The sequence below is a fragment of the Helianthus annuus genome, chromosome 6 (genome assembly GCF_002127325.2).
Source record: "Helianthus annuus cultivar XRQ/B chromosome 6, HanXRQr2.0-SUNRISE, whole genome shotgun sequence".
NCBI classification, from domain to species: Eukaryota; Viridiplantae; Streptophyta; class Magnoliopsida; order Asterales; family Asteraceae; genus Helianthus; species Helianthus annuus.
In genome coordinates, this window is record NC_035438.2 from 66,920,132 (window position 1) to 66,992,220 (window position 72,089).

Consider the following 72,089-nt stretch of genomic DNA (forward strand, 5'->3'; position numbering starts at 1 on the left):
ATCATCAGTATGATGATCATAATATTAACATCCCTAGTGATGAAATGCCTACAGGCTATACTTTATTCTATTGGAGATAAGACAAAGTTAGTGGTGGTCTTTATGATCCCCTGTTCAAAGTGGTGGATTATACCCAACCCTAACAGTCTATATGATCAGTGCAATCATGACTAATATCATCTGATGCGATGATCATATTAATTTATAGGATATTTGAAGTACAGTCTTAGGTCTTCCTATCTTCATAGTGAGATTTCAAGAAGTACTTTCTGACTCGATGGTTATGATTATATGTATCTTGACGGTGATTTAGATAACGAAACTAGAGTAATACAATAAACACATGGTGGATACGCCGCTGGTACTTCCTATATATAAGTATGTTTATTGTATTACCCTTTGTGGCGTTATCCTGAATCACCGATAGGATCTATATTACCTACGGATTATATACTATATTGTCCATTAGAGACATTGTCAAATGTGACCGCTATGGTACATCGTCGAAGGTGATGGGCAATGCCCAGGCCTTAAAGTCTATAAGATCGATAAGATCATGACTGATATACTCAATGACAATAATTATATATATATACATATATGTATATATGTAAGCATCCATTAATGATGTCCTAGGATTTGCCTATGTGCCAAAATAAATCGCCTTTCAAGAGATGGCAATGGTAGTCTATGACTCCCTGTCCAACGGTGAAGAACTAGGTTCAAATCTTAAAACCCCTAATCTAATAAGATTGCGGCTTATAAATTAATGTCCTCCGTGACAGGTGTTTGTTGCCATATCTTATAACATCCTTTGCGACAAGGCCTTCGTGCCATATGATTATTTATGTCCTTCCTGACGGACTAATGTTTCATATTTTAGAAAGCCATTATGGCAAGCCTTCGAGCTACCTAAAATCATCTATATGCCAAAGACAGTTGGGACATTTTGATCCCCTGTCAAAAGGGTAATGGACTCGGTCCAAACCCTAAAGGCCATTGATGGTCCTTTTGTGACCTAGGCTGAATGTAATTGATGTACATTCAAATAACATTCATTAGGAATGTTCATACCCTATTAGCTTATATGGTTTAATAATACCATGGTCAATGTATGTTAGGTCGTCAGGGTGATGACTCGCTATAGAAATACAATTAAGCAATTGATTAATTTTGGCGTTTAGTGCCAAGCTTCAAGTATGGCAAACTTGAATGAGACAAATAATAGTTGCGATACTGAAGATGCAACAAATGTGAACCTCAAGGTTAATATGAATGACGCAGCTGTGAGAAAGGCTATGAGAAAAGTCATGAAAACATTCGAAGAGCAGAATGCTACTTGCCCTAAATCATATTCCCTCTGATCATGAAAAAGAGCTTTGTTCATACTTCGAATGCGAAAAATGAACCAAATAAGATGATATATATAGTGAGGAGCCCCGTTCCTCTAAAGGATGTACTTAAAAGTACTTCGTCTCTTGCAAATCAAGAGACTTCATTGGCGAAAAAGGGGCCATTGATTGCATGAAATTGTTGGATGAAATAGAAACCATTATGGACATCAGCGGCTGTGCTGAGAGGGACATTGTGAGATATGTATCACAGTCATTCAAGGGCAGTGCCCCTAATTGGTGGAAGACTTTAATAAAATTACAGGAAGAATACTCTTACACAAATTGGGATGATCCAGGTTCATGGACTAATCAGAAAAACCGGTTGTCTGCAACACGAAACGGAAAAGGCGGAATAAGAATTTTCTGACTCTCACCATGACGGATCCAGACTGTAAACATAACGTTATAGACTTTAGCTTATTGTCTGGGATAGTGCCCTATTCGGTTAACCCAAAATCTAAGCTTAATGCATTAATTATGGATGGTTTAGCATCGGTAATAAGAGGGCACATTAAGGTTTCAAAGCCTGCTTCTTATAATCCATTATGGATCTATCTCAGCTACTCACGTTATATAGATTAAGAAATGAACCAGTCGAAGCTGAGACTGCCCTAAAACTCTCAAAGGTTTTATAGCTAAGTATAGAAGGATTAAGAATGGAGGCGCCTAAACCCTCCTGGTGAATGTTAGAGGTAGTTCGTATCAATAATGACACCGGGTAAATCCCTTATTGTGATTTTATTGCTAAGAGTTACGTTTGGATTCAGGTGCTACTGAGTCTCTCATAAGACCACAAGCTTGGCAAACTTTTAAAATCTTCCTATAAGAACCCCAGATATTAAGTGTAAGGTAAAACTTACAGGCGAAATCATAGGAACCATTTCTTCTCTTCCTGTCAAGGATCTTCATTTGTAAAATTCTAGAGTACTCTTTCTCCAGATGGAGTACGTTGATATATGTGTTTTTATTTTATTATCTCATTGATTTCTATCAACTGCAAATACCAGACTGTATGATAAAAGCGTCATATGAGGATTGGTGTATCTTAATGTTTTCCGTAGATTGCTTCCATGCCTGATTAGTATGGAGGTTTAATGCATGGAACCACTGAGATATCCCAATGGTCATATGGTACTAGCGTCGACAAATGGTGTTCAAAGAAGATATCCAATGTAGGATTGTCCAAGTAAGTGTCTCTGATTATGGAATCCATGGACTCATAAAGAAAATGTGTCATTTATCTGACACAAGCAATGATAGTAGAACCGGGGGCTTGAGATTTGGGAAATCTCTGTAATCTCCTTGCGTCTTAACTATCTTCTCCAAAGAAGTACCCCGTTTACCTCTAAAGGCAAGTAGAGTTAAGATTTACATCCCGCATAGGGCTGCATTATTGTGAAAACTCCATGACAATTAGTACCATCATTATTGGAAGAATCGAAACTCTAATTAGATGAATTTTAAGATAAAGGTTCTTAAAGCCTGATTCAAATTCTGAGAGTTTCGGTATTATTAATTAAGAAAGATGGTTCATTTTACTTATGCATTGATTACCGCAACCTTATTTAGGCAACAATTAAGAATCGCCATCAGCTGCCCAGGATCGTCGACTTGTCCGACTAACTGTAAGGATTAGCTATTCCTTAAGATTGGTTTAAGTAGTGGTTGGAATAATCATCTCACCTTAAATGAGCTTTTCTATAACTAATAGTTGTTATGTAAGTATCAAAACTGCTCCTTTGGAGACCTTGTATAGATGGAATGTCAAGAATCCATTTAATGGACATAATTTTGGTAAATCCAATTATCCGGGTCTGAAGGATTACCTTGGAAACGACGGATGAGATCATATAAACTTATGATCGTCTGGAAACTGCCAGTAATCGACGTGAAGTCAATAATTGATGAAAGTCGCAAACCTCTTAAGTTCTTGTTAAGGAATAAGATTCAACAGAAGGTATCACCTTGGAAGGGTGTGCTGAAAATTTAATACAACGGGCTAGTTAAGCTCTGATATATAGAATCATTCGAGGAAATCGAATATATCAAGATTGGTAACCTATAAGCTAAAACTTACCTGAGGAGCTTGATGGAAATCAATGTATCCCACACTAGTGATTTAAGGATATGTTTCGCCGATAAGACAAGAAGCATTATCACAGAATGATATGCAGACCAATGAAAATTTATGGGTTGATGGGAAACATGTATAGATTAAGGATCAACAGGTTAAGAAGCTCCGAAAAGGAGTATGTACCTATCGTATAGGTCGACTGAGATGCCCTTAGAGGCCCAAATATGCTATGGAGGTTAAGTCCATGATACGTCAGAAAGTACTTCCATTACTTTAGCAAATCTCGAGGTCGAGATTTCTTTTAAGGGGGGGAGGATGTAACACCTCGTAAAATCACGTCCAATGATGTATTGACACGTGTAATAAACCCTAATAAAGTCAAACGTTGAATTTGAGGGACTAATTTTGCGAAAAATCAAAACCTTTGATTATAGAAGGACTGGAAATGTTAACATGCTTATTATAAGCCTCTGAATGACAATACATTGTAATCATATTCACAAATGGGCCACTTGTTGATCGAGAATGGCCGTTTGCATAATTGATTGAAAGTTTGCGCGTCGAAGGGTTAAAAGCGTCAACATGTTAATTCTTACCTCTGAGTGACCTTTTAACAAATCGAGAGCTTCATGATAATTGATTATACTCTCGGGAATGCCAATTATTGGCCGTTTAGGGCTTTTATGCCTTTAAGTGACGTTACGCGCAACTTCGCAAGTTTAAGGGGTTAAAAGCGTCAATATGTTTAATTATACCTCTGAATGACCTTTTTATGAACCCGAAGCATCGTGATGTTTAATAATACTCTCAAGAATGCCTAAAATGGATTAGATAAGGCTTCGATACTATTAAACGATGATTTGCGCAAGTTTGCGCATTAGAGGGACCAAAAGCGTCAACTTTTGAATCTACGCCTTTTGGTGACCATTCAAGCGAACGAGAGCATAGTAATAATTAAACACATTCTTGGGAATACCCATTATGGGCCATGGAAGGCTTGGATATCATTAAATGACATTTCGCGCTACTTTGTGCGATTAAAGGACTATTTGCGTCAAACTGCAAAAGTATATCGATCGGATGGTAGCAATCATTCCGGAACTTGACTATAAGTTAAAATACCATAAATATCCTTTACATAGCTTATAAATAGGCTTTGAGGGGTCCGGTGTGCAAAAATAAACTTTTATGTCAAACAGGGACCAAAAGCGTCAAAAAGTGCATAAGTTTGCATTTTCGTGCATATCTTACATTCTGACTATATCTGGACATCCAAAAATTTATTTAATCACTAAAATATTTTATTTTAGTGTTTGGCATGATAAAATTCCATTCGTCACGTAATTTGGATCGTTTTTCGCGTCCGTTCGTGTTTCATCGTAATTAGCCGAACGACGCAACCGTGCTGCCAAACGAACCGACATCCAGCATATTTCCAAGCATGTTTCATATCCCTTATGTTTAGGAATCATTGTAGAGCCTTGAAAATGGCTTAACGGGCTTTAAATGTGTCAGAAATAGCATTTATCATATGCAGGGGCTGAAATTGTAATCCAGCAAACTGTTTCTGATCTTAACAACTTTCAAAAGTTGTTTTAAACCTGCAACCATCTGATTCAGAAGTCAGAGGGACTGAATATGTTTTTTTATAAGATATATGGGTTTAAGGAGCTGATTACAAAGAACAGGGACTGAATCTGCAATTCTGTCCAAATTTTTATAAGATATATGGGTTTAATTGCTGGTTTTCGATAGTATTGGTTTCCCACTCTCATCCAAACCATCAAATTGAAACCTTGGGCTGCACATAGAATGTAAACAGCTTTATTAACACCAGTTATGATCTATTGAACTCTTGAAACACTTGGCATCATCCTATTCCATCTAAATTACTATAAATAGGCTAAGATGTTTCACTTGCACTTGCACCAATTCATTCAAAGCTGCTGTATCTCCAAGCCAAGGAGGATCCTGAGCTTTTAGGAACCTCCATTCAGTCCTTTGGGCCCTTTGTAAGTGCCTCTTATGGCTAGTTTGTTTTATTTGGCGATTAAAGCTGAAAAGTCAAGCGTTTACGATAAACGCTTTGACTTTTAAGCGATCAAGCCATTATTCGCAACGAACATGGCTACGTGATCGTAATTATGTAGGTATTAAACCCTCAAAAGGGCACCTCCTAATTATCACGTTTGCTTAGTTAATTGTCGGGTCAAAGTAATTAAAATAAAAGTCAAACGAGTCGGTTTATAATTAAAATTCATAACTAACGATGTAAAAGCAATAAAATCAGTTTTATCACTTTAATAACTTGGTAAATATTAATTGAACATGTCTAGGCATGTTCAACCCGACAATTCTGAGTTTAGGCTCGGTTCGGAACCGAAAGTCGCAAAAGTAGACTTTTGCTTTGACTTTCAGTTATGACCCGATTTAGCTTAGTTTAGACATGCCTTTAAGTTCCATTAGAACCAGGTTATAAGTTAGTATAACCCTCTGAGATTATACAACTTGGTTCCTAATTTATCCAATTCATTTGCATGTTTCCGTTATATGCCTAAATGTTGACCATTATGCCCTTTTGACCTTAAAACGATATTTTTGAAAATGTGAGAGGACAAAAGCCTTTGTTACTGAATTATAAACTTGTCCTAAAAATTTGACATCAGTTTGAGGTCTAGATTAAGAGTTATGCTCAATAGCGTAAATTGAAAGCTTTTTATTAATTAAACGGCATATTTGGCATAAAGCCTATTTAAACCCAAATTTCGATACCAAACTTTTTGCTACTGATTTATATGATAATAAAATATTTTGAACTTTATAAACTGATCAAAAACTCAGATTTCTTATTATAACCCGAAAATCGCTTAAAACCGATTTTTACGCGTTTTAAACGCATAGTATGTGTTAAAACTATTTTTATCATATAAGACTTAATACCTACTAATGTTTTAAGTAAATTTTTATACTTTAATAGTAAGAAAAAGTTTTGAACCCAGATTTCCAAATTTGACCTTTAAAGCTTATATGAAATTACCAAATTGCCCATACGGTGCATAGTTTGGTTATAAATGATAAATTTCCCATATATGCAATACCATACTGATGTAACTTATTAAACTAAATATTTTTACTGATCTTTTCAGACCTGAACCTCATATTTATATTTAATCTCTTTATAACCTCTAAAATGACTAAAAATACCCCTATGGGGCTTAATTTGAGTTTAAATTCGTTTTGTGCATAATGGAAGGTATCCTACTGATATCACAACATATTTAAGGCATATTAACTTAGGAAACCTGTTCATGACTCATTGTTTACCCGTTATGGATTTTTCGTGTTCGGTGCGGTTTGTGTAACTAGTTTGCGTAAATTAACCGGAACGGGTTAAACCTTATCATTTTTATCTCAAATTTCAGAATGTGTTTAGTTTACCCATATTATACAAGTCTTCAAACTTGTCGGTTCTAAATCACATTCTATTCCGGTCTTCGCTTAATCATGCGTTTTGAACCGTATACCTTTCTTTAAAACTAACCGGTCTAAGTTTAAACTTAAGTAAGACCAGTTAGGAATCTAATAGGTTAATTAAAACCTTCGTTCCAGATTTAGGAGACCAGTAAAAGATACTTGCACTTGCTGATTTGTACGGCTGGGATAAATTTGTATAATTTGCTCAAGTAAATACTTTTAACTTATTTTCCGTTATACGGGCTTGGGATACGGTATTATAATAATACCGCTTGGTCGGGTATGTAGTTGTTTATATCGGATTGTGATTAATATATTTACATAACCCGTTTTAATCTGCTTTATTTGGTATATGGCCTTTGGGGGGGTTAATGACCATGTCCCGGATATCCTTGGCATCATTCATTGAAATGACCACGACTTAGGCACGAGGTGTAGGCATACATCTGACAGTTGCATATGTAAAAACTGGTAACCCACAATAAGGATTTTTCCTTGTGGGGATTATACCTGTGGTGTGTCAGTTAATCTTGTCAGGCTCTTCTAACCGGCCCCGATGGACGACAAATATGTAAAACTGTATACAAGATTATTTTTAAATAATTGTCCCAAGTTATAAAAGATATTTTGTGCCTTGTGCATTCAAATCAATTTTCTTAAACATTTTCAAAATGAGTCGGTTAATTGTATTTACCAGTGAAAACTGACGTATTTTCCCAAAAAGGTTAAGTGCAGGTACTAATCGTAATGGGTTGGCTACTCCTAGCATCAATAAAGAGTCTTGCAAACTTAGATGTTTAAGAATCTGTTGAACAATGTTGCTTTTATCTTTGATCCGCCCGTGGATCCCTTTTACAACCGTTTGTAAGAATTGATATTACTTTTCATCGGTTTGTAATGAAATTATCTTTAGCTTCCGCTGTGCATTAAACTGTGATAATTTGACTATGACGATATCAACTACGTCACGATACTCCCCACCGGACCCACCGGTAATACATGGAAATATCAGGGTGTGACAGGTACTGTACCAATCCCTTCCCTAACCGTTAGTATAGGGTTTAGTGACGTAATCTTGAGTAGTACTACTGGGTTTGACAAACCCCACCCGCGTTAGTCGTGCTAACTCGACTTGAGTTCGAACGGGTGTAATATTGACCTAACGTCTCACCAAACGTCTCACCATTGTTTATGATAGACGTGGTGGAAGGCAACAAACACAAACAATTAGCTTCGGTTTCGAAACGCTTTAGTAACATATAAATAGGCTAGCTACCTAATGATATAATTGTATTTACTTTATATGGCAAACATTTATTTTCTATTGAAACTTGTAAACTCACCAACCTAGTGTTGACACATTTTAGCATCTTTGCTCAGGTAGTTAAGGTACGCAAAAGGATATAACATGCATGGAGTAGCACACTTAATAAACATTTAAACCTTTTTCTTTATGTTATTTGCATGGGTTTTGAGCGCCTTGTTTTGCGCATTAAATACTTTTGAACTTACTTTTATTTACGCTTCCGCATTACTTTTAAACGTTGAACAATTTTTCTCATTTGATAAGCTAAAATGGTATTTTAAAAGATCATATAGTGATCATTCAATGTAACTAACGACAATGATCTTGGTTTGTCATGCGCCTGGTTGTAAAACCCCACATGTGGAATTTGAGGGTGTGACACCTTGGTACCCTACATCATTACCTTCACATTGAGGTCATTCATACGTCTAAAGGTATTTTTATCTCATAATGTCAACATATTCAAAACCTTCTCACGAGGTTCAAAATGGATGGGGAGAAACATGTAACCACCCCTTTAAGTGTCACTGAAAAGTTATCACTTGTGGATGGGCCACCAACTATGGATGTTACACCATGTTGCCAACCTGTGGGCTCATCACTTAGCCTTTACACGTTCGGGCGTCTCTTTTGCCATTAATAAACTCTAACTCAATTTATGAATTGCCCGACACAAGTGCACTAGGCAAATCTAAAACTGGTTCTTCTTTACTTTAAAGGAACCATTCATCATGGGTTGTTTCTTAATTGTGATGCCCCTTTTACAATCATGTTTTTTTTCGATTTGGGGGTACCTTTAATGGGGGATGATCCACCACAACTTACACTATCTACCTTATATCCAATATCCTCTCATGAAAGTCGGCTCGCTTAAACTCCATGTCACCGCAGAATACAAGGCTTTAGTCAATGCACTCATTGAACTCTTGGGTTCAAATCTCTTACTTGAACTCGACATTTCGATACATGACCCGCCAACGCTCTTTTGTGATAATGTTGGTGCTACATGTGTTTGTACAAATCTGATTTGTCATTTGCGATTGAAGCATGTGGCGTTAGATTACCATTTTGTTAGAGAAAAAGTGATAGATAGTTCTCTTCTAGTACTTCATTTAAACTCAGCCAATCAACTGGTAGATGTTCTCACAAAGTCGTTACATCAAGGCCCGTTGCAACTTCTTCACTCCAAGATTGGAGTCTCTGACATATCATATATCTTGTGGGGGTGTATTAAGGAAAAGTTACGGTCAACGGTCAAGTCCATGGTCAATGGTCAAGTCAATAGTTAACAAGTCAAGTCCACTCAAATACTACCATTTAATTATAAACCCTTGTAAATCATTTGTAAGCATCTCTTTTCTCAATCAAGTTCTTTATACCATTATACCATCAACAACTTAAACTTCCAAAAGTATAAATTCACTGTCCCAACCCAACCTTTCATTAAAAAACCAATTTCTTCCTCTTCCACACACACAACCTAACCTAACCCAACCCACCCCAATTCAACTTTTCACTCCTATTCACAAACCAACCCACATTAATAATTTATTAAATAATTATAATTTTTATAAAAAAGAACACAATTCAATAATAGAAAAGACAAAAATAAATATTATAATATCAAACAACCGGTTGCAACCTATGGTTGTTCTGCCAAACTGGTTGAGGCATTAATGTAACGCCCTGCGTTTTCATAATTTCCCTATTTAGAAACCATTGCTTAGATTTCTATTTTTGGAAACCTTGTATTCTTGTAATCGCTCTTTTCGTTGTAATCATTATCAAACCGAGACTTGGGTCATTAATGAAACTTGTATTTTGTTACATTTATGTTGTACGCACTCTAATTATGCTCGTATGTTCGATTGGTGAATCAAATTGTGCTTGAACGTTATTCTTGGAAACTATGTGCTAAACTTATAATTAAACTAAACTTATGCATTGAACGTGTTTTGAACGAGAACGATACTTAATTTCGACATTCATGCACTCAATTATACTTGGTTTATGATAATCATACTTGTCTTGCCCTTAAACAATGCTTATATGACAAGAACATCCCCTAAAACTCTTAAAAACCCTAAACTATGAACTACAGGGGCCAAATTGTCATTTTCCAAACTTAATCCAGAAAATTGGACCCCGTCGCGTAGCGCGACGGGTATGGGGCTTGATGCTCGCGCTACGCGAGCCCCTGTTTTCGGCAGATTGTGTTTCTTGAGCTGATTATGCACGAAATCCCATTAACCAACCTCACCCAATCACCTTTAATCCACCTCTAATCACCTCCAATCACCTCTAATCTCTTCCATTATAAATACTCACCTTCTCCAACCCATTTTACACTTTCACAACTCCTAAATCTTCACTAAATTGCTCTCTAATCAGCTGAGAATCTGAGTTTTGGACAGATTCGTGAAGCTTCACAAAAGTGAGTGTAACTTGTTCATTTCTCAACCAAATCACTTGGTTCTTCTTCCTAATGCTTTGTTATGTCCTTGGGTTCGAATCCTTGGTTTTTCTTTGGAAGAATCATGCTTGGATTTGCCCTAAAATGGACTAAAACTTTCTGTTTGTTTTATATTATTCAAATGACATGTTATTTCTTATCCAACTTGTGTCTAACACATCTCAAACCAATGTCCTAATGCTTACAACCCCTCTTATGGTTGGTTAAGCTTAAAAACATGGTTGAGACATCTAAATCAGAGGTTAAAACCTCATAAACCTTCTGTTTTAATTAGGGTTTTACCCACAAGTAATGTTCAAGTGTGAAACTTGTTGAATGTGTGATGGTTGGATTAGCTTGGGCTATCCTTCATAAGAATCCACTCATTACTTGATGTTTTACTATAGATTAGTTGTTGTTAATACTCTGATACTTGTATGTTCATGACCCTCCTTGTTGTTTATAACAACAAGTGTAGTGGTGAACAATAGAGGTGCCTAAATGGAAGCTTGTTCTTCCTACCTCATGTATGTATTCTATGACACAAAGAGGTACCTAAATGGAGACATTAATCTCCTACCTCATGCTTGAATCTTAAGACTTGTAAAACTATATAATATCTAAGTTATTCTATATGTATACACCTAAGTAACTAAGACTTGATGATGACTTAATAGTTATTTGTTAAGTGGACGTTACATCATCTATGACCATGCCCTTGTTACGACTCTAATGGATCTTAGAATCCATGAAATCATACCAACTCTTTTGAGTTTCAATAGTGTCAAGAACAAGAGTTATGTGTACAAGATGATTATTTTCACCTATGTTACTTTCTTTATATTTTAAAAACTCCGAATCTATAATCTTCCGTATACGCCAAACTCACACACCTACGTTTCCTTGTGTAGAAGGACAAGGTGCTCCAAACTAACTCATCTACAAACTTGCTCTCGGAACTTCAAGTCACCACTTGTAAACCATGAGTATACTCGAACCCATTTCTACTTTTAACACTTTGGGTGCAACATGTATTCTATATTAAACGCACACGACACTTGAAACTTATTTGAAACTTACTCTATCCATTTAAACATGAAACATGAAACTTGTGAATCTTGAGACTTTTTGTGCAATGTGAACGTTTAATTCTTGTGTGTAGTTCCGCCTTAACAATAGTAGCGCTATAGGAGTAATGCACCTCCCCGTTAGTCTTTGGGGTATTGTTAGGAGGAGACATAACAACCTCCCGTTAAACTTTGGGTTAGGTACTTTAAACGCATTGGGAAACTTGGGCTATCACTTGGACTACGTAAACTAGCACGTTGAAACTATTTTGTTATGTTCATGTTGGATATGAGTTTTTATTCTATTATGCTATGTAAACAAACTTGTATACTCGCTCTTTGCTTTTGCATTGAAACTCTATTTTAATACATGTTGCAGGTTGATTATTGAAGTATGGATGATTCATGAAACAAGTTTAGGGTGGACTAGATACACACCTAGATTAATCTATCATTTTGTTTGTTATGTTATGTTATGAAACAAAGTTGTTATTTCCTTTTGAATTATGTATGACATTTAGTTTTGAAATGAAATTTGAATTTAAATTAATTATTGTCACATAGTGTTATGACGTTTTGAGCAATCTACACACTTCGTCTCATCCCAATGTTTCCGCCATCGGTTGGGGTGTGACAGATTGGTATCAGAGCCATAACTATAGGGAATTAGGAAAATTGCCATGCTTTTGCCCTAATCTATAGTTCTAGGAATTTTGCCTCTTATTTGTTGTTTAAAACTTTTGTACTCTACCATGCATGCTTCCTAGCTATACTTTTGATTAAATTTATGTGCCTTCCCTAAGGCTAACACGAATACACTTATGCTATTTTTATACTCTTGTAACACCAACGAGAAGAATTTACCAAAATAGGCGTGAAACCCACAATTTGGTAAACGACTCTCATTCTACCTTTGATCTATTTTTTTGCACGAAATTTCACCATTAAGCTAGGAGTGACATCCACAACTTAATGGTAATTTCCATTTCAACTCTAGTGGACCCTCGTCAAAGTGTCAAAATTTATTTTGGCCGACGAGTACCAACCACATTTAGGGTACGAAATCGTCAAGTTAGGGGTGAAACCCGCATCTTGTCGATTAAGTCCCATTCCTTGATTTTTATTCTCGCCAAAGTCCCGAATGTTCCAATCATTTAGAGATGTGTAGTAACCGGAAGGGTAAGATACCGTTAATCGCTTCTCGACGAGAGTATCTTACTTATAGGCCAAAGCACAATATCTCTAAATCGAAAGGACTTTCGACCCACTTTGGAATTGTCGACGTTTCTCTACCCGAAACAATCCTATGTTTTATTGAGCCTCTCTTTTATGTATCTCGATTTATATGTGACCTTTATACTTGAACGTTCATTCATTCCAAATGTCGTTTTAATCATTTCGCACGTGATCGCAATCACAAACGATAATAATCCCTCGTGAACAAACTAAATTTACAATGCTTTCGTTTATTCATGTTATGCTATGTGGAATTCATGACTATGCTATATGAAACGTTTAAACTTTTATGCTATGCAAATCAACTTGAATCTTTATGCTATGTGACCCTTTATGCTATGCAAATCAACTTGAATCTTTATGCTATGTGACCCTTTATGCTATGTGATCAATTTCATCTTCTTAAACAAACGTTATGACCAAGTCTCACCTACTCCCTCTTTTCAAATTCGAATTATTATTTTTTTTTTTTGAAATCTCACTTTTACGCATATATCGTACGAATACTTTATCATACATTTATACATTGTTCACATACATGATTTCACATAATTTCATTTATACCTATCGTAACAATAAATGGAGACATATCACCAAGATGGGAGTGATTTCCTTACCTTAACGACTAACTCCGTTTCTTTTCTCATCTTACAACGACCTCGCCAACGAATTAGGGGTGATTCTCTTACCTAGGTGATCGTTACCAATATTTTCCTTAATAGACTATATTACGTAAACATGATCACGTTTATATCTAAATCGTTTATCATTAGCCAAATCCCTATTTATTCCAACATGCATTGTTTATATAAACGAATTTCTTATTCTACAATCTATTTTATATAGCTCGTACACACAAAAATTGTTAACCTTTACCCTAAACGCTTATACCTCGATTTTCAAAATGTACGAAATGCTACTTATCAACCTAGTTGGTTTAATAAATCCATTGCCCACGGAATTTTGTATTCAACGTAACAAAAAAAAAGGACTCATCTTATGCGCTAAAACTAGAGATTTTCTATTTTCAATTAGGAATCAAACCAATTTTTTTTTCACGCACACCTTTAAAATACTACCAATGTTATACAATCATTTACTAAAATTTCTTTCAAAATCAGTAAAATGCTTTTATTAAAGACGCTTTTTCAACAATCACTAAGATCGTATACCAAAATCCTTTTTCTTACGAATCAACGTTATCACAAAAATCTCTAAACTTCGAATTTCTCCGTTAATGCAAGATCATTTAAAACGATGCAAACTTATTTACTTCTAGAACCTTTTCAACCATTATTCAATACGTCGGTTTAATTTAAAATGTGTGGGCAAGGAAACTTCGTAAGAACCAACCCTCTTCAACGAATGAATTTTTTTTCTTTTTAAAAAACAAGAGTAGCATTTCTTTTCTTTCACAAAGTATAACACACATAACTAATAGATATTTTATACTCTCTTTACATCTATGAACTAGATTCTATATTTCATGTCAACTCAATCTATTTTGATTTTAATTAAACTTCACGCTTTGCTCAAACAACTATACATGCATACTATCTTACGTGTTCTAGTTTATATCTCACAACAATTCGCATATACCCCTCATTTGTTTTTCTACTCAAAACTTTTACTTATTACACTCATATCCATATTCGTATTTATACATCTTACGCTTACACATTTATGTTTATTTTCATAATCATATACATATTCATACACTTTATATTATACTCATGTTCACAAATTATACATTTACGCTATACTTATGTCCAAGTTTATATTCATAATAACACAATTATATTTACACTCACTATTATGTTTACGCTAATATTCATATTCGTGTTTATACTCATATATCCTACTTGTACTTGTACCTATACAACTATGCTTAAACTTATATTCACATCCATATATTTTCCTCATACCAATACAATTATGTTTATACTTAAATTCATAGTTATACTCGCATTTATACAATTTACGTTAGACTCTTACTTATATATATACTCTCATTTATACGATTTACGTTTATGCTCACGCTCATTCGTTTATGCTCAAATTTGTACTCACTTATATACTCATTTTTCATACACGCCATGCTTATACTTTTACTCATGGCATGCGTTTTGTGTTTATGCTCTCGTGCGTATTCGTATTTAAACTTATACTATGCTCATGCTATTTGGAACAGAAGCGTGCTTATATGCTATATCTCTATACACACAATCTTATTTTCAGAATTTATTTATACCTTAATTCATACGCAACTAGTACAAGTTATGCGGATCATGTGACGATCAATGTAATCGTGGGTGCACACGGGATTATAATGATAGTCGTATGAAAACCATAGAGTGTACTATTGTGTATGATAAGACACGGAACGTAACATGACACCGAATACGAAACGGACGTCACATGGTCAAAAGATGGTGGATACGCCGCTGGTACTTCCTATATATAAGTGTTTTCACCATGTTACCAAACTCTCGTAAAACGTGCCATGAGAAATTCAGTGTTTTGAAGACCTTTTTGGACCTTATTACCAAAACTTTTTCAAACCTTCCGTCTTCCCAAATTTCGGGACGAAATTTCCTAAAGGAGGGGAGACTGTAACGCCCTGCGTTTTCATAATTTCCCTATTTAGAAACCATTGCTTGGATTTCTATTTTTGGAAACCTTGTATTCTTGTAATCGCTCTTTTCGTTGTAATCATTATCAAACCGAGACTTGGGTCATTAATGAAACTTGTATTTTGTTACATTTATGTTGTACGCACTCTAATTATGCTCGTATGTTCGATTGGTGAATCAAATTGTGCTTGAACGTTATTCTTGGAAACTATGTGCTAAACTTATAATTAAACTAAACTTATGCATTGAACGTGTTTTGAACGAGAACGATACTTAATTTCGACATTCATGCACTCAATTATACTTGGTTTATGATAATCATACTTGTCTTGCCCTTAAACAATGCTTATATGACAAGAACATCCCCTAAAACTCTTAAAAACCCTAAACTATGAACTACAGGGGCCAAATTGTCATTTTCCAAACTTAATCCAGAAAATTGGACCCCGTCGCGTAGCGCGACGGGTATGGGGCTTGATGCTCGCGCTACGCGAGCCCCTGTTTTCGGCAGATTGTGTTTCTTGAGCTGATTATGCATGAAATCCCATTAACCAACCTCACCCAATCACCTTTAATCCACCTCTAATCACTTCCAATCACCTCTAATCTCTTCCATTATAAATACTCACCTTCTCCAACCCATTTTACACTTTCACAACTCCTAAATCTTCACTAAATTGCTCTCTAATCAGCTGAGAATCTGAGTTTTGGACAGATTCATGAAGCTTCACAAAAGTGAGTGTAACTTGTTCATTTCTCAACCAAATCACTTGGTTCTTCTTCCTAATGCTTTGTTATGTCCTTGGGTTCGAATCCTTGGTTTTTCTTTGGAAGAATCATGCTTGGATTTGCCCTAAAATGGACTAAAACTTTCTGTTTGTTTTATATTATTCAAATGACATGTTATTTCTTATCCAACTTGTGTCTAACACATCTCAAACCAATGTCCTAATGCTTACAACCCCTCTTATGGTTGGTTAAGCTTAAAAACATGGTTGAGACATCTAAATCAGAGGTTAAAACCTCATAAACCTTCTGTTTTAATTAGGGTTTTACCCACAAGTAATGTTCAAGTGTGAAACTTGTTGAATGTGTGATGGTTGGATTAGCTTGGGCTATCCTTCATAAGAATCCACTCATTACTTGATGTTTTACTATAGATTAGTTGTTGTTAATACTCTGATACTTGTATGTTCATGACCCTCCTTGTTGTTTATAACAACAAGTGTAGTGGTGAACAATAGAGGTGCCTAAATGGAAGCTTGTTCTTCCTACCTCATGTATGTATTCTATGACACAAAGAGGTACCTAAATGGAGACATTAATCTCCTACCTCATGCTTGAATCTTAAGACTTGTAAAACTATATAATATCTAAGTTATTCTATACGTATACACCTAAGTAACTAAGACTTGATGATGACTTAATAGTTATTTGTTAAGTGGACGTTACATCATCTATGACCATGCCCTTGTTACGACTCTAATGGATCTTAGAATCCATGAAATCATACCAACTCTTTTGAGTTTCAATAGTGTCAAGAACAAGAGTTATGTGTACAAGATGATTATTTTCACCTATGTTACTTTCTTTATATTTTAAAAACTCCGAATCTATAATCTTCCGTATACGCCAAACTCACACACCTACGTTTCCTTGTGTAGAAGGACAAGGTGCTCCAAACTAACTCATCTACAAACTTGCTCTCGGAACTTCAAGTCACCACTTGTAAACCGTGAGTATACTCGAACCCATTTCTACTTTTAACACTTTGGGTGCAACATGTATTCTATATTAAACGCACACGACACTTGAAACTTATTTGAAACTTACTCTATCCATTTAAACATGAAACATGAAACTTGTGAATCTTGAGACTTTTTGTGCAATGTGAACGTTTAATTCTTGTGTGTAGTTCCGCCTTAACAATAGTAGCGCTATAGGAGTAATGCACCTCCCCGTTAGTCTTTGGGGTATTGTTAGGAGGAGACATAACAACCTCCCGTTAAACTTTGGGTTAGGTACTTTAAACGCATTGGGAAACTTGGGCTATCACTTGGACTACGTAAACTAGCACGTTGAAACTATTTTGTTATGTTCATGTTGGATATGAGTTTTTATTCTATTATGCTTTGTAAACAAACTTGTATACTCGCTCTTTGCTTTTGCATTGAAACTCTATTTTAATACATGTTGCAGGTTGATTATTGAAGTATGGATGATTCATGAAACAAGTTTAGGGTGGACTAGATACACACCTAGATTAATCTATCATTTTGTTTGTTATGTTATGTTATGAAACAAAGTTGTTATTTCCTTTTGAATTATGTATGACATTTAGTTTTGAAATGAAATTTGAATTTAAATTAAAATTAATTATTGTCACATAGTGTTATGACATTTTGAGCAATCTACACACTTCGTCTCATCCCGATGTTTCCGCCATCGGTTGGGGTGTGACAATTAAATTAAATTTAATATTTTAAAATTAGAGATGAGTTTTTGTCTTTTTGTGATATGTGGCAAACAGATGAGAAAAATTATTCACCATAGTAGTGGATAGTCTAATGTAATAGTTGAAGTGAACTATTGCCTAAAATTGATATAAAAATACAAGGGTCAAATCACTTTCAAGTCAAATAACATGTGGGTAATAAAAGAATTGGGTGAGAAAACACATGCACAACATCATGTGTAACTTTCTCATTTTCAGTCTTTTTTTTAAGGGTGACTTTCTATGTACAGGACCTAGTGGTCACCCGGTTCTTGTCAAAGACAATTCCCCGTCAGCCCCGCCTCCAGACGCGATGTTCTATCAGGCCCCGGCCACCGCGCAAAATGACCTTCGCCCGGAAACCATACTGCCCTCACACGAGAACCTCGCTGGGGTAACAACTGGGTAAAAACCGGGTTGCCCTCCGGATCGAACCATGCCTCGGTAGGAAATGATCCATCATTGGGACGTCCCGCACCTTTTGCTACACCCGGGAGTCGAACCGGCGTCTCCAAGGAGAACACCAGCCCAACTGACTAACTGGGCTAGGGTGGGGTGGGGTGGGGGGGGGGGGGGTTAAAAGAAGGGCTTGCCAAGCAAGATCATGGTAATTTCATCATCATTTTTAGTGGTTTGGATCAGGGAAAGAAACTCTTCTTTGATACTAACCAATTTATATTGTGAATAGAAGTGTTGAGGAAACATCATATTAAAGTTTTCTCGTGACAGATTCATCACATCAATTTTACCATTTTCAACTAGGACAACACCCACATGTTGCAACGGTCAAAATTTTAAAACAATTTCTTACCATAATAAAATATTTCAGTTAACTCGAACATTCATAGTTTGTAAAAGTAATGAAACTTTTCAAAATAATGGTAACCAGCATATAAGAATGAACAAAAGACATGATTCACAACTATACACACTATAACAAAATAAGAGAAGTTGTTATAACCTTTCACCAAACAACATGATATTGTTATCTACTTTACATCTCGAGAAGGTCCTTCACGTAAAATATACATAAAAATCAAAATAAAATTATATAACTAAATAGAGAATAAACTACATCTTTACCAAAATTCATAATAAAACAACGTAGAACCACCTTAAAGTTGCGGAGGAAGTACCTTTAACCGTACAATACCCCAAAAAGTCTTTATCTATAATCTCAATAAAACTAGCGTAAACTTGATGTTAAACAGACGAAAATCCCACTTTCAATGTAGAATTACAGTGTAGGACTAGGGGTGTTGAATGTGTTTATTATTTGGGTTTTGGATAATTTGGGTTGAGTTATCCGGGTTTTTTGTGTTAGATATTGTATCCGATGACTGATCCATATCACAATCGTATTCATCGGCTTCGGGTTATTCAGTTATCGTGTTTCTGGTCGGGGTATTTCGTGTTTGGACATATTTATTAACTTAAAACTTTTTTGGTTACATACTACACTTTTGGTCCGAAAGATTTCAACCCTCATGTTGTTTGGAAAGCTAATATAATTCAAGATAAGAAGATAACCCTCATACTATTTGGAAAGTTAATGTGTATGTACGAATTCTTGATAAATGCCAAAAGCAATCGATGTAGTTTGGGTTAATCAAGCTATTTGATGTTTAAAAGTCTAACCGATGCCTGGCCCTGATAACAGTCGTTCAATATATTTTCAAGTATTTAGGTGACGTGTTTGCTCAGGTCAAGTTAATTAGGTAAATGAGAAATTAGGTAGAGCCATGTTAATCGGGTACGAGTAAAATCATCATGCCTAGTCTAGCATCGTAAGCTTACGACGCTTATTATGCACAAATTTAAATATTCATAAAAATCCATAATCATTTTTACACAACTAATTTATTCAATTGGTGTCATTTCCATTAGGTTGAGGGTTCACGTATCACAATGGATTAGATTTTTCTTCAAATAAAATTTTTATGATTTTACTAAATATTTAAGTTTTTACCTCAACATTAAGAAAACATAGGTTTTTTGGCCGACATGTGATGGGCGGAAAGTTCAAGACGGACTTTTCCCGAAAGGGATTGGCAAACCAGAGAGGGGGGGTTAAGCTCCTTGGTGGAGCTGTTAGCCGTGACCCTAGCTTTATTGGGGAGTTGGCAGGGCGACGAGCCTCGGGGGCGGTTGACCTCATGAAACTCTTGCCTTGCCTTAGGGACCCCCAATGTGAACTCCTTCTGCTAAGGTCATGCATGGGGTTGCTAAGTTACATTTTGGGCTGCGGACTTGTCAACCCCATTTGATGGTGGATGCGGCATTTCGGTTCGATGATGGCCTTCGGAAGGCTATAGAAGACATAGTCGTGGGTAGTGGCCCCTTCTTTGGTGACCTCCAATGGCGTCTGGTATCTCTGCCAATGCGTCTAGGTGGTTTGGGCCTCATCTCAGCTCGAGATGTTGGGGTTTATGCTTTTGTGGCGTCCGAAGCTCAGTCTTGGGATCTATAGGATCATATCCTTCGAAAAAATAGTGGGGTTGTCGGGCTCGACGGGACTATCTGTAGGCGCTCGAACGCTTAAATGTCTCTCTCCCAGACTTTGATATCAACAGTTTCTCTAACAAGGACACCGCCCCCTCGAAGCCACAAAAAACTTTGGCGAAGGTTCTGGTTAGCAAAATCGCTCAAAGCCTGGGAGAAATTTTTGATTTGTCATCTCGCTAGAAGGCGGTGTTGGAGTGCCTAAACGGTCCCCATGCTCAGGATTTTTTGACCGTTATCCCGATGCTCAGGCTGGGACAATGTATGTCAACTGTAGAATACAGAGCCATCCTTAAATACCGGCTGATGATCCCTATGTACCCAGAAGATGAAACCTGCCCGATATGTTGTAAAGCTTGTATGGATAAATACGGAGAGCACACAGTGCATTGTAAAGAGCTCTCTGGGTTCAAATATCGGCGTGACTGGGTGCAGGATGTTTTGTGGGACATCCTGAGAAGAGCTGGGATTTCGGCTAAGAAAGAGGCTCCTGTGAATTTCCTTACGGACCCTATGGAAGGGAGATCTACTATGCGACCAGCGGATCTGCTCGTTTTTGGTTGGGTTAGGGGGAAACATGCTTGTGTCGACCTCACGGGGGTTTCCTCTCTGGTTAGTTGAAGGAAAAACGAGTTTGTAGCTGGACAAGCAGCAAGAAAGGCAGAATTGAAGAAAGTTGATAAGCACGCTAAAGCTTGTGCAGAGAACCAGCATGTTTTTGTCCCTTTTGCCTTTGACACGTTTGGCTCCTTAGCGCCAGAAGCCATCCAATTCCTGACTAGGGTCTAACGGGTCATCTACAGCAATTGTTCAGCATCAGGGGTAGAGTTTTGTCTTTAATAGATTAGGGTTTGCAATTTAGAAAGAGGTTGGCAGCTCGCTTGTTGTTCGTATAATAACACAACTAAAATAACTATTTTCATGAAGTATTTCCATAGGATTTGTATTTCAAATAAAACCATAGTGTAATCCTTATTTCAAATAATTTTAACTTAAGACGAGATAATAGGTTTATATTAATATCGAAAAATACGGGTATTTACAAGCAATTCACCCGTTTCAAGAGTAGATTATTTTGACAATGTAATCAAACTTCCAAAATCACCCATTGACTCCGCTACAAACCGTAACCGTCAGATCACATCTTTCAATCTCAACCCTCCGATGAGAACACTCAAACCCCATCTCACCGTCTAATATTTACAAAAATTGAATTTCAAAACCTCAAGAGAGGGAGCAACAACACACAACAAAGAACAACAAGAAGCCTCTCTCTATTTTGCTACCCTTTTCCCCCTTTTCGATTTCATCTTCAACCCACCAATCAAATTCCCTTCTTTTTACGATTTTACCCCTGTTTTTTGCCTCCAATTTGGGTTAAATTTAGGATCTTTGAGGTGTGAATCTGAGCTGTTAGTTGAAAGATAGAATCTTTTGATGATTTGTTCATCTGGGTATCTGTTATTTGTTTGAATTATTGTTGGCTTTTTGTTGAATTGGGGGATTTAGTGGTGGAATTTGATTGTTTGTTTGTTTGTCGAGTGATAGATAGATATAATATAGAATCTTTTGATGTTTATCCAGAAGTTATAATTCAAAAGTTTTGATTTTGATAAGTATGGAGAAGGGTGACGGCGGTGGGGATTTGAATTTCCCTCCAAAAAATAACCTAACGGCGGCTGTAACGACGGCCACAGTGACGGCGGTGACGGATTTACCGGCGGCGAAGAAGCTGGCGAGGCAGCTGGATTTCAATAGTGTTGGTGGGTCGGCTTCGGGTGGGTTGCCGGAGAATAGTCAGAGAGTGGTGGTTACACAGATGCAGCAGCCGCCGCTGCCGGTGGTGGCGGCTTCATCGATAAGGCCGCTGGTGCAGCCGCAGCTGCAACCGCAACAACAGGTGCATCCGATACCGATACCGATACCGATGATGCCGGTGATGCAGCAGGGTCATGTTGCAACTACTCTTCAACAACCACCTATAAGGCCTATGTAAGTGTTGTGCATTGTGTTTAATTAATATGCTTATTAAGGGGTTTTCAATTTGAATTTGAAGGGGCATGTGTATGGATTGAAATTAAGCTTATTTCACAAAACTTTAAGTCTTTGTTAAAAGAGTTGTAATTTCTTTAATGTTGATTGTGATAATTGTGTATCATAGAGACCAGGTTTAAACCCTGTAGGTGCTATCAGCTACTTAGCAGTGTCTTCTGTTGACTTAAAGTTTAGGTGATTGTGAAGAGTGTTATTTGATCTTATGCCGGTTCTTTAGTGTGAGGTTATTAACCAATACTGCATTTATATTTCTTTTTGTGTGATATTTTTATTGTAACCTCTTGGCTGAATATCATATAGTCACACGCAGAGGGTAGAAGACATTAGTTTTGCTAATTTTTTCCAACAGAAATCTTCTCAAAACAAATAAAAATCTTTCCTTTTTTTACTAGTTCCCTTTTGAAGGAGAATCATGAATGCACCTTTTTCTTACTTCTGTAAATCATCCAATATTATGCTGTTGGGAATGCTGATACCCTGATTTATTTTTTGTGCATTTGGTGAGGCATTGTTTTGTGAGCAGTATAGAATTATAGTCTACGTTACGAACAAAATAATGAGGTCTTTTCAATGACCTCATAGTATGTTTTTCAATCTTGCGAATATACACACTTCCTGCCACAAGAAAGCATCAGCATTGTCCATTTATCGTGGTAAAATTTACTATTTTGCCATTTCAGGAAAATCGAATCCCCGAAAGCACGACCAAGACAAAATGTTGATATAAAGGATGGCACTCCAAAGAAGCAAAAGCAATGCAACTGCAAACATTCCCGATGCTTGAAGTTGTAAGTAAATTATATACTGTTATCCTACCTAATGAGCCATAAAATTGGTAGATAAAGTTTCTGATTTGTCATTTTGTGGTCAGATATTGTGAATGTTTTGCATCTGGAATATACTGCGATGGTTGCAACTGCGTAAACTGTCATAACAATGTTGAAAATGAGCCTGCCAGAAGAGAGGCTGTTGAAACTACTTTGGAACGTAATCCAAACGCATTCAGGCCTAAAATCGCTAGCAGTCCCCATGCGAATCGTGATAACAGGGTGAGTCTCCCACTTCCTTGAAAGCCTGCTACGGATTTATTTATTTATTTATTTATTTTTGCTCTTTTATCGATTTTTTAATATAATTCAGGAAGAGGCTGGGGAAGTGGTTGTATTAGGGAAGCATAACAAAGGATGTCATTGCAAAAAATCAGGATGCTTAAAGAAATACTGCGAGTGTTTCCAAGCAAACATTCTCTGCTCTGAAAATTGCAAATGCATGGACTGCAAGAATTTCGAAGGAAGCGAAGAACGGCAGGCTCTTTTCCACGGAGATTCCGCCAATAATATTGCATATCTTCAGCAAGCCGCAAATGCTGCCATCACTGGTGCTATTGGATCCTCTGGTTACGGTTCTCCGCCAGTCTCCCGGAAGAGAAAGGGCCAGGAACTATACTTTGGTGTGCCTTTAGAAAAAGATCCATCCGTTCATAGGCTTGCACAATTTCAACAGGTATTATTAGCATGTAGTCAAATTTTAAATAGTTGACTTTGACTTTAACTTTGAGCTTTTTTTGTTATTTAGCAGACGAATCATATCAAAACGTCTGCTCCTTCATCATCCATGTCTCCTGTCCCTGGCCCACGTGTTGCTAACGCAACACCGGTAGGCACTTCAAAATTTACATACAGGTACGGGTTGTAAAATCTTTCTGTTTAGATATATTAGAGGGGATAAATAGACGGGTAAGGTGGGTTTGGTAGCAGGCCAAAACAGGTCTGGATTAAATAAAAACAAATTTATAAGTATGATTCATTAATGCCATGATTAATTAATTAGTGGGTACCACCCGTGCTTTGCGGGGGGATAGAAACATATATAAAAATTAGCAAATCGCGACGAGACATTCTACGTGACGATATAAAACAATGTAGCGATAGTATATGCGAAAGTCACAAAAAGTTAACCGGTTCAGTTCGTTACGGTATCAGCACTTGTTATAACCATAAAAAGGAATACCCGCAGCAGGTTAGGAACGTAACTAAAATAACTTACTTATGACGGTACATATGGAAAATTTAGAAAAAAACTAAAAAGAAACGAAAACACATAAGTAAAAGGAAAGAAACTTAACATTCAGGGCCTAAATAGTAATTAAAATAAAGTGTAAAAGGAATAAACTAAAAAATTGAGGGTCTAAATAGTAATATAATAAAGTGTTAGGGTATGTAATAAAAAACATTTAAAAATTAATAAAGATGAGGGACTAAACATGTTATTGTTAACATTGAGGGGTTAAAGATAGCTGATGTTGAAAAAATAGCCTTTTAATATAAGAATGTCTTAAGTATGATTACAAAAACAATATACTTACAATAGTAAATTGAACTTTATAATAAAAACACTTCATGAGATGAGATTGTATGGAACAAAATTAAACTTTGTCCAACGTTGAACCCATTTGACCTGTTCCCGTTTAGCTAGTAAAAACGACCCAAACCCATTTATAAGTTAATGGGTCAAAATTGCAGCCTCAACCTTATATTATTGAAATATTTCAAAAGCTAACAAGTCGATTGCGTGAAGGTCTCTTTTGGCAGATCTTATCCGACCAGAAGATATGAAGGAACTTTGTTCTGTTTTGGTTGTATATGCAAATGAAGCTGCCAGAATGATTGCAGGTAAACACAACATTTCTCGATGCTCTTATTTGAATGGCGTGTAACATTCTTTTGTGTTAGTATATGACCTCTACATTGCTTACAGGTTTTTTATTTTCCAACATGATTTTAATTTGTAAGTTAATAAATAATATCTTTTAGTAACTTGGAAGATTTGACGTGTATCAAATAGAGTCTAAGCAGTTAATGCGGTAAAATATCGGATATCGATCAAGGACCGATATTTGAGATATAGGTTATCGCGGTGGGATATCGGTAATTTTAATATCATGTAGAATTTATACATATAGCAATTTAACACTAACAATTCAGTATACTCTCCTACATTAACAAGTTAACCTTTTGCAACTTGCAAAACACTAACAATTGTAGCAAGTGGGAACTGATTAAGACTTAAAACACTAACATTTAACACTAACAACTAACAATTAAGACCTAAAACACTAATAGCAGCAAAGAAGAAAGGGGGAAATTGGTGATATATCGATCAAATATTGGTCAAGTAGTCAATATCGCCGATAATGTCGGTTCTGATATTCTGACCGATATTTTACATGGGGATCGATAACTGATGTATCGGTGGTGATATATCACGGATATTAACTGCATACACGATGCTCTTATTTAAATGACGTGTAACATTCTTTTGTGTTAGTATATGACCTCTTTATTTCTTTCAAGTATTTTTTCCAATATGATTTTAATTTGTAAGTTGATAAATAATATCTATTTACTTTTCTTTGAAATATTTAGTAACTTCAACAAAATATTTTAAAATATTTATTTACTTTTCTTTGAAATATTTAGTAACTTTATAAAGTATTTTAATTGTAATAGCATACATGTTGTCATATTTAGTAAATTACTTATGTATGAAATGCAGATGATCAGAGAGAAAGCACTGATGCATCAGCACTCAAGGACCAAATGCAGAGTCAGAAAGGACCCGACACTGAGAAACCGGTGGTAGATGGAGGAGCCCAGGCTGATAAAACTAGCCCGGATGAGTCTACTTCAGATGGGTCAAAAGGGAGGCCCATGTCTCCTGGAACCCTAGCATTGATGTGTGATGAACAAGATACAGGGTTCACAGCTTCAACATCTAATGGGTTGGGGCTGGGGCCTGATGGCACAGAGGCCCCTTCTCAGTTGCCAAATGGTCAAGTAGTGACCGAAACCTATGCTGCACAGGAAAAGATTGTCTTGACAGCCTTTCGGGATTGCCTTAACAAGCTCATCACTTTAGGAGAATTAAAAGGCAAGTCTTTTTTTCAGGGCAATTTCATATATACTCTTAAATATTGTATTAATATCATATTTACTTGAGAAAAAATTAGTAGCAATTAATCAATTAGACCGTTTAAAGCCTTTAATATTTAAATACAGTTTTTAATAGGGTTAATGTCATGAGAAACCGACATACTTTTTCATTTTTTCACGAAAAAGTCCCTCTGTATAATTTTGGCAATAAAAGTATGTGCACAAACAGCCAATGAGGTAGTGGTGGAGTGGTTGGGGAAAGACTTGGTGTTCCTTGTGACCCAGGTTCGACTCCCACTCTCCCCATTATTTTCTGCGGCATCCAGGTGAAGGGCGAATAGGGGTGGCGCCGGATCATCTTGGATGGGAGGCAAGGTTTTACCGATTATTCCACTGTCGTGCCTTCGGGCGGGTGGAGGCCGGGTTTCCGCGCATCTGGGAGAGCCAAGGGGCTGGCGGCGGTCGAGTAGTCGACCTTGGCCACAGCGCCCGGTGTCACGGTGGTTGGCACGTTGTTCGTTGACGTTCAAAAGAAAGTATGTGCACAGGTCAAAAAAACATGAGAAAGTCCCTGAACCCAATTTTGCTATATTAAAGTCGTTACACTTGTCTAGAATGCATGCACTTTGAAAAAAAATATTTTTTAAATGATGACATGTTACCTCTTAAATTTGTCAAAATTTGATGAGGTGATATTCAACTTTTATGAAAAAATTAATATATAATTTTATTTTGACGGATTTAAGGGGTAACGAGTAATTATTTTAAATATTTTTTCACAAGTCATACATGCATTCTACTTGAGTGTCTTTAATAGGTTGAGCGACTTTCTCATGTTTTTATACTTGTGCAAGCTCTTTTATATGCCAAAATTATGTTGACAGGATTGTTTTATGAATCAATGAGAAAGTATGTTGGGTTTTTATGATATTAAGCCTTTATAATATGACCAGCATACCTTCCTTTTACCTTACACTTCAAAGTTCAATTTGAGAAGGTATTTATGTGAAAAATATGAAAATAGGTATATTTGTATTATGATTTTTTGTTAGATATATATGAAATTATCCTAGGGCTGGCACTGGGATGAGTATGGCTAATCCCATAAGGAATTTTTTGGACAAATAGGTTCTGCTTTAGATTGTTGATTGTTCAAACTTTGATTTCATGAGTTTCATGCCAAATGTGCAGATTATAATTAAGCAAGGGTAGAACAAAGTTACATGTATACACTTTAACCTAATTTGAAAGATCTTAATTTTCATCACAAATTATCTTTAGTTTTTATAAAAATATCACTTTTGTTAATCTTTAATTTAGTTTGTTAATATCTGTCAAATACTCTGAACACCGTTCTGTGAATTTTTTTCACAACACACATCCAAACACCCCGAATGTTCTATCAAGATTTCTATTCTGGGAGATTCTCTGATGTGTACTACTTTTAAGCAACAATGTACAAGTCACCATAGCAGCATTGTTGCTCTATACACTTCATATTCTAAGTTCTAACTACTTTTCCACCCTACAGAAACACAATGCTCTTCACTGGCAAGAAGCGATTCAGGAAGTCAAAGTCAAAGTCAAATGCCAGTTGTCGAAAGCAACACTATCGCCCCACACACAAGTCAACATGAACCATACATCAACGGCTTCCCGAGGTCAACAGTCATGGCTCCTCAACCCGGCAACGCAGCATCAGGGACATTTGAAAACAACAGTTCGCATTTGACAATCCCTTTTCGTGCTGAAAATGGAGAGCGGAAACTAAAACCCGAACAAGAGATGTAAAGATTGATTAGCAGAGTAACCGATGATCAGATTATGGTGTAGCTGCTGCCTGCATCTTATGTATTGTTGAGTCAATCTTTGTTTAGCCTTTTTCTTTGATGCAGAGTTGGAAATTACACTTTGGCCCCTCTCCATTGTTAGAGAACTAACATGAATCTTGTTTATTTTCCTAATTTAACATAGTTTTTTTTTTTCAGTGAAGTTTATAGGCAGTAGTGATTAGGAAAGATGTAATGTAATATGTGCCTGTGATCTTTGCTTATACTGCTACTGGTGATGAATCTGTGGACATGTATTTGGTCTATTGTCTTAATAAACGCCAATTTTTACTAATTTGTTTTTGAGTATGAATCAAAAGTGTTGGAAAAAAAAAACAAGATATTAGTTATATAAAAATGACATATTTATAGGAAAATAGTTATTTGGGTATGCATGTTTTATGGATTTAGGTATTAGAGTTTATTGAGTTTAGGGGGCATATGGCATTCATTTGAACCCTCACGAAATCAAAGGGCTTGCGATAGTGTTCTAGCGAAACTGATACTTCCTAGTGCATTAATTTCAAATATTCCACCGTCTTTCATTCCTTTTTCCATCTAGAGTTCGTTCGTGAACCTGCTTAACCCGCCATCTAGCTAAGATCAAATTGGTTGTGGCGGTGTTCTAGTCGAACCCGCCAAACCCCTTGAAGAATCTAGTGAACACCATATTGGTTTGTTTTAGAATTTTATTTTTTTAATGACCTCTTGTATTTAAAAAATAAAAGACTACAACAAACTAAGTCCCTAACCCTCTTGTCGCAACCATCAGCACCTCCATTGATGAAGAAACCCGCCAATGTCAAGCATTCTCAAGCCCTTTTGCCCCTACCTCCAATCCTGTTATAGAGGTTGATAACCAAGAGTAAGGAAACCTCAATCATAATGATAAAAGTGACTCGCGGCGCTAAAAAGATGGGGAGTCATGAAGTGAATGCAACAATTTATGAATGGGAAAAATAAGATAATAGTTCCTGATAACAATCTTGTTGATCTCGGGTAGCGACAGTCTAATATCATTTAAAATGAATGAAAATGCGAAAGCAAAAAAATGAAAATGCGAGAAAACAAAACAATACTTCAACAAAAGCGTCAAATTCTATTAACTAGAAGACACTTTTGTTTTTTCAGGCAGTGGAAGCCCAATTACCAAATTACATGGCGGGTTGATGGGTCTCTGGAAAACATGGAGAAAAATGACAATAAATCTCAACTTAAAAAAAATTATCACATTTAGTTTCATTAGTTTTTGTATTTAATTGGAGTTTGATGAGTAACTAGAATCTCCTGTACAAATTTACTTAGAAAATTAATGAATTATTGTGTTGGTAGGTGGAAAGCCAAAGAATATGATCACTAACATAACCTACAATTTTATAATAAATGGTTTCAAGTTTTACTTATTTTTATATTGTCACCACCATCACATAAGCAACATGATCACAACAATTTTTTTAACCTAATATATCAGGATGTTTAATAAAGGTATTTCAATAATAGTGTTAATTTAAAAGCAGGTCTAAAGATTATGTGAATTATTCGTTTTAAAAAATATAATGTTTTTAATCAAAAACTTAGATTTTATGATTTGTTTATCTAAAATTGAACAGTTTAATTTTCTTTTATTATGAATAACAAAAAAAAAAAAAATGTATAAAAGTGAATGACTCAAAAGACTTTTAAACCGGTTGGGTCAGGTGACCACTAACCAAATTTATATTACATAATCTTCTTTTTACTTGATTCATTTTTTGTTTCTAACTAGTTATAAGGCCCTTGCGTTGCGGGGCGGGGCGTAAAATTGTGCTCTTAACGTTTGGCGGGGGGGGGGGGGGGGTTAGAAGCGTGCTATGTAGCTAGCCAGCAACGACCAAAGCTGGAAACAAACGTAAAAGAAAAGCATTAATTTATAACACCAAGTAACTCACATGACCATAACGTAGACGGACTCGCAATTATACAACCGTTTATTAGAAAATTAAAGGGTTAAAAAGTTTTAGAAAATAAATAGCCAAGATGAAAACATTAAAATTTAAAGGGGTAAACTAAACTAACAACAATTAAAACTATAGGGGAGTAAACTAAACTTAAGAAGAAAACAGAAATAGACTTAACGGCTAGGTGATGAAGAGGTTGTTGATGACTAAAGTCTGAGTGGTAGAATTGTAATTAATCTCACAATGTTGTCCTATTATTACACTGTAGCTAAGAGCTACCATATTATCCACTACTACAAATATAAGTTGCTGATGTAAGCGGGCAATAGGTGACGCCATCAATCAATTGGCCAAAAAGGGAGGCAGGAGCCCATCAATTGGGCAAAAAGGGGCAGGGGTATTGGCTCAAGAAAATTATGATTTTATCCTTTTTTAAAATTACGATTTTGCCATAAGTTTAAATTTATGTTTTCGTTCCCGCTTAAAAATAAATTTACGCTTTTGCTCTCAGCTAAATATTTCAATTTTACTCATAGTAAAAAAATTACGATTTTGCCCCGTTTCAATTTACAGTTTTGCCATTAGTTTTTTTTCCTTAAAAATACGATTTTCCCATCAGTTCAAAAATATGTTTTTACACCCACTTAAAAATAAATTTACGCTTTTGCTACTGGCTAAAAATTCTAATTTTGCCCTTGGTTCAAAATTATGATTTTGCCCCGTATAAATTTATAGTTTTGCAATTAGTTTTTTTTTTCTCACAGCCAAGTTACGATTTTACCGTCAACTTAACTTTACATTTTGCCCAGCGTTTTTGTTTGTTTTCCTGTTGACATTACAATTTTGCCCTCAGTGTAAAATTACAGTCATGCCGGCAACTTCCTGGCACTCCCCCGTTGGTCCATTTAGTTTACACTTTATCCCCGAATTAAAATTATGATTTGGCCCTCAGCTAAAAATTACGTTTTTCCCACCGTTTTAGTTTTTTTTACCAAAACTATAAAGGTTTTTTGTTTTAATTGGTTTACTCGATTTAATTTTTTTGTCTCAAGGAGTTGCCTAACACTAGCTCATTAATCCTGAAAAATTACAGTTTTGCCTTGAGCCCAAAATTACGGTCTTATCATCGTTTTTGTTTTTCCCCCTAGCAAAATTATAGTAGTCTTTTTTAATTGGTTGAGAATTATTCGGTCATGCCCCGCAACGCAGGCGGGGCATCTACTAGTTTGTTATATATAGTAGAGTAAATTACGTTTTTGACCCCTGTGGTTATGTCAGTTTTACTATATTAGCCCAAAATAAGAATTTTTAACGTATCTGCCCCCATGGTCCCTATATCTAACCATTTTGGCCCCTAATTCTAACCAAACCCTAACTCTAGTTAATTTCTTGGTCACATGGGTTGCACATGATGGGTAAAATTGTAATTTTCCATCCTATTTTAATTAGTTTATAAAGAAAAAAACCTAGCCATATGTGCACTACTCCGATCACCCCCCTTTCTACTCAGACACCTTCAACAACTGCCGTCTGAGTCCTCCAATCACCCCTTTCTCCGATTCCGCCACTATTCATCACCTTCTCCGACGCCATTACACCATAAACCTCCGTCATACACCACCGACAACCATCCTCCACCTTCGATTTTCACCTACCATCATCGCACAACACCACCATCAACCACCACTATTCGTCACCTCCCTCCGATTCACTACCACCGTTCACCTGAAACCCCCATCAACAACATCTACTACTGGTTTCTCCTCCACTTTTTCACCTATCGAGCTTAACAAATCAACAGTCGCAGATTGACACGGATTCGGTGAGATGGGTTTTGGAGATAAAGCCTTTCTGACAACAGTTGACTGATCTTGACCGTACTTTCTGGGTCTGCCTCTTTTTTTCTTTTCTGTCACCGGTGTTACTCCGGCCGCCATGTACGATGGAGATGATGCTGGGGATAGATCTTGTGGTGCTGGGCTCAATTATTGGAAAAGTTGAAAACTGAAAAGATTTTTAGACCAAACAAAAATCTGGGAAATTTTGTTCATGGAAGAGAGATCAAAGAGGTAAGAACAAGACTGTTTCTAAAATAAAAATTTACAGAAAATTATGAAGATGAGAGAGTGCACAGTATGAAGAAGATGAATAGATGATCAATATATATATATATATATATATATATATATATATATATATATTAAAATAAAAGGGAAATAACTCAGATTTTTTGAGGAATAATTGGGTGGTACACTAGTATCGAAAGATAAAGATTGAATTTCTTTTGTGAGATGTACAGAAAATTGTGGTTTTTTTAGACGTTAAAAACAATTTTGAATAGCTTTTGATTGCATTTCTTGAATTCTTGATGAGAGTGGGTTTGAAGATCAGGGTTTGAAGATCTGAAAGTGGGTTTGAAGATCAGGGTTTGAAGTTCTGGGTTTGAAAGTGGTTTGAAGATCTAATGTGCAGATGATAATTATTGTTTCTTTTATTTTTTATGAAGTCATTAAAAGTAAAGGGGATGGAAAATTACAATTTTACCCATCATGTGCAACCCATGTGACCAAGAAATTAACTAGAGTTGGGGTTTGGTTAGAATTAGGGGCCAAAATGGTTAGATATAAGGACCATGGGGGCAGATACGATAAAAATTCTTATTTTGGGCTAATATAGTAAAACTGACATAACCACAGGGACCAAAAACGTAATTTACTCTATATAGTAATAATAGTAATAGTAATTTTGTGCCAAATGAAATATGGTGTATAACTTTTTTAAGATGGCAAAACACTAGAGGTTAGATAATAATATTCGTGTATATTCATTCACATTTATGTTCTTTTTTAATCGTTATATCATAATAGAAGAGGCTATTGTCCAGAGCTCTATTTATCTTTCATATAGTTGAGATGATCTATTTCTCTAGAGTTAACTGCCATTTTCGTCCCTGTGGTTTGGTCATTTTGGCTATTTCAGTCCATTTTTCAAAAATGCGCCATTTTCGTCCCCCACGTTCTGGAAAGGTGTCATTTCAGTCCAAAAATCATAACCCAGTTAAGTCAGTTAGTAAATAAGGACTGATTGTGTAAATTTGTAACATAAAGGACCATTTAAGTAAATATTAAACACCACCACCACTAGCCCTGCCACCACCACCACTCCGCTGCCACCACCACCGCCACCACAGCCCTGCCACCACCACCACCACCGCCACCACAGCCCTGCCACCACCACCACAGCCCTGCCACCACCGCCACCACAGCCGGTTCATCATCATATCAGACGAGAGAGGGAGAAAGTCGGAGAGAGAGAGAGAGAGAGAGAGAGATAACGAGGCGGGAGAGAGAATCGGCGACGGTGGGGCAGCCTTCCCCAGATGATGACGATGATGACGTTGATGGTGGTGGTTCCGGCGGCGGCGGTGGTGACCATGCTACTGTTCATCGTCTTCCCCAAAACGGTCAACAGAAGTCAAACGGCCTAATTCTCGATCAATACCGGATAATATTCAAATTAAACTTGCAGAAACATTATACAAGTATAAACATACCGATTGGGTGATTAAAACCGATCCGGTATCGCGTGCAACGGCGTGGCGACAGTCTCCGGCGACGGGTATTCCGGCGAGACTTGCAGACGATGAACAGAGGGTATTTTCGAAGGGGTAAAGGATTTTGAAGGTGGTGGTAGGGCTGTGGTGGTGGTGGCAGGGCTGTGGTGGTGGTGGTGGCAGGGCTGTGGTGGCGGTGGTGGTGGTGGCAGCGGAGTGGTGGTGGTGGCAGGGCTGTGGTGGCGGTGGTGGTGGTGGCAGCGGAGTGGTGGTGGTGGCAGGGCTGTGGTGGCGGTGGTGGTGGTGGTGGTGGTGGTGGTGGTGGCAGCGGAGTGGTGGTGGTGGCAGGGCTAGTGGTGGTGGTGTTTAATATTTACTTAAATGGTCCTTTATGTTACAAATTTACACAATCAGTCCTTATTTACTAACTGACTTAACTGGGTTATGATTTTGGACTGAAATGGCACCTTTCTAGAACGTGGGGGACGAAAATGGCGCATTTTTGAAAAATGGACTGAAATGGCCAAAGTGACCAAACCACAGGGACGAAAATGGCAGTTAACTCATTTCTCTAATATGAAATTATTTCTCTTGTAATAAGACAATTCAATACGCATTTATGTGTCATTTTTAGGGCGATGTGTAGTGGTAGAGTCCGGGGATTATATGACAAGTGGTAATTGTGTAAGACCATGCGTAGTGGTAGAGAAAAATAATGCCCCACCATGGGGCATTATTCGACACATGTCATCCCAGTTAGCACGGGGCGTTATTGCAAAAGTGGTGTAGTGGGAATAATGCCCATTCCAATCATTAAACCAAAAAAAAAATTAAAAAAGCAAACAGTTGCTGCTAATTGGCTAGTCAAAAAAGCAAACAGTCCCATTGACCACATGCAAAAATCTCATTGGCCACATGCAAAATCCCCCATTTCTCTTCAGCGTTTTAATTAAAACGCTCACATGGAAACTTTCAAAAAAAAAAAAAAAAAAACGCCGGGTAACGCCTAGTGTAATGGGGTGGGGGGCGTTTTGGGGTGTTTTTTTTCAATTTTTTTTTAAAAATCACGCCCCACTACGGGTGGTCTAAGAAAGGGGGGTTATGTGGCTTTATATAACTTGAGTGTGTAGTGGAGATATATATGTATGAGGCTTTATATATATCAATACACTAGATACACATCCAAAAGAGGTTTTAATATCATTAAACTAAATCACAAGATTATTTGACAAATGCTATTAGATTATTAAACCTTTCGAACAAGTAAAAGATCTTAGCAGTGTAAAGTTGCAGATGTCATGTAGCGTTTAAAATTATGACAACTGATGTGGCATTTGAAATTCTCTAGCATTGTGAATGGTGTAACAGATGTTGTACATTTATATAACTTTTCATGTAGATCATTTACTTTTTTTGAACGCCTTATAGATCATTTACTTAGCTTAGATTATCGAAATTAATTTAGCTTGTTTTTAATAATTAACTTTTGTAGCTTGACACCATTGATTCGTCAAGATTTGTTACATGACTTGCAATGACGATTCTTGATACACAAATTTAAGCAAACAAAATTAGTACCAAAAATTTTCTAACATTTTGAGTTATATTAATATATATTTACACATGTATAAAAACATACACATGTTAAACATCTGGATTCTTAGGCCACTAGGGGTGGTTCACTAGTGATGGAATTCCATCACTCCCACTATCCAATCAAGTAATGCCATGTCATCAATCAAATTTCCATCACTAGTGATAGAAATGTAGGAGGGGTGGAATCACTAGTGATGGAATTCTATCACTCCCTCCCAATTTTTTTAATTTTTTATTTTAAATTAGAAATTAACAATAAAACACTAAAATTAAAAATTTCATTAATTTTAAAACATACTACTTCAATTTCACATACTAGAAACATACAATTTGTAAAAAAAAAAAAAAAAAAAACCCTACTCGAATTTAACATACTAGAAACATACAATTTTTTAAAAAAAACCTACTCCTCGTCCGAATCCGGAAACTCCAAACCTAGAGAACCTACTAGTTCGATTAAATCGAATCTCAACCGAAAGTGAGTTTCTTCGTTACGCGATTGTAAATTGATATCTTGTGAAACTTGAACTTGTGTAGGAGGATCCGGTACCCAATCCGGGGATATTGCACGTCCGTCGTGTTTGATCAACATATTGTGCAATATGATACATGCATACACTATGCTATGTATTGCTTTCTTGGTCATCGAACGAACCGGTCGGTGTAGTATACCCCATCTACCCTTTAAAACACCATATGCCCTCTCGACATCTTTTCTTGCCGATTCTTGCAATTTTTTGAACGCCTTTTCTTTAGCCTCGACAGGAAATGAGGGAGCTTTCACAAAAACAGACCAAGACGGGTAGATACCATCCACAAGATAAAAGCCTCGTCTGTAATGTCGACCGTTAACATAGAAAGGAGAGGAAGGTGCGGTACCATCCGTTACGCTTTGGAACAATGGCGACGTGTGCAACACATTGATGTCGTTGTTTGAACCTGGGACACCGAAATACGAATGCCAAATCCATAAATCATTCGACGCCACCGCTTCTAGTATGATGGTTGGTCTTTTGATGTCTCCCCTCACATACGCCCCTCGCAACTCTCTTGGACAATTTTTCCACTCGATATGTGTACAATCGATGCTACCGAGCATCCCGGGAAAATGGCATCTAGCCTCGTGTGCGGCGTAAATACGTGAGATGTCGTGGCTCGTCGGTTTACGTAAAAACTCGTTAGCATACAACTTAATGACCGCATTGCAAAAAAAATGCAAACATTCACGTGAAGTTCTTTCAGACATAGCTAGGTATTCATCATATTGATCGGGTGGGTTACCTGTCGCTAGTTGTCGAATGGCGGACGTGCATTTTTGTATCGGCGTGAAACTTGGTTTGCCCCTCGCATCGTAACCTTCTTGAAACCATCCCTCGCTTGCCTCGATGTCTCCAACAATCTTTAAAAATAATTCTTTAGGTAAACGAAACCGATCTCTAAACGTTTCGGTATTGTATAGCGGGTTTTCCACAAAATAATCGTTCATCAAAACTTCGTTGGCATTTATACGATCACGGGCGACCATCTTCTTCTTTGGGCGGGACGACTCGGCATCAAGCTCGTTATACACCGACACAAAAAAGTTTAGCGTGTCGTTGTCAGAAGACGACTCGGTATCGGTATCGCTAGACATCGGAAACGTCGAATCTGTAGGGAATTCCATTTGAGAAGATATAAAAATTGTGTGAAATGGGTTTAAAATGGTAAAAAGATATATTTTGGTGTGTGAAAAATGGTTTAAAATGTAGATATATATAGATAAATGGTTTAATTTTTTTTTATTGAATTTACCGTTCATCAACGGTCATATACAAGTGCCCAACGGTCGAATTTTTGAAATGTTAACGCGTGATCTGTGTAACGCGTTGATGTTATCACGCGTGACCATAACACCGGCGGCGGTGTTCCGTTAATTTTCAACGCGTTATGGAAGCCCATAACGCACCCGCCCCGTGTGGCCTTAGAGCCTTAGAACAGTCATGACAAGTCTGGATTCTTAGAGCCTTATAACAATTATTATGACAAGTCTGTATTTACACCAATAAAACTTATTGGTTAATTACTTACAATCACAATACATATTTTCATCTATTTGTGACCACACACTCTAACTTAGGGATGGACATTTGTACTGAGTACCGGTACCAAATTTTTTGATTCGAATTTTTTCGGTATCGGTACCCGCTTTTTGACATTTCCAGTAGCGGTACTCGTTCGATAGTGTAAATTGTAAAATACCGAATGTTACCTTAAAATACCGGTATCATACCGGTCCCATACCCCTACTAAATATTTCGGTACCAGTACTCAGTTTTAATGAATTTCAATACCGATACCGGTACCACGCTCATCCCTAACTTTTTTTTAAAACTAATCAAACAATTTAGATGAAATAAATAAAAATTGAAATATGCTGATACTACATATTACGTGTATCAAAAATATGAATCCAAACAGAGTCCAAGTAAAATTACAAATTTATCCCCACACCACACGAAACCCCTTCAAATTCAAAAATAAACCAATCAATCACCCACACCGCCAACCATTTTGAAATTCAGATCTCTGTAACGGCTTCTTCCTCATTATCAAAACCCTAATCTCAGATTCCCCCAAAATTCACACTCAATTTCACCATAATTCCATTCCAATGGCATCCTTAACCCCCGGAATCCTCTTAAAACTCCTCCAAACAATGAACACCAACACTCGAGTCACCGGAGATCACCGGTCACCACTTCTACAAGTCATCGGTATCGTTCCGGCTCTCGCGGCAGGCTCAGACGACCTCTGGCCTAACCACGGGTTCTACGTCTCGCTTTCGGACTCGATTAACTCAACGTATGTATCCTTATCCGATAGGGATACGGATCTTATACTTACTAACCGGTTGCAGTTAGGGCAGTTTGTGTATGTTGACAAGTTTGAGTTCGATTCTCCGGTACCGCGTGTTTCTGGAGTGCGGCCGGTTGCTGGGAGACATCCGTTTGTTGGAAGTCCTGAACAGCTTGTTGCGAGGATTTCTAGTGCCAAGAGAGAGTTTGTAATCCAGGCGGTTGAGGATTCGGATGGGTCGGGTGATCCGGTTGCGGTTTATTTGTCTGGTAACAAGGGAGATGGTGGAGGGGATGGGGTCAAGGAAAGCAGAAATGAGGTTAGGGTTTTTTCATGTTTATAACATATTATTATTGATCTGTGTTTGTGTATTGTTGATCTTTAGGATTGAATGATTGTTTCAGGGTGAAATTGATTGTTTGTTTTGTTTCATTTAGAGATCCTTTGATGATTGGGGTTATGAATATGTATCATTTAGAGTAGCAGTCGGTTTTCGGGTTATTTGGTTTATTTGAATTTGAAAATTGTAAAACTGAATTCAAATTGTATGTATTTGAAATTTGAATAGGAAATGAATTCGAATAAGATTCGAAAAAACTACTCAAATCAAATAAGCTTATTCGAATAAACTGAATTACAAATAAAAATTATTCAAAAAACCATGCATAAATTCGATATAAATTTTAAAAAATAAATAAGTATATATTATTTGAATTCAGGTTATTCGGGTCGGTTTGGTTCAAAATTCGTAAACTCGAGTTCGATTCAAAAGCCGAATTCAGAATTCAGTTTGGATTAGGACCTGATATGGATATTTTGAATTCATATTGGAATTCGGTTAGGTTGGAATTTAGGGTTTTGTGAGTCCTGTTCGAATAATGAACCCCCTAATTTAGAGGAGTATTTTTTGCAGAAAAATTGTCAACTCAGTTTTCTTTATGTTAAGCATTCAAACAGTTTTATTAGGCCTTTCAGTTCTAGACAGAAATATATGCTTGCCTTTTAATCATCAGATGTTTCACAAGAATTTACCAAATTTTCAAGGAAATTTATAAAGTTATTAAATTGTGCAAGATACACAGATAGACAAGTTTTTGTGCCAAACATTGAATAAATAGCTGTTTCAGTTTGTTAAAAGTGTACTTAATGCATCAAAGGCAACCCCAAACTTGTTAGAGCTGCTATCTGATAAAGGGTGTTATTTCTTCGTTTAAACAGGGTAGGAGCAGACAAGTACTTGCACCTAGAGAGAATGTGAACAATGTTGATGAATCAACAAAGTCTTCAGAAAAGCCGCCTCAGAGGTTTTCAAGTCCATGTATGAAACAGCAGAGGTCATTATCCGCTGGGAAAAAGAACGTGGTTGAAAGGGACCCTTCACCAGCTGGAAAAGCTAAAAGATCGTCTTCGCCAGTGCCCTCAAAGTGCGTCGTTCCTAGCCTGGTTGCAGCCAAAGAAGAAAACCGAAAGGCTGCAAGAGAGCCAGCCATCATAGTACCTTCAAGATACCGACAACCTTCACCCAACGCGCGGAGACACGCATCCCCGAGTTCAAGGAGGATGTCAATGTCACCAGGAAGGAGGTTGTCTAGTGGAGTTAAAGTTACTCCGTCAACCGATTCTGGTAACAAGAAAAAGATGGCTACTTTGGCTGCTGATATTTCGAAGGTTTCGGAAGCACTTGTTGGGTCTTCCATAAAGTCAACTGGGTCGTCCACAAAGTCAGTTGGATCATCCTCAAAGACAAGTAGGAAAAACTGGGATGAAACACATGGAGCTTCGGAAACCAAAGAGAAGAGTGTTAGTAAAAGCAAGCCAGACTTGCAAGCTATTTTGAAGACTCAGGTAAAATTAGGGGTGCTAAACGGGTCGTGTTCATGGGTTGGCAGGTTCAATCCGACCCGAACCCGAAAATTTTAGACGAGCCCGAACACGACCCGAACCTGAAAATTGTGTCATACATATGAACCCGAACACGACCCCAATATTCGTGGGTTGACCTGAATGCAACCTGTTCAACCCAAATTTTTAATATTTTTTTTTCGCAAAACAATATATTAAAATTTGACTACAACAAACACAAATGTATATAAAATTTAATGTCAAATTCTCTTTTTAAGTTATAATTATGGTATAAAACACCCACCCGATTGAATTTATGACATAAAGCATATTGTAAACAAAATAAGATATAATATAGATGGGTTAAACGGGTGAACCTGATTGGGTTGACATGAACCTGACCCATTTAGCTAAACTGGTTAACGGGTTCAACCTAAAACTGACCCGAGCCCATTTATACTAAACCAAAACCCGCAAATTTCGTTTTAGGTTCGTGTCGTGTCGTGTCTGAATTTTACACCTTAGGTAAAATTAATAAACCATCTTGTTTATATTCTAACAAATTTATCATATCTTTTTTGACGTTTTGACTTTTAAGTGTTGATCGTGGCGTATTCATGTGTAGGCTGCGCTTTCTAGACGTTTAAGTGATGCACATTCACAGCACGACGATTCTCCAATAGAAGGAAAAGTAAAACCGAGCGCGTGTGACACTCCTCCCATTCCTGATAGGACGACTACTACAACAGCTCTTGGAATCACACTTCACGAAAAGAAATGGACTGATGGTAGTGTGCCTCTGGATGCGGTTTCTTTAAATCTAGCAAGGCTTGGACAGGTATAGAAACATACCGCCGCAGGCATTAATAGATGTTCAATCCAAAAGTCACTATAGTTTTGGATTTTGGAAGTACGGCGATCAACATATTTTTATTGATTTGTAGGATGCTATGCAAAGGAGAAATCTGGCTTCGGTTGCTGCAGCTGAAGCGCTGCAAGAAGCCCTTGCTACTGAAGCTATTCTCAGGAGTTTGAGGTAACCCTGAAAATGATTATCACACCATACAAATGCTAATAATTGTTTTAATCCTTTAATGCGTCGATGATAGTTTCTAGTCAAACTGAAGTTAAAATGTTTAATTAAAACTAGTCCCCCATGGGTTTCAGTCCCCCACGGGTTTTGACCCAAAATCTAATCATTTTAATAACAATATATCATGAGTAAAGTACGCAGATGGTCCCTCTGGTTTACCAAAATTTTGGATTTGGTCCCTAGCTTTCCAAAAGTACACGGATGGTCCTTGTGGTTTGCACTTTGTAACGCATATAGTCCCCAGCCAACAAATCCAAAGGTTTCAGCAGGTCCAACTTAGGGACTAAATACGTTAAAAAGTGCGAAGCACAGGGACCATCGATCTACTTTTAGAAAAAAAGCTGGGGACTAAATGCGTTACAAACTACAAAGTCAAACCACAGGGACTATCCATGTACTTTTGGAAAGCTAGGGACCAAATCCAAAATTTTGATAAACCACAAGAACCATGTGTGTGCTTTACTTATCATTTTCAGTGAAATGATTTAGGAGGTTTTATGCACTAAAAGTTTCACTATGAGTGACTTTTGACCCATATCCTTTCAACCAACTTCCTAAAAATACAATGCCAAATATATTACACAATGCTCACTATTCTTATAACCATTTGCAGCATGTTTTCAAATCTCTGCTCAACATCAAAGGCTGGAAACCCTTTACCAACAATTGACAGTTTTATGGCTGTATACAATGACACTGTCAAAGCAACTGCAACAGTTGAACCACTCGCTAGCACCCACAACTGCACCATGGTTCATGAAACCGCACCACCCACAGACCATTCAAAGTCCCTAGCCCTCTGGGTAGAAGCTGCACTAGCCACCGACCTCGAGGTTGTTTCCCTTCTATCAAAACAAGGAATCGAGTCCCCATCTCAACCCATTAAGAACAACACCCATTCACAATCGCAAAAACAATCTCTACCCGAAACCATCAAAATCCATTTAACAATTCCGACCTGTAAATCATCGTTTAGCGGGTCATGGATGAAAGGCAACGGAATGAAGGAGAGTTATGAACTAGGAATGAGTTTGCAAAAGGAGATGCAAACATGGTTCTTGAAGTTTGTTGAAGAGTCACTAGATGCTGGTTTCCAAGTTTTTGGGAAGAATAGTGGTAATAGCTCTGAAGTGGGTCCCATCAAGGTGATTTTATCACAGCTTAAACGAGTTAACGATTGGTTGGATCGCATGGTCTCGAAGCAGGACGAGGCGTTGACTGGCGCAGTTGACCGACTGAAAGGAAAGATTTACAGGTTTGTTATTCAACATGTTGGTACTACATATGACAACTCGTCTTGATGATGGACACTTGAATTTACTACAAAATAAGTCTGCTGTTTTATCATAAATTTGCTAGTTTGTTGCAAGAACGAAAATGTTTTTCTTGTTTGGTAATTTTGAATAGTGTACAAGAAGGCAAGCTTATTTGCCAAATTTAATTTAATTAAATCATATTTTCAGTTGTTTGATGAAAGTTCTCAATTGAGATAAGGGAAGAAGTGTATTATTCTTAATTCTTATAATTTTCCATATTCTCACGAACATTGTAATTTCTTAATGAATGTATAAAACACCACCCAGTTGTGTCCGTTTTGCTCCCTATGGTTTGGTCTCTTTAATGGTTTTGCCCCAATCATTTAAAAACGGCCAGTTTCCTCCTTGATGTTTCGCTCTTGTCGCCGGTTTGCTCCCCGGCTCTAACTTCATCCATATTGTATGTTAACTGGAAGGGTATTTGGTAATTTCAAGTATAACATAAGGGTACTTGGATCTTATATGTTAACATAAAATTACAAAAATACCCTTTCAGTTAACATACAATATGGATGGAGTCAGAGCCTGGGAGCAAACTTGTGACAAGATCGAAACATTAAGGAGAAAAATGGCTGTTTTTAAATAATTTGAACAAAATCGTTAAAGTGATCAAACCATACGAAGTAAAACGGAAGTTAACTCTATATTTGAAGATGGAAATTTGGAAGAGATAGGGTTTATTTACGTGGTCATGTGATATTCTAAAGCGTGTAACGATGCGAAATAGTTTGCATAGACGTGTGATAAGACAGCATTATGAAAATATTTAATTATGTTAAAATTCTGATAAAAGAAAATGTAAAATTTAAATATTGAGATAAATATAAAAGGGAGGGAGCTTACACTTCCGGTCACAAGTGAAATCGGTCGAGAACAACCTAAAAATGTAATTTTGAGACATTGGTGGGGCAAGACACCAAGTTATTATGTAATAAGACTACTTGAAGTAACCAGAAGTATTTAATTAGAGTGTTAACATGGAAAACTAAGAATATAAAATATTACTGAATTGTCATTGTCACTGTGGACTGAATGACCGATGTTGACATAAGTGTGATTTTCTCTAGATAACAAGGGGCGTAGAAAAAGGGCGTAGAAGCCTCTTCACGCTCGGAATTCCACCCCGCATATGGCGTGAAGAGCGTCGTTGTTGGTGAGGCTTGAGGATTTCCACCGGTGTGAGGGCAAATGTGTGAGTGAGGTGGAGATTCTTGATTGGTGGGTGTAGTTTAGGTTTGTTTTGATTGTTTGATGTTTATTTTTTTAATTTTTTATTCTCTTCCACGCCACTTTCCCGCCCCGTGCTTTTTTCTCCACACCACCACGCTGATGTGGTTGCCACGTATTGCTTCACGCCTTCCCTTCAAGTCCCTTCACACTGTGTAGTATAACTTAACTAACTAAAGATTTAAGATAGCCCAAGATGCATATTTGAAACATGTTAAGAATCTACATGGTTGTAACTAATAATATTACACTAAGGTATTGAAATAAGAGACTGATATTTCAAGAGAAGGAATAACTTTCTCATAAGTGATATGAAAAATTTAAGGTCATGTTTTATTCTTATAAGGTCGTGGGGTGTGATTTCGGGCTTCCCGAATATCCCTGACGTCACATCACCACCACCTGACACCATCTTTCCCTTCCCCTCTTCTAGGGGTGGTGTTCCCCTCCCTCCTTCCCCTTCAATCATAACACTCCAAATCAATCTAAAGAAAACCCTTCATTTCAAAATCACGAAGAATCAAACTTCTTATTAGAATAGAGGAATACGAAGAATCATCATCTTCCAATTAGGATTCGATTGAGATAATCTTCTGACTAGAACATTGTGATTTCACTCACTTGAAGAATCTAGAGTCAAGCACTGAAACAATTCACTTTTTGCTCATCTTCTTTAGGTACTGATGTTTGTTGAGCTTTAGATTTGATTGATGGTTTGAAGTATGTTTATTTGGTTTTTGTTAGTTAAGTATGAAATAGTTAGGTTTGTTTGGACGTTGATGTGATTTCTAGTTATGTAGAAGGAGAATTGGTGGAATTAGGGATCCTATGAGTGAATTGAGGCTGAAATTGTTAGGTTTGTTTGGACATTTATGTGAATTTTGGTTATGTATATGGAGGATTGGTGGAATTAGGGTTTCTATAATACACAAGTGTAAAATAAACACTGTTGTCACACCCCGATATTTCAACCACAAACCGGTGGGTCCGGTGGGGAGTATCGTGACATAAGATTGGTATCGTTATAGTCAAACATACACAGAATAGCACAGCGGAAGTCTTGGAATATAAAATATTATTACAAACTCAATTGTCTGGAAATACTAAAAATAATAATACAGATGAGCTTGTAATAATAATCCACAGACGGAACATTAAATACAAAAGAAGTTTATCAGACTAATGGCTTATGCGAAGGAGTTGCAAATTCCTCGTCTAACAATCCCGAGCAGCTTCGGGCCTATTTACGTATTTGTACATGTCACTTAGCCTTTTGAAAATACGTCAGTTTTCACTGGTAAATACAATCAACCGACACATTTTTAAAATATATCAAAAATTGATTTAGGTGCACAAGGCACGAAAAATCTTTTATACTTGGGACAAACTATATCTCATGTTATCAGTTTTACATAACTTGCTCTACATACGGGGCCCGTTACTATGGCGGTTCATGATTAACCGACGCACCACTTATTCCCTTATTGGGAAACCTATATTGGGTATAAAATTTATTTAATAAACCATATCGCATCTGTCGGGTCTATGCCTACACCCCGTGCTTAGGTGGTGGCCATTTGCAATTAATGAGTCAAGGATATCCACGACACGGTCGCATTAACCCCCAATGTTTCAGTCAAGCAATACGAATTAAAACGGGTTATGTGAATTTCCTGACACATAGGTCTTCGAATCCCATACCCGACCATGCAGTAAATATTTTACCGTATCCCAAGCCCGTATAGGGAAAATAGGTTAAGAGTATTTACCATTGATAGCTCCTGTCTTAAATTGCAAGATTTATAATAACTCAGCCGTATTCAATTAAGTAAGTGTAGGTATAATTTACCGGAAGGCTCTAGTATGGAATGATGGTATAAATAACCAATTAGAATGCCAACAGGTCTTATTTAAGTCATAGACTTAGACCGGCTAGCTTAAAGTATTAATAACGGTATGATATGCTAGATTAAGCGATGAGCGGAATAGAATGTAATTTAGACCCAACAAGTATGAATACTTGTATAATATGGGTAAACTAAGTACATTCTGGATTTTGAGATAAAAATGATACGGTTAAACCCATTTTGGTAAACTTACGTAAACTAGTTACGTAAGTCTAACAGTAAGCGTATAAGTGATCATGAGTAACTAGATGAGACATATACAAGTTCCACAAGTCATTATGCTTAAAACATGTTATAATATCAGTAGGATACTAACATGTATGCCCATTAAGGTTTTAAAACCGAATTAAGCCTCATTAGGGCGTTTTGGTCATTTTCTGACTTATAAAAGGAGCTTGCAAGTAATCTGATGTTATGGTCATAAACATTCTGGAAAAATATTTGATTTATGATATAATATCAGTAGGATATCAAACATATGTGTGGTTTATGCTTTAAAACCAAACTATGCACTGTAGGGGCATTTTGGTCCTTTCACACATAGTTTTAAAGATTTATTTGGGATTCCGAATTCATGACTTATACCTACTGTAAAAATATTTAAAAATGATTTATAAAATCAGTAGATAACAAGTCTTGGGTGATAAGTATGGTTTAAAACCATACTATGCGCCTAATCAGCGTAAAAGTCGTTAAATGACGATATTAACGATGTTTTAGTAAATCTGATGTTATGACCAGCTTTGAATAGTTAAAATATGTTAATTGTCATAACATATCAGTAGGTAAAAGGTTTGACATGATTATTATGCTTAAAAAACTAATTTAAGTGCCTTAGGGCATTATCGTCATTTAATAATACTTATCAAAGACTTGTGCATAAACTCAGGATATAGTCTAACTTGACATCCCAAATAATCCTAATTATAATATCATATCAGTAGGTAACAAGTTTTACCAATAAAGTATGCTTGAAATCATTCTAGATGTAAAAGGGCATTTTTGTCCTTTTAAAACTATAATTTACGATTATTTAAGTAAACTCAGTTTATGGCCATATTTATAACATCAAAATATGCTAAACATGTTAACATATCAGAATGAAACTTATTTGCATGCTCATGTATGCTTAAAACCTTATTTTTGGTGAAAAGGGCAATTTGGTCAACTTTAAGCATAATAACGGAACATGCAATATAATCTCGAATTACTACGTGACATGTAATATAACCTTAGGGAGTTATACTACATCATATCACGATCCTAACGGAAACTTAAATCAGTAGCAAACTAGCTCTAATTCGGTTCCTAAACGAAAGTCAAAGCGGAAGTCTAACTCTGCGACTTTCGGTTGCGAACCGACCCTAAGACTGGAATGGACGAGCCGAACATGTTTACACATGTTCTAATAATTATTACCAAGTTGTTTAAGTGATAAAACACATTTTACAACGCTTTTAAACTCAATTCGCAATTATTTTAAAATCTGAACCGTTGACTTTTTAAAATGTCAATACATTGACTCGTCAATTGACCAAGCAAACGTGATTCTTAGGAGGTGCCCTTTTGAGGGATTAACACCTACCTAATTACGATCACGTAGCCATGTTCGTTGCGAGCCATGGCTTGGCCGTTTATGGTCTAACTAAAAGTCAAAGCGTTTATCGTAAACGCTTGACTTTTCGGCTTTTTAAGCCAAATAAAAGAACTAGTCACGAAAGGAGCACTTATAAGTGGTCCTATGGATTGAAAAGAACTCAAAGAAAGTCCCCAATTGCCCAGGGTCCTCCAATATGAGAATTATAGAAAGATAGAATGGAAAGGTGCAAGGATTCAAGGCAACCCATTGCACCTATTTATACTTGAAGGTGACTTTCTAGGATCAAGACAAGTGTTTAGAGGGGTTCTAAGATCACCCCAAGTGTCCTAGCAGACGTTTAAAACCATTAGAGAGCTCATAGTTTTGAAATACAAGTGCTAGAGTGGTATGTGTGGGCTGCAAGGAAGAAACCTGCAGCTGTACATAACAATCTGTGAATCTGGTGCTGCCACGTCGCGCGACTGAAAAGGGGAGGGGCTGTCGCGCAGCGCGACCCCCTGTAGTTTCAGCAAATCAAGTTTAAAACTTGACATTTTTGGTCGCTTAACCTTATATCTTGATATATCTTTCATATTTAGCACATTGGCCCTTCAAGTTATATTTTAGGTATTCATGGAAGTATAACAAACATCGTTAAACTCCGGTTCGGTTAAAAGATCACCCGAGGACACTAGTTTCACTCGTTGACGCTTTAAACCCTTTTAACACACAAAGTTGTGTGTAATATCGTTTAACAATATCAAAGCTTTACATAGCCCGTATTAGGTATTCCCGAGAGTATGATCGAACATCATGAAGCTCTTGGTTTGTTAAAAGGTCACTCAGAGGTAAGAATTAACATGTTGACGCTTTTAACCCTTCGTTCGCGTAAACTTTTGAGTTTATCGCAAACGGATTCGATTATCCAACAAGTGGCTTAATATGAGAACATGAATACCATATAATGTCACTCAGAGGCTTAGTTTAAGCATGTTGACACTTTTAGTCCCTCCACATTCATAGTTTTCGATTTTGACGAAATTAGTCCCTCATAGTTAATGTTTGACTTTATTAGGGTTTATTACACGTGTCAACCCATCATTAGACACGGTTTTTACGAGGTGTTACAACAGTTATGGAAATTGTGTTAGTATGTCGTCATTATGCAACATAATGCATTAGTCAGCTGGGTCTAATATACTTTTGTAACTATGTTGTGGTAAAATTATTACCGAAGAACTTTTTTTTTCTAATCTTGTGTAGTTGGGAAGGGGTAGCAGGACCATAAGAATCAAAGTTGTAAAGGACTAGAATGATTAATGCCATGTAGGCGTAAACCAACAAGAATTGTGATTAATGGTAAAGTAGTTTACTTGGTAAGAAATTTAATTTCTCGTTGAGGCAAAGCTTCACAACAAAAGAGTGAGGTTGATTTGAGTATAGAGATAATGTCTTATGTTATGGCTCAACTAAGCTTTTGGGTTTACAAATTGATAAATTGTTCTTTAGCTATATGTTATTGTTACATTTTGTTTATTGATAAAAATGTGTGTGAGACGATACGATTAACTCAAGAATTGTGTTGGTGTCGCGTTTCAGTCTCGGGATTTCCATATGTTTTTACAAATGTGTAAATCATAATATTTTAAAAAAATAGGAATAAATATGAAGGTTTACATATGTGTAAATCATAATACTTGAAAAAAAAGCATAAATATGAAGGTTTAACATGCGTAAATCACATATATAAAGGTTTACACATGTGTAAATCATAATACTTTAAAACATAACAAGCATAAATATGGAGGTTTACACATGTGTAAATCATATACATGAAGGTTTATACATGTGTAAATCATAATACTTTAAAGAAATAAGCATAAATATGAAGGTTTACATATGTGTAAATCGTATCTATGACGGTTTACACAAGTGTAAATCGTATATATGAAGGTTTACACATAAGTAAATCATAATACTTTAAAAAATAATTAGCATAAATATGAAGGTTTATACATGTGTAAATCATAATACTTTGAAAAATAATAAGCATAAATATGAAGGTTATGAATATTTGCACATGTGTAAATCATAATACTTCAAAAAAGGAAGCATAAGAATGAAGGTTTACACGTATGTAAATCATAATACTTTAAAAAAAATAAACATAACAATGAAGGTTTACTGTAACACCCTATCTATTTATTTAAAGGTTTTCGTATAGATTACGAAAATAAACATGTAATTATTAATTTATTATAATGGGTAAATTAAAACTTTTACAATTGAAAGTAATACAATTTAACATATACGGAATCGTCGTTTAAAATGACAACGAAACAACGTGCGGAAGCTTTTATCTTGATCGTGTTCGGTTCTTCGTTGAGCTTGATCAACATCCGGGGTATCCCCAACATCACCTAACATCAAAACCAACTTAAATGTTAGTTTTGACAACATTAAAACGGGTATAATCAAGTTCTAGTATCAAACAAATGAAAACAAAATAAAATTTCGGAACATAGGTCTGTCGCGCCACGCGACAGACTCGGTTAAATCTTTTGCGGGCCGCAAGCGGTCCCGCGTGTCGCGCCAAGATCAGTGTTCCCCATGGCGTGCCGCGGGGGAGACCGTTTTCCAGCGGGTTTGTTACTGAAACCTGCATTTCCAGCAAAACAAGTTTTTACGAAAATGTGCATAACTTTCAAACTACACATCCGTTTTACACGATTCTTTTTCCTATGCGCTCATAAATTAATTCTCCATCACATGGAGTTAAAATCCGACATCCGAAATAACAGAATTCTTATCTTTAAGCATTCGGCAATCTACATTTTCAACTTAATTGACCCGTTAAGGGATTTAAACGTTTTACATTTAACTTCGCTCGTTCTTTGCTTGCACCATAATTCCACACTATGGTTTCTACTTGTTTTCCACCACAACAATATTTGAGGTGGATTTAATGTGATAAACTACTTGTTCCGTATTCTAATCTACGGTTTAGAAATTTTACAAAAGACTTGTTTCGAGGCTTTTAACCAAAAGACTTGTACCTTAAACTTTTATACTATTAAAAGGCCTACTCGATCTTAAAACTTACCTTTAAACAACCCTTAAGGATCATTTTCCCGGTTTTGTCATTCAAAGGCATTTTAGTCGACTTTAGTCCATTCTGTTAGTGCATGCATCTGTCGACTTCGTCTTGTATCGAGTCTTAGACTAGATAGGTTAGATCAGGGCACGTTGTATGGAAAATAGGATGTTTTAAGTTGTAAAGTAAGTGATTTCGCTTGAAGGAGATATTCCGCTTGAAATGAATTTGGTCATTTTCAAGCAGAATTACCAAATTCCTAATTCCGCTCGAACTGATGAGTGTGTGATTCAAGCGGAATTTCCACACTATACATAGGTTACAAGCGAAATCATATGTTACAGTTGCTGAATTCATACCGAGGTGCTGCCGGATTGAATTCTGATTGTACAAGCTGTTAAATCAATCAAACAAGTGTTTAAAGTGAAGAACAAGCTGTTTCTAAGTCTGTTTCTTGTTTTCCGCAACTGAAACAGATCAAAACTCCTCTGATCGACTCATTCGGGTCAACTACACGATCCTACAAGTGGTATCAGAGCTCAGGAGGAGGAGTTCTGCAGTTTACAGCTGAATTTCATTGTGTCTTCTTATTTCTACACCTTCTTTCTTCATTAAATCAAATTTTAACGGTCAAAATTGGATCAATTTTTCACAGAATGTGTAAAACTACATATTAACAAACCCTTGAAAGTTTCATGCTAAAATACAGCTTAAAAATGGGTAAAATTGACCTTAGATATGATTCCGCTTGACCGAACCAGGTGATTCCGCTCGAGATTGCATTTTATTTTGCTTGTTATTTCAAGCGAAATGTGGTATTTCGCTTCAAAAGTTGTTGATTCCGCTCCAATTGACACATTCCGCTTGAAAGTGTTCAAGCGAAATCAGTGATTTCGCTTGAATTACCTGATTCCGCTTGAAAGATCTTATTCCGCTTGAATTTCAAGCGAAATCAGATCACTTTGCATTTCCTTTTAATTCTGCTTGAGTTACTAATCTCGTTTGAAATTGTTGTTTTGAGTGATTTCGCTTGAACAGGTGCTCGAAGGGTATTTCGCTTGAATTGAGATATTTCGCTTGAACTTGCAAGAATGATGAGTGACGAATTTTACAACGCATTTGCCACATCTTCGATTAATCCGGCTTCCATTGCTCAAAACATGAATCTGGAAAACGAAACCGGAACTACACAAAAACCCCAAAACTAATGAGCATTGAAGAATATTACGGATGGAAAGATCGCTTTGAAAACTGGGTTCAAGCCAATCATCTAAGATCGTGGGTGTTAGGATCTGAGTTTGGATTGATTGTGATTTGTGTTTGAATTTAGATGAACAATGAAAGAGTAGTGCAGCGGAAATTAAATGGAAGCAAATTTTCATAATCAAACAGAAGAAATGCTTTTAATCATACATTTTCAACATAGAATCAAATGATTAAATTTATTTCAAACTTTGATTACAATGCATGTATGATTTGCAAACTCCCCCTCAGCCCGAGCTCAATATTTGTTCGTGCAGGAAGAATGATGGTGAAAGAGCTAAACAGAACAGTACAGAGCACTGTTCTATTTATAGGCACTAGCAAACTACTGAGCATCAAAGTTGACGTGACCATGAAAGTGACATCTAACCTCCTAACAAACTCTTAACAACTGACCTATACAAACACTGCTATACTAACTACTGATGTTACAGTTTATTACATAAAGTAAACATAAACAGCTGCTGCATCCTTCCACTGTTGTGAACCCAGCAGTACTTGTCATGATCAGCAGTGCTTGAAACAAGGCAGTAGATTGAGCAGCAGAGCTTTAGTTCTTCAACAGACTTTGACTTGATCAACAGTTGTAGGTCAGCAGTTTTCATGATCAGCAGATAGGAGGTCAGCAGATGTTGAAACCACTTTCAAGGGGAGAGACTTGCAACCAAACATCTACTTATTCTGGATCCACTGCTCTGATCCAGTTTTGGCTTTCATTATCTGTTCCTTTGGTAGGGTTCAATCCCAACAATCTCCCCCTGGAACAGATAATGCCAAAACTCTCCATTATTGTAGATTTTTATTGCCTCATCAGCAGTTCCCTTATTTGCCCTTTGAGTTGTAATTCAAAGGTTAAGGCATCTGTATCATCATTATCCCTGCTAAGTGGAAGATCAAGGAGATCCTGCAAATCTTCAAGACTCTGGCCAAGAGCTTGTTCCCTTGTTAATTTCTTCACTTCTCCACTAGACTTGAACACTGTCAGTACGTGGGTCTGTTTATCAGTTTTCCACTTTAGTACTTTTGAGCCTGGTGGGTTTCTTGGGAGATTTTTATTTGAAGAGGTATTTGGTGATGCTGGCCTATTCATGACTGGCTGAGCAGTACTTGCAGATTGTTCCTGTTCAGATTCTTCTTTCATCATTAGCATAATTCCCTCTTTTACAAGGTCATTACTAGCAATTAGATCTTGAATTGTTTTAGCATCCAACTGGTTTTGACTCCTTCTTTTGTAGATGGTAGCACCAGCAGGAGCAGTGGTTCTCTTGGCTTGCAGCTTTGGTGGTCTTTTCGAGACCTCTGCTTTGGAGTAGTCAGGCTTTTGTGGAGCTGTTGGATCTTTCTTTCTAAGCTCCTCCAACCTTTTATAGGTGGCCCTGACCCTACCTTCTCCCCACTTTGACACAGAGTTCCTTGATCCATAATCAGCTGTGATAAGCTCCTCTTTCATTCTCTTCAACTCTAATGCCTTTTCAGCTTCAAACTGTTTGAATTTTTCAGGAGGAGTCTGCTGGACTTTATTTTTGATCATTTCATGAATCCTGGCTACTTCTTTTTCAAGCTCAGGAATGGTCCAGTTTTTGTACATGTGTTTCTCCCCCTTGTATTTCTTGTAGGTCATGATATTTTCAATGTAGTCTTTTCTCAGGGTCTCATCTGCCCTTTCTGAAATTTGTTGACTAACATTTTTGGCAAATTGCTCCATTGATCTGACCTGTGTGAGAAGAAACTGATAGTTTTGCTGAAATTCCCTATCAGATTTCCCTTGTTTATTTTTGTTAGCGATATCTCTGCTTGCTTGGCTTTAATTTCTAAATATTCTTCAATGTTGTTTGGCCTAGGATATCCTTTAAATGAGGGCAAGCTCCTTTTGGCAGGGTTATCCTCATAGTAGAAAGATTTGATTTCATCTCTAACTGCTATGAGTTCTAAAGGAAATACAACACATGCAGGAGGTAATGGCTTTTGAGTTTGAGTTGAAGAGAGAGGAATGGGTTTTGGAATTGTGACAAATGCTTGGGATTTTGAAGCTGTTGGTGGTGGTGATGGAGAATCATCATCTGGTATGATAATCCTTCTCCTTTTAATTTTAGGAGAGGCAGATGATGTTTTGGGTGGAACAGTGGAGGTGATTTGAGTGGCAGTGGTTTGTGACCGACTAACAGTTGTTGAAACAACTGGTGTTTCAACCACTGTTGCCATTACCACAGATGTTTTAACATCTGCTGTCTTCTGCTTTATGGCAGGAAATGATGGTGGAGATGTTGTTTTTGATGGTGATAAGGCAGTGGTAGTGGTGTGTGTTGAAGTGGTCTGTATTGAAGTGAGAGCAGTTGTTGTAACAACTGTAGTACCAGCAGATGTTGGAACAACAGAAGTTTCAGCAACTGTTTGGGTGGAGGTTTGATGTTGGTGGCTTTTGGATGGTGGTTTTGAAGTATGCTTAGGAAGGCTGGATGGTGTGGATTTGGGTTTCCTTACTTTCTAGTAAGATTTCTTTTTGGAACAGGATTTTGATCATCCTTTTCACCAGAACAACCCTGCACATTCAGCTCCATGAAAGCTCTCTTCTCCTCATTCCACCTTGATAAATCCTTTGCTGCTCTATCCCTTTTTACACTTATGACACCATCATCAAGTGCATTCTGGGTAACATCAACCTTTTTGCTACCATCTGGCAAAGGAATGTTTCTGAGCATTGCATCCTTTTCTGTATCAAGATACACCCCATTATCAATCCCTTTCTTTATCCACTCCTTAATTTTCTCCCCCTTTTTGGCATTATGTGAGGGGATTTCATCAATATAAAGAACTGTTGGAGGAGCAGTGCCAGTGGTTTCCAACAGATGTGTTTTTAGAGCCTTGATGTCTGCTTGTGTGGTTTTGAAACTAGACTCCATTGCTTCTCTGAGCTCTTGAACATGTTTTTCATGCTACTGCTCAGCCATCTGTTGTTTTTGGTGGAGAAATGGTTGAAAAAGATTCCAGAGCTCATTTGTAACATCTGCTGGTGGTGGAGCAGGTGCTTGAGGTGGAACAGCAGTGGATGGTACCATTTGAACTGTTAACAACTGTTGCAACATTTCTTTGATTTCTACAACAGATGTATCCAGTTTTTCAACTCTTTCCGTCAATTCCTGGTACTTTAAACCATCACCCAATTTAATGGGATCATCTGATTTCCCACTAGCAGTGGTTGTATCAGATGTTGAGGTAGGGAGTGTACTCCAAACATCAACAACTGATGCCCCTTTTTCTTGGTACTGGGGTCTTCTTCCTTCAACACTTGATAATCTTTTGATGGAACCAGTGGTTAATACAAACTCACTAGCAGATAACAGAGGTGTTATGGAAGGAATTGCCTCCAAGGAAGTCTTATTGATGTAACCACTGTCCAAGTGTAAACCGGTAGGTTCAACACTTGTAGTGGCTGCTTCACTTGGATTACCACCAAGAGTTACTTGTAACTCAAGGGGTGTAACCTCCTCAGGTTGTGTTGGTGGGTTAGCAAAGATTGATACATCAGGCCCAGTCTGTTGTTGAGGTATATTCTCATGGACAGGTGATTGAGAAGGACTGGTTTGTGCCAGGTTCAGATCAATTGCATCCAACAGTAGTTTGGTATTTGGTGGATTTGGGGATGTGAAGGTAGGTTTAGAAAGCGAAATTGCCCCGGGCATTGGGCTGTGGATGATGGAAATGAGTGCTTCCAGAGCATCATGGTGCGGTGACCCTATTTGTACAACCTGTTCTTTTTGTGAAGAGACAGGAGGAATTTCAGGTATGGGTTGAGATATTTTTACCAACTGCTGTGAGGAAGTAGCAGCAGTGGTTTCTTGTGACTTTGGTTTTGTCACAGGCAGTTGCTCTGGTATCTCATCCTCCAGAGTCGTCTTTTTGGTAGGTGTTGGGGGTTTTTGATTTTTCTTTTTCTGTGGCTTTTTGGTGATTTTAGGTGTGGGTTTCAAGGCAGTTGTTTTGCTACATTGATTACCTTGAGCAGTGGGCTCAGCAGCAGATGCCTGAGGAGCAGTGTTTGCTGCTAAAGTCTGCTCAGGCACCTCTGCTTGTGTTTTGCAAGGTGTTGACATTCTTGTAAAAGTTTTAGCAGTTAAGCTGTGCATTTGTAGAGATTCACCTTGGCTTATTACCGCAATATCCTCCTTACTGAATTTTTTCTCAAAATAATAACTTAAAAATCTTGGAAACAGTAAGAATGATTTTGTTTCAACATTTTTAACCAAATCATTGAAGATTACCTTGGAATAGTTAAAATTTTCTTCTTGTAAAATAGCATACCCCAAGTTTTGAATCTTCAGTGGTATTTCATTAAAAGAAGTGGTTTTATTTGAAACACACATGAGAAGGGTATGGAATAAAAATCTTGTTGCAGGAGGGAAGAAACCTTTTTGTAAGGTATCCCTCTTCATCATTGTGTCTGCATACCCTCTCTCAATGAAGTCAATTTTTAACTCGTTTTTAGGGAAAGAATCTTTACCTTCCTGATCAGCGAGCTGAAAGAACTCTGATATGGATTGCGGTGTGATGTTGACAGTTTTGCCCTTTAGAGAAGAGATAATGGTAGTGACAGTTTCACCTTGTTTTTCAAGGGTTGCATTCTTCCATAACTCTCTTTAGGTCGTCAAGTAAATTGGTGCATCGACGGTTAAAAAAGTTTTGTACTTTGTTGCATTAAGCATATCAAGAATGGAATCAAAGGTATCGGTGGTGCTGGGCTTTGTGAGAAGACCCAGAAGATTATGAGACGATTTGTGTGGGATTTCTGTGGAGGTAGCCTTTTGAGAGGCCCCTTTGGAAGATTTTTCGGATGATTTCGAGTTTGTCATTTTGAAGATGAAAATCGAAGATGAGTTTGTGAAGAAATTTGATGGAATGAGATGGAAACTACTTTGAGAAGAGAATTTTTTAAGAATTCAATTCGACAGTGAAACCTTGTTTGGGGTTTGAAAAGGGTTTTAATGGAGGAAAAGTGAATGCTGACGTAGCAGCGGTTATAAAAGGTCTGACCACTATGTACTGTCCGCATGCCATCCCCTGGTGAAATGAAGGACAGTACTTTTGAACAGTACTTTTTGTGAAAACAACTGGTGAAGACAGTAGTTGTAACGGTAATGGAGAACAGTGGATGCTTTTAACTATCAGTGGATAGCACAGCGGTGGATACAACATTGATTTTGAACATCAGTGCTTATCAAAGGAGAGTGAGGTCAGGGGATGACTTTCAGCAGTGGACAGACTTTTGAAGTAGCGCAGACTTTTGAACCCATCAGTGGTTATGGCAGACTTTTAGGATTTTAATGAAAAATTCATTTTTAGCTATTTTTAAGGATGGATTTTTGATTTTCTGAAAACATTTTAATGCTTTTATTCATAAAACAACAGGATTTTGCCTGTTATTCCATGTTTAGCGTGCCAATCCTAGAGATCAAGCTTTCAAAGGTGGATGTGTCTAATGCTTTGGTTAGCACATCTGCCAGCTGATCCTTAGTTGGAACATGATGCAGAGAAATCAAACCTTTTTCATAGCAATCCCTCACAAAGTGATGTCTGATGTCGATGTGTTTGGTGGTTGAGTGAGAAACTGGATTTTTGATGATATTTTCTGCTGCCTGGCTGTCCAACATGAGTGGTGTCTTCAAGGCAATGATACCAAAATCCAGTAACTGATTTTGAAGCTAGAGCAGTTGGGCTGTACAACTTGCAGCAGTTATATATTCTGCCTCAGCAGTGGATGTGGAAACAACTGCTTGCTTTTTGCTTTGCCAAGACACTAAGCAATTGCCTAGGAATTGGCACCCTCCTGAAGGGACTTCCTTGTTTTATCACATCCAGCAAAGTCACTATCTGAGAAACCTGAAAGCTCAATTTTAAGATCAGCTGGATACTAGATACCAAGTGTGGGAGCACCTTTGAGGTATCTGAATATCTTTTTTACAGCAATAAGGTTTGACTTTCTAGGGGCTGATTGGGATCTTGGACAGACACATGTTGCAAACATGATATCTAGTCTAGATGCAGTTAGGTACAATAAAGACCCAATCATGCTTCTATATAAGGTCTGATCAACCAAATCATCCTTTTCTTCAGACATGACCAATTTATTGGTTGCAATGGATGTACTACATGGCTTACAATCATCCATATCAAATTTCTTTAAAAGTTCTTTGGCATATTTGCCTTGATGGATGAAAGTACCATTTTGCAGCTGCCTTACTTGGAGACCAAGAAAGCACTGGAGTTCACCCATTGCACTCATTTCAAACTCAGCTGTCATGAGTTGTCTGAACTCTTCACACATTTTATTACATGTGCTTCCAAAAATGATGTCATCCACATAAATTTGGACAATCATCAAATCCTTCCCTCTCCATTTTAAAAATAGTGTTTTATCAATCCTGCCTCTGGTGAAACCAATGGAAAGTAAAAAGGTGGACAAAGTTTCATACCAGGCCCTTGGTGCTTGTTTCAAGCCATACAAAGCTTTATTCAGCTTGTAGACATGATCTGGATTAAATGGATCCTCAAAACCTAGAGGTTGACAAACATAAACCTCCTCTTGAATCTTACCATAGAGGAATGCATATTTGATATCCATTTGATACACCTTGATGTTGTGGTTGACAGCAAATGTCAGAAAGAGTCTGATAGCTTCAAGTCTTGCTACAGGGGCAAACGTTTCATCATAGTCAATGCCCTCTTCTTGTCTGAAACCTTGAACCACAAGCCTGGATTTATTCTTGACAACAATACCCCTTTCATCAGTTTTATTTTTGAAGACCCATTTTGTGCCAATAGGACTCACACCCTCTGGCAATGGAACAAGCTCCCATACTTGTTGTCTTCTAAACTGTTGGAGCTCCTCTTGCATGGCTTCTACCCAGCTGTTGTCTTTCAGTGCCTCTTGGTACTTGACTGGCTGATGGAGTGATAGAAAACCTGCAAAAAGACAAATGTTTTGGGATTGCCTTCTTGTGAGCACCCCTTTATTGATGTTGCCAATGATTTGATCTGGTGGATGAGATTTCAAGAAGATGAGCTCTCCTTGGTATGGAATAATGGCATTGAGTGGTGAGGGCTGCAGATGTGTATCATCTGAGCTAACCACTGCTGGTGACTTTGATGACCCAGCAGTGGCTCCAAAAGGTGGTGGCATAGGGGGTAAAGGTGTGGACACCTGCTGACTTTGATCCACTGTTTGAGGACTTTTGTCAGCAGTGTTTGATGAGGTGGAAGCAGTGGTTAAAGGGCTACTTTGGTCAACAACTGTTGAGGTAGCAGTGGTTGAGCTTTGACAACTGTTTTGGACATCTGTTGCTCTTCGCATTGTGGCAGACTTTTGTTGAGGAATGATGATCTCATATCCATAGTCTGGTGATGAATCCTCTGATGAACCTGCACTGTTAGTCTTGACAGCAGTATTTTCAAAAGTGAATTTTTCAAGATCAAACAATTCTGCAGGATTTGCAGGGATTTTCATTGATGAAAGTTCATTGAACTTTACATTCAAAGTCTCTTCCATTGCTTTGGTCCGTGTATTGAACACTTTGTAGGCCTTAGTAGTGGTTGAGTATCCCAGGTGGTATCCCATATCAATTTTGGCTGCAAACTTTGAGATAGAATCTTTTAAGTTTAGAATGAAACATGGGCAACCAAAAACTTTGAAATATGAGATTAATGGCTTTATTTTATACAGAATTTCATAAGCAGTCTTTTTGTGCCTAGGGTTGATTAAAACTCTGTTTTGGACATAGCAGGCAGTATTTACTGCCTCTGCCCAAAAAGTTAATGGCAAACCTGAATCTGCAAGCATGGTTCTGGCAGCCTCAATCAATGTTCTGTTCTTCCTTTCAACAACCCCATTTTGCTTTGGTGTTCTAGGGATGCTGTACTGCCTTACAATCCCTTTCTTCACACAGAAGGCAACCAACTCCTTATTTTTGAATTCTGTGCCATTGTCACTCCTAAAGACTTTCACTGGAAGGTCAAATTGCTTTTCAACCTGTGTCACAAAGTCTTGTAAAATGCCTGCAGTCTCATCTTTTGAGTGTAAAAAGAAGGTCCATGTAAACCTAGAGAAGTCATCAACAATAACCAAGCAATATCTCTTCTTTTTGAGACTCATGACTTGCACTGGGCCAAACAAATCCATGTGCAGCATTTGCAAACACTGGGTTGTTTTGGACTCTTCAATGGGCTTGAAAGAGCTTTTATGCTGTTTTCCTTTTAAATAGGAAACACAATGCTCAGGACATGAAAACAATTTTTGTGGTAAGCCTCCCACTAAGCCATTTTTTGAAATTTCATTGATTGTCTTGAGATTTGTGTGCCCTAGTCTTTTGTGCCATAGCTCTGTCTCTTTGTTAGAGGCAACTGAGAACAGACATGCATCAGCTCTGGGACACTCTCTTGACATATCAACAACATAAACATTGCCACTTCTTTGAGCAACAAGTTTTGTTTTTCCTGATTTTATTATTGCTTCAATCTTTTCAACCATTTCTGGTCCAACAATCTTATAAACTCCTTTGTGAAGAATGTCCCATACCCCTTGTCACTCATTTGTGAGACACCCAGGAGGTTGAATTTCAGATTGTCTATCAGATTGACATTTTCAAATTTTATATTTCCAGACTGAACTGTACCAGACCCCAGAACTTTCCCTTTACTATTATTCCCAAAGGATATATCACCCCCTCCATGGATTTTGAAATCTTTGAGTAGGGCTTTACATCCTGTCATGTGCCTGGAGCCTCCACTGTGTACATACCAAAGACTATCTAAGCATGCAGAAGCTCCCTGCACATGAAGTAAAAGGATTAGTTCATTATGGTTTCCAAAGCCAATAAGGCTTTGGATGGGGTCTCAACAGTGTCTGGGCTGATGACAGATGCATGGACAGTGGTTAGCTCAGGGGTTTGAACATTTTTGAGAATGTTTTTCTCTAACCATTGTTGGGGCTTGACCAATCATCTGTTGATAACCAAAAGGATACCTGTTCACTTTGAGTTTAGAGGGCTTTTTGTATGTCTCATAAACATGTGGGATCCTATGGTATGATGGTTGTCCCTTACCTCTTTTGAATTGATTGGCAGGGGGTGCATCAGTCACCTGAACATCTCTTTGAACAGATGTTTGGTTCAGCTGTTTTATGACAGCTGTTTGGACTGGGACGAATAGTGGTTGTTTCTTGGTGAACTTAACAGATGATGCTGATGAACTTAAGAATGTTTTTGCAGTGTACTCTTTCTTCTTTTCATCAAAGTTTTTGAGATACACACATTCCTTAGTTTTGTGGTTATTTTTTACCACAGATGGTGCAGCTTTCAGCAGAAACAATAATATTTGTTTTGTTTAGATCATGTGCTTTAAGATGAAAACAGTCTTTTGTTAGATGATTCTTCTTTTCACAAAAATCACAAAACAGGTTTTTAATCTTTTCTCTTTTCTTCCTTTTCTCAGATTCCTTTGCAACAGAGTTTTGAACCTCTGTTGGGATATCTTTGATAGGAATGATTCTTGCTTTTGGAGCTTTTACACCATCAGTGGTTGTGAAATCCATTGGTTTGAAGTTTTCCAGGATATCACACTCATTAGACCATGTGGGTTTAAATTGGTATTTCTCAATTTCCTCAAAAGTTGAGGACCCCACAGGTCATTCCAGAGTAATTTTGTTACCAAGTTTGTCAGTTATTTTAACCTCTTGGCCATTTTTGTTGGTTGGAATTATCTCAGTTGAACCAGCTTGTTTTCCAGCAGTGTTTTCAAGATCATCATATTTTCTATGTCCAATACCAAATTTAACATTGCTTTCAAGCTGTTTTGCAAGCATAACCTCATACCCTTTACAAGACTCTACCCATCTTTCACAGGTGATCTGGGTAGACTCCAACTCCTTTTTGCAAACTTGGTATTTTTCTACCATAGTTTGAAGTTGAGTTTTGGTTATGCTCTGCTCTTCTTTTGAACTGCTGATCTCTTTATCTTTTTCAGCCAATTTGTTTCTAAGTTCTTTTAATGACTTTTCAAATTTGACTTCATCAGATAAGATTTTATTCCTAAGGTTTTCATTTACCTCTTTGATGTTAGCAAATGCAATAATACATTTTTCTGAACACATTTTTTCAAGAACTTGAGGTGATACCTTAGCAGCAGCCATCATGGTATAGTCACATTGATGATCACCTTCTTCATCAGCTCTAACTTCTTCCTCACTAGCTTTCTTCTTTTCTTCTTCCTTTTTGTCTTCTTTGGACCAGGGGTCAGACAGTGGTTCAAGCAGGGTTTCTGAATTTTCTCCCAGCAGTAGTTCACCAGCAACTGCAGTAACCACTGCTTCAGCAACTTCATCCACGGTTTCAGCACTTAGCTGTTCACCTTCAGTTTCAACCCCTTCTGGTATTGACTCTAATGCCATCAAAAAAAATTCATCATCAAAAGTATCATTAGAAGCATAGAGAGCAAAATTTTCATCACCAAGTTCATCAGGCATGCTGCTCCAATCAACAAAGCCTTGTGTGAAAAAGCTTTGCTGATCTGGTTGTGTCACTGTTGAAGCAGCTTGTTGAGGTGCAACAGGTTGCACTTGTGCCTGAGGAACAGGGGCCTGAACATATTGAATTTGTGGAACAGTGGTTTGAACATAATGCACAGGCACAGGGGTTGCAGCATAATGAGCAGTGTTAACATGTGCTGCAGGGGCATATTGGGTAGAGTGCACAGTGTTTTGTTGTTGTGGTCTAGGGTTTGAGCCAGGGTGAGTGATTATGGGACCAGTGGTTTGACTCCTACATTCCCTAGCAAAATGACCTAGCCTATTACACTTGTAACACTTGATTTTTGACTTATCCAACCCCACCCTTAAATTCCCATGAAGCCCTGGGAATTTTCTCCCTGTTCTTTTGTAGAATTTGCTTATTCTAACACTAAGCAAAGCCAATTGATGCAAAATGTCCATTTCTTCTAAGTCAGTGGGATCAAAATGTTGCAAATCATTCAGTTCAAAGCACAAGTTATCTGACATTTGATTTTCAGTATTTGCAGTGAAAGCATAATTTGCAGAGTGAGAATCAGAGTTGTTAAAATTACCCCAAGAAGTTATGTCAATAAAGTGACCATAACTCTGATCCTTACTGCTGCTACCAGATTCTTCCTGACCAAATAGAGCTGTGCTGCCAAATGAATAGTCATCAGCAACTTTTCCAGACTCTTGCAACTTCCTTTTCTGGTTTAACTCCCTTTCATAGGTCAGGAGTCTTCCATGGAGTTGGGTCAGGGTCAGATCTTTGAACTCAGCTGAATTTCTGGTGACAAAAGCAATTGTGTCCCATTTTTCGGGCAGTGATCTAAGGAACCTGCTATTTTGAGTTGCATTTGGAAATGTAACTTTAACAAGCCTTAGTTCACTGATGATACAACTGAAACGTTCAAATTGTTGGGTTAGTGACTCCCCTTTGATATGACAAAATGTTTAATACTGCTGATTCAGAATTTCCCTGTTGTTTTCAATAACCTCTTCCGTTCCCCCAAATTGTTCCTTCAATGCATCCCATAATTCTTTGGCACTGTTACAATGTAACAGCCCAGCATAGATTTCATTGGGTAGTGCAGAAGCTATGATGCTAAATGATTTGGCATCAAGTTCGAACTTCTGAAAATCAGATTCAGTATAATTTTCAGCTGGTTTAGGAACGAACTTTTTGGTGTCCTCATCACTTGGCACCATAGGAACATGAGGACCGAAAACAACAGACCTTCAACATCCAGTGTTCTGTTGAGCAAGGATGTGACACATCCTTCTCTCCTAGATGTTGTATTCATTTCTTTTAAGCATAGGAGGTTTAAAAAGCGAGCCAATGTTATTCTTATCATCTTGAGACTGTGACGACATCCTGGTTGTTTTACAGGCACTGATTAATCAACTTTATCGGTGATTAAACCTTGCTCTGTTTTTCAACACGACGAACAAACTATCAGTATCAACGATTTCGAGCTGAACTATTTACGTCAAAATGATTGTTAAATCAAATTTGACTGTCCAAGCTCTGATACCAATTGTTAGGATCTGAGTTTGGATTGATTGTGATTTGTGTTTAAATTTAGATGAACAATGAAAGAGTAGTGCAGCGGAAATTAAATGGAAGCAAACTTTTCATAATCAAACAGAAGAAATGCTTTCAATCATACATTTTCAACATAGAATCAAATGATTAAATTTATTTCAAACTTTGATTACAATGCATGTATGATTTGCAAACTCCCCCTCAGCCCGAGCTCAGTATTTGTTCGTGCAGGAAGAATGATGGTGAAAGAGCTAAACAGAACAGTACAGAGCACTGTTCTATTTATAGGCACTAGCAAACTACTGAGCATCAAAGCTGACGTGACCATGAAAGTGACATCTAACCTCCTAACAAACTCTTAACAACTGACCTATACAAACACTGCTATACTAACTACTGATGTTACAGTTTATTACATAAAGTAAACATAAACAGCTGCTGCATCAGCAGTGCTTGAAACAAGGCAGTAGATTGAGCAGCAGAGCTTTAGTTCTTCAACAGACTTTGACTTGATCAGCAGTTGTAGGTCAGCAGTTTGCATGATCAGCAGATAGGAGGTCAGCAGATGTTGAAACCACTTTCAAGGGGAGAGACTTGCAACCAAACATCTGCTTATTCTGGATCCACTGCTCTGATCCAGTTTTGGCTTTCATTATCTGTTCCTTTGGTAGGGTTTAATCCCAACAGTGGGAGTGTATTTTGAAGAGATATGTTCTACCTCGTACTGAACTGCAAACTGAAAAACAAATCTCAGAGTTTAATGACCAAGAACGAGAAATGTACAGAGCTGAAATGATGATGATTAGTTTACTTCAGCAAGCTATCAAAGAAGACATCTTTGTATTACTCCAACATGACAAAACTTCAAAATCGATTTGGGATGCTCTTAAAGTCAAGTTTGAGGGTAGTGAAAATATGATTAAAAGCAAGAAGGCATTGCTTAAAAAGGAATTTGATCTTTTTACAAGTCTGCCCGGGGAAGATACAAAGAAGCTTATTGAAAGGTATTGCCACTTAGTGCGATCCATGTCGATGTTGAGCATAACCAAAGATCGTGAAGAATGGGTCGACAAGTTAGCTGATGCTTTACCTCAAAAAGAGTGGGGTACTTACTTGATAATTTTGAAGAACACTGGAGTTTACGATGGTTTGACGATTTCTCAGTTTATTGAGAAGATTGAAAGTTAAGATCTGGAACAGCAAAAGATTGCGAGGATGAACAATCCGAGTGGTCAACAAGATGTGAAAATGTACTACAAGGGCAGTGTTCCAGAAGTTGAAAAAAGCCCAAAAATCCAAACTGCGTTTAGTGCTGGAGATTCAGCTGAAAAAGTTGATCAAAGTTCAAACAAAAGCAGTGGATTCTCTTCATTTCCAAGTGCTAATCCAAAAGAAACAACATCAAGCTTTCAGCATCAAAGTTCTAAAAGTGGAAATGGTTGGGTGATACAACGCAACATTGCTTTGAATCTTCCAGATGGTCAAAGCTTTTCTGAAGAGGTTGCTAAAGATCACATGGCTTTACTTGGTTCCATGCTTGTATCTTATGAAGGGTTGGTTGCAGGGAGGATCGGGAATCCTATGCTAAAGGAGGATTACGATCAGATAGATGCTGAAGAGATGGAGCTCATGGACATCAAATGGTGTCTAGCTAGTGTCCTTAGAAGAGCTGAAAAGTTTAAGCTAATTACTAGGAGAAATGACTTCCTTGATGCACATGTTTCTACTTTAGGTTTTGATAAATCTAAAGTTACTTGTTTTCGATGCAGGGAGAAAGGTCATTTCAAGAGGGAATGCAAGAATAGAGATGTGAATGATGCAAAGAATCCATTCGGAAAAGATGACTACTACCGGAAAGCCATATACCAACAAGTTGGTCAGCAACAACAACAAGAACCACAAGTGGCTCATGGTAGAAAAGTGATTAAGGATTCAAAAAGAGTATGTTTGGTGAACCAAGAAAATTTTGATTGGAACAAATACATTTCATCTGTCAGCAAAGCATGCTTAATTGATCAAGATGATGAAAGACTACCTGAAGGCTTTAACTGGGATATGTTTATGGATGAAAAGGGAGATTTCAAAGCTTTCATTGCCAAGATCGTGAAAGAACCAGATATGTTCACCGAGTGGATGAAATCTATCGGTGAGAATGTGAAGAATGATGATGATAAGTCTGTTTCATCTGATGAAAGCTCACAAGGTTCAGATGAAAGTTCAGAAAGAGAAGCTGTTTTTGATCAAACATCATCTGATTCTGGTTCTTCGGATGATGGTTCTGAAAAATCAGTAGAATTAGATCAATCACCAACTGATGACAGCAGTGATGATGAGGAAGAAAGACATATTAATGTTGCAAAATCTCATCTCTCTCCTGAAAGTTTTCATTTCTATTTTGCAGATCGCTTGGAAAAACTGAAGGAGAAACGAGCAGCAAAAGAACAAAAACAAATGAAGATTGATGGTGTTGTTCAAAAGGAAGAGATTGTTCAAAATGAAGAAGTTAAAAGTGTTGCTGAGGAGATTGTTGAAACAAAAAAGAAATGTGAAAATATGGATCAAGAAGAAGATTCTGATTTTAATGATAAAGTTCAATTTGCTAAAGAGTGTTTCAAACAATCAAAAGAGTAGTTGAAGAAAATGAAAAAGTTGTAGAAGTGGAGAAAATCATAGAAGTAGAAAAGATTGTAGAAATCATCAAGCCTTGTACAAAGTGTCTTGAATCGTGCAAAGATTGTGAAGCAAAAGACGAGAAGTTGGCTGAGCTTGTGAAAATGAAGGAACAATTACTGTTCAATTTCAACTATGTGAAGGAGTCTTATGATGTTTTGAACAGAACAGTAACTGGTCTTCAAAGGACAAATTCTGAAAGAGAAGATGCTTTGACTATGATGAACGCTACGATGATGACAAAGCAAAAAGCAATCAATCATTACATTAAAGAAAATGTTGAGCTGAAGCAAGAGTTGCAACAGGAGAAAATTGAGAATGAGAGGATCAGACTTTATTACAAATTTATTCTAGTTCTGATTATCTTATTGATCGAATTTATCCGACTGTTGCAGGTTTTGAAGCATTCAAAGACGACAAGCCAAAGAAGAAAGATACTGGTAAGAAACCGACTGTTAGCTATAACAAGTGTCCGCCTCCGATCTGGGAAGGTTATTCTCCCAGAAAGCCAAATGAGGAGCCAGTCCAAAAGGCAGTCAATATAAAACTAAAATCCGAAACAAATGATGAATTACCAGAAAACATTGACGTCACGTTCACCTCGTCTGACACTGATCATGAGTCTGAGTTAATAAAAAAGGTGGTCGATCAGGTGTTGGATACTGATGAGGAGTCTGAGTCAAAGTCTGAGTCTGGAGGGTCAAGTTCGTTAGTCAATAGTTCAAAACCGATGGATAAAAGGATTTATAGTAAGAATTTTTGTTATCAAAATCAAACTTGAATGATGAAACATTCGAAGTAGCATATAACTTGAATGATTCTGACAAGTTATATTCTGATAAAGACTTTCCAATAAGAAGTGTTAGATTTGAAATGATCAAAAAGGTTTTCAAAATGATAGAAATTAATATTTCTGAAATAAAAGATTTAAATCTTACTGGAAAACCTAAAAAATATACTTCAAGAGTTCAACAACGGTTAAACAAGAAAAAGGGTTACAATTCTGGTTCTGGTTTTCAAAAGAAACCAAACCACAATGGTAGCTACAAAAAGAAAGGATTGGGTTTTACACCACCTGAAAATTATAAAAATGATAAAATTTCTAAAACAAACTCAAAATTTGTTTCAGGTGGAAGTGCAGAAGAAGAACAGAAGAAACCATTCTGGAGGCAATCAAACCAGGAGTTTCTTGCTGAGATGAAGAGAAAAGGAACTGGAGTCTTTCACAGAAAAGATACTCGAACTTGTTTTAAATGCAATGAAACTGGTCACATTGCATCAGTTTGTTCTCAAATGGCAAAACCAAAACAGGGAGTATCTGAAAACCTGAAAGAAAAAGTTGTCGATGTTGAACCACCAACTGAAAAATTCAAAATTTTTGAAAATTCGACTCATGAAGTTGGTGAGTGTTCAAAGAAAAAATTTTACAAAAAGAAAGCCAAGGACAACCAAGTGTGGGTTGTTAAGAAGGGTGATGAGAAGGTCGGCGATGAATCTGATTTCACAAAGTCAGTGGAGCCACAAGTTGAGGTTAAAAAAGAAAAATCTGTGCCTTCAGAAGATGATGTTGAAATTCCATCTTTGAAGTTTGAAAATATTAAGCAAAAAGTTGGTAAAGTTGAGATCTCAAATCAATTCTTTTCTGATCAGAAGGAATTTGATATTGAGAAAGTATTCAATGGGAATGTTAAGAAAATTTTTGGGAAAATGATTGATGGGAAAGTAAAAGGGGTTAAGGATTTTTATGCGACAAAGAAAGCAACCTATAACTCTACTGAGCAAGAGTTAAAAACACCCAAGGTTGGTAAGACTTGGGTGGAAATTCTTTTCCCTTGAAAAATCTGACTTTGCCGGAGATCCCAAGTTTGTAATCGTGGATCAGGAATCGGCATCATTCTTGTTTAAAAAAAGGTTTTTGGTGAAAAAATTTAAAATTGTTGAAATTTTTACAGGTAAAGGACTATGCCGGAGCTTCCAGGTTGGTAAGTGCGAAGCAGGAATCAGCATTCGAGTTGGTAAAATGTTTGAGTGTAGATGTGTTATTCCTACACTTGAGGCAGGTGTTTGTGTTCTTACAAGTGGTAAATCAGGGACATTAAGTTGTACTTGATTTTCTTGCAAAATTTTACTTCCAAGTGGTACAGAGGTTTGTACTGACAAAGTGATTACTCAAGGTCATTAAGTTGAACTTGATGTAATCCTCATTAAAATGGTTGAAAAACAAGATGATGAACCAATCCCTACAAGTGGTAAAAACAAACTTATTTTCCGGAAAAATCATTTTGATTAAAACAAACTTAAGTGTTTTGAAATCTAAATGAGAAAATAGTTTGTTGAAAAAAGGGAGTTCTGATTGTTTATGCCAAGTGGATGGCGAATTGAAGCAATTCGATATCGGTTGTCATTTTGCTTGTATAGTTTGTTTTCAGATTTTGTTTCTAACTGGGTCAAGAGCTTAGTTTTTGTTTTTAAACTTTCTTTAAAATGTATTTGCATTTTAGGGGGAGTAAAAATTAATTTCAGAAAATCCAAAAACATTAGAAAATTTGAAAAAGCCAAAAACATGATAAAATAAAAAATGAGTTTTGTTGTCAAAAAGAGGAAATGATAGTACATCAGTGGACTGTCACAACATGCTAAAGAAATGTAAAGTAAAAATGTGATAAACAATCTCACTGTGGATATGCCAGTAGGTTTTTGCACATTTAGTAGATTGTGACGAGATATAAGCCTAAAAATTCAAACTTGCTTATATCATGGGGAACAATTTCTTGGATATATGGGTAACCCCCGAAATCTTGTTTGAAAGGTCCCTCTTTCTGAGATACTAGGTCTTTATTCTCAGTGATATCTGGGGTATTATCCCGGGACTTCTGCTGAATGGAAATTCTGACGTAGTCCCCGTATAATACTTTCTACAAATTCTTTGAAAAATAAGCTCGCCCTCAGCAAAATGATGAAACAATAATATTGATAATCATTGCTGTTGAAGAAAAGATCCTCTAAAGGGGACACACCAAAAGTCGAGCTGTCATCTCTCTGCTGAACGGAAGTTCTGACCTGAGCTGTGACAACTCGTTTCCAAACCGATCTTTGTACTTTGATGTAACGTAAGTGTACGATGCGTGACTGTTATGAAAGTGAATTTTATGTGAATGATGTGTTATATATGTTATATGAACTTTGTGAATAATAAATGTCATGTGCTATATGAGTTACGCGTATATATGATAATCACAACCCGAACCGCACAACACCGCTCAATCGCACAAAGCCCACTTGGGCCACACCTTGTACGCGGACCCATAGGGCACCCGAGTTGGGTTCGGCCCACTTGTTTTGTACGCAAACAAACACCCACCTAGGGGTTGTTCTCTCATTTGGTTACAATTCTCTTAACACACCCCAAAACCCTAGACTTTCTCTCTCTCTCTCGCAAACCCGACGGCACAAGGCACAAGGCAATCGGCGATCATCTTCTAGTTCGGGTCACCCTTTTCTACACTCAATCGGTTAGTGTATTGCTAATTGTTTCATGATTTCTGTTGCGTTTTTGTGTGTTACATGATATTGTAATTCTCATGATCGGTATGATGGTTGGGATGGTATGATAAACAATTATGGTTATATGATAACATGCTATGAATCGAATTGAATGATACTAGGTGTTAATCGGCTGTGATTTGATAAATGATGATATAATTGTTATGTAATCGGCTCTTATGTGTAAGTGTAAATGTTCATATGAATCGGATAGTTTAGAAGTTATAAGATATGTTCATGAAAATCGTTATGTTACTGTTCGTATGTTTAGTTAGGGTTCATATGAATTCGTAATAGATTTGCTTGTTTGATCGAATAACACATGGATGGAAACTGTTAGTGATTGATTGATTTCAAATATGGAAACCGTAGAATTAGTTACAAGATAAATGATATGTAACGGATTGGCATGATTCTTGGAATTAGTTAATTGACCGCACAAGGCCAGTCGCACAAGGCCGATCACACAAGAAAATCACACAAGACCCTTAGTCGCACAAGGGGCCTCTTCGCACAAGAGGACCCGAGCGTACAAGCAGTCCTCAGTCGCACAAGCCGCTATATGTTGGGCCGGACGTGCATGTTGGACTGGGCTGGTACGGATCGCACAAGGCGACTGGGCCGTACAAGCCCACCCTGATCGCACAAGAGTTGTCCGGTCGCACAAGACGAACTGGACCACTCTGGATTGTTGTTTACTTGTTAATTGGGCTATATATCGTTCTGTTGGGCTTCTAAGCTGTGGGCCGGGTAGTTAATACATCGCACAACCCAAGCTGATCGCACAAATCAGCTTGGATCGCACAAGACTGTTATGTTGTTTAATTGTTTTGGGCCGAGTATGTTAGTGGAATGCTCATGTGTATGGGCCGGGGTATTGGATCGCACAACATGTTGGGCCGATTACTATTGGGCTATTTTACTCGCATAAGTTGGATACTTTGTTTGACTGTTATGTGTTTACCATGATATTCACATGTTTGTAACGTGTTAACTTATGTGATACATACGTGCATTACTTGAAGTCAAAACCTGACTTGTGTGGTAACCCTGTTAGGACGTGGTTGACCACTTTAGTTCAAGAACCCTCTCTTTTGCGTATCTGCCGAGCAAACCAAGGTGAGTTCACACAGCCAAGGCATGGGACTCCCGGGTTGGGAATTGGGTTGGAATGTTTGATATGGAATGATTACTCGTACTTATGCAATCACTAGACTATAGACCATCGTCCTCAGGATAGCCAGGACACTTACGTAAAACCTACGTAAACTAGTATCTACTATTGTCTCCCGGGTCAGGAGGACACTTACGTAAATCCTGCGTAACCTAATACCCACTAATGTCTTCCGGGTCGGAAGGACACTTACGTAAATCCTGCGTAAACCCCACGCGTACCACTGTCCTCGGGGAAGGGCACTCACGTAAATCCTGCGTGACCTTGTAAGTATTACTGTTCTCGGATTAAGAAGAACACATGGTTGCAAATAGTCTAGTAAGTACCATAATGGGAAGCCCCCATTGTTAAGGATAAATGTGAGAATCCCTCACCAATAGTATATACTCGTATGGGAAGCCCCCACTAGATGAACTTACGCATTACTATTATGAACTTACTTTCTGTGAACTCGCTCAACTAGTTGTTGACTATCTGCTGCATGCCTTGCAGGACCTTAGGTACTTAAGGAGCTTGCACAAGGAGGAGCGGGTCGTTGTGGACAAGGATTCGTGAATGCTTACTAAACACTTATGATATTTCATACGTTAACACTTATGTTTGGGTTTTACTTTAATGCTTCCGCTACTCTTAATTACGTTGGTTTGATAAACACCTTTCGTATTGATGAATAATTATTACTATCTATTACATGTTCAATATGATTGGTGGCTTGATCCTGGTCATGTCACGCTCCCAAGCGGTGGTACTCCGCGTGTGGATTTTGGGGGTGTGACATGAGCTCTCACGGTTTCGCATCTAACCCCTTTACAAATATCATCTGTGGTATACTCACCTGTAAGACTGAATATTGGGATCCGAATACGGAAGTATATTCAAGTAGTGGGACACCGTATAAGTTTAAGTGCTTAAGACATTAATTTCGTATCTCG

General features: G+C 37.3%; 2 protein-coding genes across 3 annotated transcripts; both read left to right on the forward strand.

The window, feature by feature from the left end:
- The first annotated feature begins 21,840 nt into the window (after positions 1 to 21,840).
- On the forward strand, positions 21,841 to 28,743 carry LOC110865530 (protein tesmin/TSO1-like CXC 5). Of its 2 annotated transcripts, none has more exons than XM_022114800.2 (8): positions 21,841 to 22,624; positions 23,368 to 23,475; positions 23,559 to 23,736; positions 23,828 to 24,190; positions 24,263 to 24,369; positions 25,265 to 25,359; positions 26,243 to 26,617; positions 28,151 to 28,743. In XM_022114800.2, exons 1-8 carry the CDS (start codon positions 22,251 to 22,253, stop codon positions 28,408 to 28,410), a joined length of 1,860 nt encoding a protein of 619 aa, XP_021970492.1. In that variant the 5' UTR covers positions 21,841 to 22,250; the 3' UTR covers positions 28,411 to 28,743. The 2 variants fall into 2 exon arrangements, with proteins under 2 accessions (XP_021970492.1, XP_021970493.1); XM_022114801.2 differs by having other exon boundaries at positions 21,843 to 22,624; positions 24,266 to 24,369.
- A 9,303-nt stretch (positions 28,744 to 38,046) lies between these two features.
- On the forward strand, positions 38,047 to 42,780 carry LOC110865529. Its single transcript, XM_022114799.2, has 5 exons — positions 38,047 to 38,688; positions 39,588 to 40,214; positions 40,837 to 41,049; positions 41,156 to 41,247; positions 41,918 to 42,780. The coding sequence occupies exons 1-5, from the start codon at positions 38,185 to 38,187 to the stop codon at positions 42,603 to 42,605; spliced, it is 2,124 nt and encodes a 707-aa protein (XP_021970491.1). The 5' UTR covers positions 38,047 to 38,184; the 3' UTR covers positions 42,606 to 42,780.
- The last annotated feature ends 29,309 nt before the right edge of the window (positions 42,781 to 72,089 follow it).

Coding starts and splice junctions, on each gene's coding strand:
- LOC110865530 (XM_022114800.2), top strand. CDS start 22,251: ATGGAGAAGGGTGACGGCGGTGGGGATTTGAATTTCCCTCCAAAAAAT. Junction 22,625..23,367: donor CAACCACCTATAAGGCCTAT/GTAAGTGTTGTG, acceptor TTGCCATTTCAG/GAAAATCGAATCCCCGAAAG. Junction 25,360..26,242: donor AGCTGCCAGAATGATTGCAG/GTAAACACAACA, acceptor TATGAAATGCAG/ATGATCAGAGAGAAAGCACT.
- LOC110865529 (XM_022114799.2), top strand. CDS start 38,185: ATGGCATCCTTAACCCCCGGAATCCTCTTAAAACTCCTCCAAACAATG. Junction 40,215..40,836: donor AAGCTATTTTGAAGACTCAG/GTAAAATTAGGG, acceptor ATTCATGTGTAG/GCTGCGCTTTCTAGACGTTT. Junction 41,050..41,155: donor ATCTAGCAAGGCTTGGACAG/GTATAGAAACAT, acceptor ATTGATTTGTAG/GATGCTATGCAAAGGAGAAA.